This window comes from Procambarus clarkii, chromosome 15, assembly GCF_040958095.1.
Source record: "Procambarus clarkii isolate CNS0578487 chromosome 15, FALCON_Pclarkii_2.0, whole genome shotgun sequence".
In the NCBI taxonomy this organism is placed as follows: domain Eukaryota; kingdom Metazoa; phylum Arthropoda; class Malacostraca; order Decapoda; family Cambaridae; genus Procambarus; species Procambarus clarkii.
In genome coordinates, this window is record NC_091164.1 from 7,658,873 (window position 1) to 7,730,961 (window position 72,089).

The 72,089-nt window shown below is 45.0% G+C and overlaps 5 protein-coding genes and 1 long non-coding RNA gene across 6 annotated transcripts; 3 read left to right on the forward strand and 3 right to left on the reverse strand.

Annotated features, from left to right (window-relative positions):
• Nucleotides 1–4,354: 4,354 nt before the first annotated feature.
• On the reverse strand, nucleotides 4,355–8,950 carry LOC123759221 (uncharacterized). The gene is made up of 2 exons (XR_006773011.2): nucleotides 7,338–8,950; nucleotides 4,355–4,690 (listed from the first exon to the last, which is right to left on the reverse strand). It is a non-coding gene; the product is annotated as an uncharacterized lncRNA (long non-coding RNA).
• A 20,090-nt stretch (nucleotides 8,951–29,040) lies between these two features.
• On the reverse strand, nucleotides 29,041–30,384 carry LOC138364865 (salivary glue protein Sgs-3-like). Its single transcript, XM_069324850.1, has 2 exons — nucleotides 30,380–30,384; nucleotides 29,041–29,914 (listed from the first exon to the last, which is right to left on the reverse strand). Exons 1-2 carry the CDS (start codon nucleotides 30,382–30,384, stop codon nucleotides 29,041–29,043), a joined length of 879 nt encoding a protein of 292 aa, XP_069180951.1.
• A 2,419-nt stretch (nucleotides 30,385–32,803) lies between these two features.
• On the forward strand, nucleotides 32,804–36,390 carry LOC123759155 (probable serine/threonine-protein kinase clkA). The gene is made up of 3 exons (XM_069324851.1): nucleotides 32,804–32,829; nucleotides 34,519–35,282; nucleotides 35,336–36,390. Exons 1-3 carry the CDS (start codon nucleotides 32,804–32,806, stop codon nucleotides 36,388–36,390), a joined length of 1,845 nt encoding a protein of 614 aa, XP_069180952.1.
• Nucleotides 36,391–44,326: 7,936 nt separating this feature from the next.
• On the forward strand, nucleotides 44,327–48,654 carry LOC123759222 (uncharacterized protein DDB_G0290301). The gene is made up of 2 exons (XM_045744102.2): nucleotides 44,327–44,396; nucleotides 47,550–48,654. Exons 1-2 carry the CDS (start codon nucleotides 44,394–44,396, stop codon nucleotides 48,261–48,263), a joined length of 717 nt encoding a protein of 238 aa, XP_045600058.2. The 5' UTR covers nucleotides 44,327–44,393; the 3' UTR covers nucleotides 48,264–48,654.
• A 17,543-nt stretch (nucleotides 48,655–66,197) lies between these two features.
• LOC138364866 (uncharacterized) lies at nucleotides 66,198–66,611 on the forward strand. Its single transcript, XM_069324852.1, has one exon. It carries the CDS (start codon nucleotides 66,198–66,200, stop codon nucleotides 66,609–66,611), a length of 414 nt encoding a protein of 137 aa, XP_069180953.1.
• Nucleotides 66,612–68,459: 1,848 nt separating this feature from the next.
• LOC123759156 (DNA-directed RNA polymerase subunit beta''-like) lies at nucleotides 68,460–70,874 on the reverse strand. The gene has a single exon (XM_045744029.2). It carries the CDS (start codon nucleotides 70,872–70,874, stop codon nucleotides 68,460–68,462), a length of 2,415 nt encoding a protein of 804 aa, XP_045599985.2.
• Nucleotides 70,875–72,089: the final 1,215 nt, after the last annotated feature.

Below are 72,089 nucleotides of genomic sequence, written 5' to 3' on the forward strand. Positions count from 1 at the left end.
TAATGTACCTAATAGTTTTCTTCAAATTTTCTTACAGTATATCTGTTAACATTTACCAGTTTTGCTAGAAATTAGCTACTTAAAATTATGTTAGATTAAGAACGTGCCCGAAACGCTATGCGTGTTAGTGGCTTTACAAGAATGTAAAAACATCAATGCTATGTACTCTCATAAAGCCAATGTACCTTCTTGTATATATTAGTATATTTCGGTAGCAGTCTTTTTTGTAAACATTAGTTGTTGAATATGACCAAAAGGGTAAGATTAATGATTCTAACACGAATCTTCTCAATATTTCTTACGTTTCTTCACTGTTGAGGGAAGTTGAAAAATTTACTCTCCAAAGTTCATTTTCACACTTTTAATTATGGTCTGACGCCTAGGGATGTGTTTTGCAAGTTCAATCATTAATCTCAAAGACTAATTTACCATGCTTTTGCAAAAGCTTATATTCTCTTTGGGTGAGGTTGTACAGAACAAGAGGATAAAATAGGTGGATGAATGGCATAACATGAGGGATATTAATAGGGGTATTACAAGCATCAACATCAGCGGTCCATGTTGTTGGGGATCCTGTCTCCGTGTTGGCTCGGGGTCTTGAAGTGGGTAGCATGTAATTATGTGTTAAATGGTTGATGATTGCTGGTCTTGATTTTTTATGTGTAGGGCCTCGCTGATGTCCAATCTTCTGTTGTCGTTATACCAGTCTATATAAATATATATAAAACTTGTAAATCAAGGAAAAGGTTTCCTTGATGGAGCCCTGTTGTTACATCAGCGAGGCCTTACACATCAAAAAGTTAACACCAGCAATCAACAGCTAATTAACACATAATTATATTCTACCCATTTCAAGACCCCGAACCAACACAGAAGCAGCAAGAGAAAATATGGGCTAATAGGCCTTCTGTAGTTACTGTCATTCTTATGTTTTCATATCCAATTTATACCCATTGATTCGTGTTTTGTCTCCTCACCCAAAACATTTGTGTCATATCACCTCACCCAAAGCGAATATAAGCATGATTATTATTATATATATATATATATATATATATATATATATATATATATATATATATATATATATATATATATATATATATATATATATATATATATATATATATATATATATATATATATATATGTCGTACCTAGTAGCCAGAACGCACTTTTCAGCCTACTATGCAAGGCCCGTTTTGCCTAATAAGCCAAGTTTTCACGAATTAATTGTTTTTCGACTACCTAACCTACCTAACCTAACTTTTTCGGCTACCTAACCCAACCTAACCTATAAAGATAGGTTAGGTTAGGTTAGGTAGGGTTGGTTAGGTTCGGTCATATATCTACGTTAATTTTAACTCCAATAAAAAAAATGACCTCATACATAATGAAATGGGTAGATTTATCATTTCATAAGAAAAAAATTAGAGAAAATATATTAATTCAGTAAAACTTGGCTTATTAGGCAAATCGGGCCTCGCATAGTAGGCTGAGAAGTGAGTTCTGGCTACTAGGTACGACATATATATATATATATATATATATATATATATATATATATATATATATATATATATATATATATATATATATATATATATATATATGCAACAATGATCACAAAAACACTGATCCAAGTATGCAGAATAACCACATATGAAAAATAGAAAATGCTAAACGCGTTTTCGGCTAATTCGCCTTCATCAGAGCAAAGTAGAAATCATTTCTACTTTGCTCTGATGAAGGCGAATTAGCCGAAAACGCGTTTAGCATTTTCTATTTTTCATATGTGGTTATTCTGCATATATATATATATATATATATATATATATATATATATATATATATATATATATATATATATATATATATATATATATATATATGTATACTGGCAGCAGGTTTTCATTTATACATGTTTCATTAAATATGACTGCATATTCTGCAGTCATATACTAAAGAAATATAGTTCTTGTTCAGAGCTTCTTTCCCTCTGACTAGTGCTCTTGCAGCTTGGTTTAATTAGAAGAAGGGGTTCTCCAAAGGTCATCTTTGGTCGAGGTGAAGAAAAAGAAAGAAATAATTAACTGTAGAATGTATTACACTTATAATAAATTTACACAACGTTTCGAACCTACATGGTTCATTCTCAAGTAAAGGGACAGTGTTAGGCGTATTGCATTTAAACCATTAGGGAGGTCAGGTGCATAAACAAGCAGGTGAGGAGTACATCGTAAAGGAAGAATAGGGCACAAATGGGGAAAGATAAGGGACGTAAATAGGGACGAAGCAAAAACAAAGATTGGGCAGGTGTAGTGGGCGTGGCTTTACCCACCCACCATGAGAGTAAGAACAAGACCAGAACGTGAAGATCCCAACATAGAAGACACTGCTCAACAGTGTTGAGGGAAGATTCTCACAATCGACTTGAGAATGGTCCAGGACGGACCGAAACGTCGTCGTCCCTTCAATTTCTAGTGTGTGGTCTGGTCAACATACTTCAGCCACGTTATTGTGACTCATCGCCAGCACTGCTCAACATGCCACCTGATTAATCTTTGTATGTGTTGTGTCCCTTTTACGTCCACTATCCTTCCCCCATTTATGCCCTATTCTTCCTTTTCTATGTACTCCTCACCGTCTTGTTTTATGCACCTGACCTCCCTGAAGGGTAGAGAAGGTGTTGAAGGGTAAGGAAGGTGGTGGAGGGTAGGGAAGGGGGTGGAGGGTAGGGAAGGTGGTGGAGGGTAGGGAAGGTGGTGGAGGGTAGGGAAGGTGGTGAAGGGTAGGGAAGGTGGTGGATGTAAGGAAGGTGGTGAAGGGTAGGGAAGGTGTTGGAGGGTAGGGAAGGTGGTGGAGGGTAGGGAAGGTGGTGAAGGGTAGGGAAGGTGGTAAGGGTAGGGAAGGGGGTGAAGGATAGGGAAGGGGGTGAAGGGTAGGGAAGGTGGTGAAGGATAGGGAAGATGGTGGAGGGTAGGGAAGGTGGTGAAGGGTAGGGAAGGGGGTGAAGGATAGGGAAGATGGTGGAGGGTAGGGAAGGTGGTGAAGGGTAGGGAAGGGGGTGAAGGATAGGGAAGATGGTGGAGGGTAGGGAAGGTGGTGAAGGGTAGGGAAGGGGGTGAAGGATAGGGAAGATGGTGGAGGGTAGGGAAGGTGGTGAAGGGTAGGGAAGGGGGTGAAGGATAGGGAAGATGGTGGAGGGTAGGGAAGGTGGTGAAGGGTAGGGAAGGGGGTGAAGGATAGGGAAGATGGTGGAGGGTAGGGAAGGTGGTGAAGGGTAGGGAAGGGGGTGAAGATTAGGGAAGATGGTGGAGGGTAGGGAAGGTGGTGAAGGGTAGGGAAGGGGGTGAAGGATAGGGAAGATGGATGAGGGTAGGGAAGGTGGTGAAGGGTAGGGAAGGGGGTGAAGGATAGGGAAGATGGTGGAGGGTAGGGAAGGTGGTGAAGGGTAGGGAAGGGGGTGAAGGATAGGGAAGATGGTGGAGGGTAGGGAAGGTGGTGAAGGGTAGGGAAGGGGGTGAAGGATAGGGAAGATGGTGGAGGGTAGGGAAGGTGGTGAAGGGTAGGGAAGGGGGTGAAGGATAGGGAAGATGGTGGAGGGTAGGGAAGGTGGTGAAGGGTAGGGAAAGGGATGAAGGGTAGGGAAGGGGGTGAAGGATAGGGAAGATGGTGGAGGGTAGGGAAGGGGGTGAAGGATAGGGAAGATGGTGGAGGGTAGGGAAGGTGGTGAAGGGTAGGGAAGGGGGTGAAGGATAGGGAAGATGGTGGAGGGTAGGGAAGGTGGTGAAGGGTAGGGAAAGGGATGAAGGGTAGGGAAGGGGGTGAAGGATAGGGAAGATGGTGGAGGGTAGGGAAGGTGGTGAAGGGTAGGGAAAGGGATGAAGGGTAGGGAAGGGGGTGAAGGATAGGGAAGATGGTGGAGGGTAGGGAAGGGGGTGAAGGGTAGGGAAAGGGATGAAGGGTAGGGAAGGGGGTGAAGGATAGGGAAGATGGTGAAGGATAGGGAAGATGGTGAAGGGTATGCCAAATAACAAGTCACTTTGAGAACTCTACGACCCGCGACCACACGACCATCAAGTACTGAGTGATGAGGCTGGTCGTGGGTAGTGAAGATGGCTACAGTAACGATGGTTGTGTGTGATAACGATGGTTACAGTGATGAAGATAGTGTGTGTGTGGTGAAGCAAGGGCCAACAGGCCTTCTGTAGTTTCCTGAAATTTTCCCGTTTTTATGATGAAATCTATGATAGTTGTGTGTATGTCTCTCTCACTACAGTAACTTGCAACCAATACAAAATTTTACCCGTAATAATTTATAGTCGTTGGTTTGGATAATGAAACATTCACATTACAATGCTTATTCTGTATTAATAGTTGACTGCTGAGAAAAATAATGCAGCAAGAGTTCAGAGGTGACGAGGTGAGGTGGTCAGGTCGCTGCTGGTCTGATGCCTTGAGGACTTTCTTGATCGTCTTGAAGACAGGTGGATCACCACCCGCGACCCTTGTAGCCCTTGTGGCCACCGTCATCCCTGTCGTCGTAGCGGTCGTCGTGGTCGTCGAAGTGGTCATCATGGTCGTCCCTGTGGTAGCCGTCGCGCCTGAAGCCCGTGGCGACGTGAGCCATCACCATAGCCAGCACCATCATCACCACCATCAGGTACCCGCGGAAACTCATCATGGTCTGTGGGAGCCAAGCACAGCTGGTCAACAACACACACACACAGGCGGGACCAAAGAGCCGAAGCTCAACCCCCCTGCAAGCACAACTAGGAAAGTATACAAGACACTGGGTCATGGAATACTATTCATAAGACCATTAGAAACACAAATGGAAATTGAAGAAGACCTATTGGCCCATACAAGGCAGTTCCTATTACATCCTCACAAACCCATTTATGCCTAAGAATCCACAAAGGGAGAAATGAAACGAAATTTCCAAGCGTTTTCGTGTTCTAACACAATTTCAATTATTATTCATGTCTATCCTACGCTCGAAACAATCCAGCGATCCCACAGCTATTATATATATATATACCCTGGTAATTTGTTTCACGAATTAAAAAAATTCTTTCCAAATAAGTGTTCACTCTGGTTTTTCCTGACTCTAAACTTCCTAATCTATTTAAACATGAGTTTTGAGTTCTGTATTGTTTCATTTATATTAAATTTATATTATATATATATATATATATATATACATATCCCCCATTCACCCATTTATATACTTAACCAATTTACGTACTCAACACAATGTGTACCGTAGAACAGAGTCCGATAGAACACTGCATAACACAAAGGGTCCCGAATCCATCAACACAGCGGATCCCGTAGAGCCTCACGCAATGTATCAGGTTGTAAACGAGGCTGTAATTGAGTTGCAAGTGAAGCAACAAGTAACTTGAATAAGGCCCCAAGTGGGCTGCTAGTACGACGGCTAGTGGGCTTGAAGTGTGCTGAAGATGAAGCTTCAAGCTGACTAGACAGACAGATGGAGCTAATTTTAATAGACGGGCATGAGCAACGTAGGAGGCAAACAGCGAGAAGAAGCCAAACATGAATGAACTTTAGAAGGGATTAACTTATAACTTCACATTGTCTTCGAAGCTTATAAACTCAAACTTTGAGATAATGAACTTAGTATAATCTCTCACTTTTAATTTTAATAAGTAATATACTTTTGAGCAGACTAAAGTGGAACGTATAGCCAAACGGCAAAAATAAACAAATAAGTAAATAAGTAAATAGCTTATCTTCGATCTACTTATATTGGTATGGGTACCACAAAGCTCTCGATGAGACTGACCTGCCATCTACAAGCTGGTGCCTATAGAAACCATAAGCAAAGTGTACATAACACAACACTCACTAGGAACATGCTAGCAGATAATACAAAAATCCTGTCATACACCACTGACCACTGAAGACTACAAATACTGGACGCTATTCTCATAACAGTAAAATAGACCCACCATAAATATACAGAGTAATAACTTGGGTACCTTGCCTACGCTCAGACCCAGACCTCACCATACAGCACCTTGCCTACGCTCAGACCCAGACCTCACCATACAGCACCTTGCCTACGCTCAGACCCAGACCTCACCATACAGCACCTTGCCTACGCTCAGACCCAGACCTCACCATACAGCACCTTGCCAACGCTCAGACCCAGACCTCACCATGCAGCACCTTGCCTACGCTCAGACCCAGACCTCACCATACAGCACCTTGCCTACGCTCAGACCCAGACCTCACCATACAGCACCTTGCCTACGCTCAGACCCAGACCTCACCATACAGCACCTTGCCTACGCTCAGACCCAGACCTCACCATACAGCACCTTGCCTACGCTCAGACCCAGACCTCACCATACAGCACCTTGCCTACGCTCAGACCCAGACCTCACCATACAGCATCAGACATATCTACCGAGTTCTTCCCACCCACCACCTTACCTATTGTTTGATTGGCTTCCATCCCCATTATTCTCCTATTTCTTCATCTATGTGTGATTACTTCACTTTATCCCCCACACAACTTCACCTCTTCAATATGTATATTTAAGATAACTTTGCACCTTGTGTATTTTCACGACCAAAGATCACATTCACTCCAAAACATCTACCACCTACGGGTTATTCATGCCCGTGCCACCTCTTGGGTGGCTTAATTTACATCAATCAATCAATCTTGTGCATTCATTCCTTGCATCTGAAGATGTTCCAGAGTGGAAGGAACCAGTAGAAACCTTCACTAATTACTAGAGTTCCTTTACAATGAATTTTGGTAACTAGATTGCTGGTCTTACTCCCGTGAGTAAGAGAAATAGAAACAAAGAAAGCTTATACTATAAGATCAACAACGCCAGCAATGCGTTCATATTTAACCAAATAAATAAATACAATTATATATATATATATATATATATATATATATATATATATATATATATATATATATATATATTTATATATATATATATGCCATTTATAGTTATATTATGATATATTACAGTTGTTGTCATTACAACTTACTACACTGTGTTTGACCAATATAGTCCGTTTGATTAACACTTCTGTACAAAAGTCCCGTCTAGGCAGAAGAAACTAACACGTTTATAATAATAATAATAATAATAATAATAATAATAATAATAATAATAATAATAATAATGTTCATAGAAATCACATTATCGTGATGTATCAACGAGACAATGAATAAGGTGTCATAAGGAGAGTTCGAACCCTCTCACCTGCTTGGGAGTACCAAGTGAATGGGTTCGAATCCTCCTGACGACTCCTACTGATTGTCTTAATAATAATCTTACCTGAAGACTGTGATAGGTGTGTGTGTGTGTGTGTCTGGGGTCCTGCAGGAGTGTTGATGGTGCAGGTCCTTGAAGGCTGGTCTTATATATACCCTCCCTCGCCCTACTCTTCTGGATTTCACTGGTTTTTGTCTCATCTCACCTCCTGTCCTGGGATTTTCCCGCTTCCTTTGTTTCTTGTCGCTACCTTCCTTTTTTTTTTTGGATCTTTTCTTTCTCGCCTTCCCCTTTTCCTCTATGTCTTGCTCCTTCTTCCTTATTCCTGGCACTTGTTAGCCTTACCTCCTGATATATTGGTTGTCTTCTCCCATGGTCTTCAGCTCTTTATATCTCATTCCTTACCATCCTCCGAAGACGACGACGACGACTCGCCCTGCAGCGTACTCACGTCCCAGCCCTCACCACCATCCTCCACTGCTTCTCCTCTACTCCATCCCAGACTGTACGCAACCTGTCCTCTTAAAAAGAACGTTGCTTTTGGCCGTTTGCCCGTATGGCCGAATTTGGACGTAATTTGAAAATGAAAAAAAAATGAAAATAAATTTGGGATTTTTTTTTTCAACAACAGTAAGTTAAGGGTCCTCTGATGGGTTAGGTGGGCAGGAAATTCTCATAAAGTTTCAAAACGTTATGAAAAACGTTAATTTAAAGTGTCCTCTCATAACCTCTGCGCGTAGGCCGGACGACTCAAATAGAAAACGGAATAGAACGTCACTTTTGTGAGTCGATTTCATTTCAAATTACGTCCAAATTTGGCCATAGCGGCGCATACGAGCGAAAAGTGACGTTATTTTTAAGAAGACGGGTTGCTCACAGGATCCTCCCCCACACTTCTCCACTCACTTATCCCAAACCTCCTCTATCGCTCTTCCTCACTTCTCTATCCCTTAATACATACATAAAGTGTTAGATGTGTCTTTTACATAGTGTCATTAATGTACATTCACAAAGGTGAAATGTAATTCTGATCAGCTTCCATATATACTTTATACCCATACATATACATACACACACACACATATACATACATATATACACACACACACATATACATACATATATACACACACACACATGCATTCACATACATTTGTCTCATTTACTCTGACAGGGTGAGGTGGCTGATAAAGAAACTAGTGTGCAGTTAAGCACTTAATCACTGAAGGTGATGAAGGTGCTTTTACAAGCTCAGGTTATATAGTTACATCATATATATACATTGTATGATTGATATATTACATGGTCAATCTTGAATACAAGTCCAATATATCATCAAGTGTTCCAGTACTCATATTGTAACTACAGAGTTCAGCATACCTTAGCCCAGGAGGGCGAAAGTCAGTCAGTATGGGACATTCTACAATATAATGTTCAAGAGAGTGCATGTTTTCTCTTTCACTAAGTTGACACATTGTGTACTCGACCATGTAAACAGATTGAAGACAAGGTGGAATTCTCATGCAAAACGACAAGGCAGTGTGTGAGGAACTCAACAAAGATTTTAGGAAATTTTTGAAAAAGAAGCAGAGTTGAGAGATGAAAGGCCAGAGGAAACACTGGATGTTGACAACAGTTACTGTAGCGGTTAGAAAACATCAGAATTAGATACAACAAAATCAACAGGACTAGACTTATTATCACCTTGACTACTGTAGGAGGCCGCAGAGATGCTTTATAATCCGATAAATGAAACTTTTCAGTAAAACATTTGAGACTGGAAACTTCTCATAATTTAAACAAAAGCGAGGCAAACGGAGTCGCAATATTGACAATAGGGAGAGAGACAGGAGGCACTAAGATACACACCATTGTCACGTGACAAGTATTCTGTGTTAAGCGCTGAGAAAAGCAATCAGGCTGAAGATACTTGGTCACTTGGAGAGGACAAACTGTGTAAGAAATGGGCAGCATGGATTTAGAAGGAGACAGTCGAGCGTTATCAACATGACAAACATCCATGACAAGGTCACTATAACACGACAGGAACAAGAACTAGGACTCTAGTTACTCAGTCCTCTAGAACTGGGTAGACCGTATTTTACCAGACTGTCAGAAAGTGTTTGATACAGTTCCTCATGAGAGGCTGGTAGTCAAGAGGGAGAACATGTTGGGATAACTGGGAAACCACTTAACTCGGCAAGGGAGTACCTCATGGATAGAACACAGTCATAGTAAAGATGAAGCTTCGAGTTGGCGGAAGGTAACAAGTGGAGTTCCTCAAGGGTCGGTCCTGGCACTCCTACTCTTCCTGATTCATGTGACTAACCTTCCCGCGGGTCATGTTAATGTTTACAGACGACGCATAGCTAATGAGGAATATAAGAAACGGTTAGGACAGAAGAAGAGTACAGGAGGACCTTGACAAACTGCAGGAGTGGGTAAACAAATGGTTGCTGGAATTCAATCCCAACAAGTGCAAGGTAATGAAAATAACAAAATGGGAAATTAGGCCAGAAGGTATTTATGCCACAAAGGAAGGAAGATACAGGAATCAGAGAGAGAAAATTATTTGGGAGTTGATATAATTCCAAAACTATTTCCAGACCCACAAATAAGCAAGAAAATAGATACATATAGTAGTAGTAGGCATCCACCAGTCTCAGGAGACTATGGAGTTGCGCTCAGGTTGTCGGTCTGGAGTGGCCTCACCAGGGCGCAAACCCAAGGTAGGTTGATACGGGGGAGAAGCTGTTACCCATGCAGCAGGTCCCCCCCCCCCCCCCTCTCCACGGCGCCGAAAGTCTCCATTGGAAAGGCAAACGCCAATACGATTGGTTCCAGCCCTGTCGCAGGAACTGTCAAAGCGAGGTTGAAGGCATAGGGATGCTGATAAACATTAGAACGTCGTTTAGGAACTTAAACCATGGATCTTTCAGACCAATTAATACAACCTTTGTCAGACCAATACTGAAATATGCAGCACCGGCCTGGAACCCACACCTCGTGAAGCATAAAACGAGAACAGAAAAACGTACAGAGGTGTCCAACGAGTTTAGTGTCAGAGCTCAGAGTGCTAAGCTGTGAGTATCAGGTAAAGGAACTGGACCTCACAACCCTAGGAGAAGAAACATTGGGGACATGATCGGAATGTACAAGATATTGAGTGGAAATTGACAAGGTGGACAAGTTGAGCCTCTTTAAAGTGAGAGAAAATAAAACTAAGGGTCATAAGTGGAAGTTGGAAACGAAAAATAAGTCGAAGAAATGTAAGAAAATAGGAAAATCCGAAGGAGGAGTGATGAGGGTTCGAATCTGTGCGAACAGATTCACGCACACGCTTTTAGCGACTAGACCACGTCATGGTAACAAGGATTGCAACCTGGAGTTCTACTGAACCCACGAGGGTTTTGTGAGGCTTCCACTGAACCCGGACCAAGATTGTCATACCATCCAACCCCCCAACCCCAAGCACTCTGGCTCTGTTATCTCATGTGTTCAGTAGAACTCCAGGTTGCAATTCTTATTACCATGTCGTGGTGTAGTGGCTAGAGCGTGTGCCTGGGAACACCCACCACACAGGTTCGATCCTTCATCACTGCTCCTACGGATTTTCTCATTGATGCTCTGCAGACGTGGAGTCACAATAACGTGGCTGAAATATGTTGACCAGACCACACACTAGAAAGTGAATAGATGACGACGTTTCGGTCCGTCCTGGACCATTCTCGTCGTCGTCCCTTCACTTCCTGGTGTGTGGTTTGGTCAACAAGTGATGCTCTGCGTAAGGAAATACTCGTCCCCTGTACAGGGAGGTCAACAAGCGGAATACACTGAACGGAGAAGTTGTAGGAGCCACCTCCACCTATAACTTTAAGACCAGACGCAACAAAGAATTCGAGCGGCAGAACAGCTACATTATAACGTAACGGGCACAACCACGCCAGCGGGCCGGGCAGAGAGAGCTGGACCCACTCCCTCGTAGTCTTGGGTAGTCACCGAATGGTAAGTACTATTCCATCCCCACCCCCCCACCCCCTTCTACACTCCCACATCTACCCCCTCCCCCCTTACCCCACCATCTTCCCCCACAAACTTCCCCAACTTCTCTACTTCCCTTTGCCTCACGCCATTCCTTCCCCACTTCCCATCCCAAATCCTTATCCTGATCCCTTCCAATGTGCTATATAGTCGTAAAGGCTTGGCGCTTTCCCCCCTTGATAATTCCCTCCCCTCCCTCCCATTTCCCTTCATCCTCACCCCACACGCCCCCTCCCCCCCCCTCACCCTCCCCCATCCCGGCACGTCCCCAAGCACCCTGCCCCAGGCACGAGGCCTGGGAAAAGCCAAGATTCACCCCATCTTGGGGGAATTTCATTGCCACACTTGTTTTTTCAGGCTTATGTGTGTCGATCATTGTGCTGTGGCCTTGGGGGAGGCTGGGAGAGATCTCCCTGGCCTTGGGGGAGGCTGGGAGAGATCTCCCTGGCCTTGGGGGAGGCTGAGAGAGATCTCCCTGGCCTTGGGGGAGGCTGAGAGAGATCTCCCTGGCCTTGGGGGAGGCTGAGAGAGATCTCCCTGGCCTTGGGGGAGGCTGGGAGAGATCTCCCTGGCCTTGGGGGAGGCTGGGAGAGATCTCCCTGGCCTTGGGGGAGACTGGGAGAGATCTCCCTGGCCTTGGGGGAGGCTGAGAGAGATCTCCCTGGCCTTGGGGGAGGCTGGGAGAGATCTCCCTGGCCTTGGGGGAGGCTGAGAGAGATTTCCCTGGCCTTGGGGGAGGCTGAGAGAGATCTCCCTGGCCTTGGGGGAGGCTGGGAGAGATCTCCCTGGCCTTGGGGAGACTGGGAGAGATCTCCCTGGCCTTGGGGGAGGCTGGGAGAGATCTCCCTGGCCTTGGGGGAGGCTGGGAGAGATCTCCCTGGCCTTGGGGGAGGCTGGGAGAGATCTCCCTGGCCTTGGGGGAGGCTGGGAGAGATCTCCCTGGCCTTGGGGGAGGCTGAGAGAGATCTCCCTGGCCTTGGGGGAGGCTGGGAGAGATCTCCCTGGCCTTGGGGGAGGCTGGGAGAGATCTCCCTGGCCTTGGGGGAGGCTGAGAGAGATCTCCCTGGCCTTGGGGGAGACTGGGAGAGATCTCCCTGGCCTTGGGGGAGGCTGAGAGAGATCTCCCTGGCCTTGGGGGAGGCTGAGAGAGATCTCCCTGGCCATGGGGGAGGCTGGGAGAGATCTCCCTGGCCTTGGGGGAGGCTGAGAGAGATCTCCCTGGCCTTGGGGGAGGCTGGGAGAGATCTCCCTGGCCTTGGGGGAGGCTGGGAGAGATCTCCCTGGCCTTGGGGGAGGCTGGGAGAGATCTCCCTGGCCTTGGGGGAGGCTGGTAGAGATCTCCCTGGCCATGGGGGAGGCTGGGAGAGATCTCCCTGGTCTTGGGGGAGGCTGAGAGAGATCTCCCTGGCCTTGGGGGAGGCTGGGAGAGATCTCCCTGGCCTTGGGGGAGGCTGGGAGATATCTCCCTGGCCTTGGGGGAGGCTGAGAGAGATCTCCCTGGCCTTGGGGGAGGCTGAGAGAGATCTCCCTGGCCATGGGGGAGGCTGGGAGAGATCTCCCTGGCCTTGGGGGAGGCTGGGAGAGATCTCCCTGGCCTTGGGGGAGGCTGAGAGAGATCTCCCTGGCCTTGGGGGAGGCTGAGAGAGATCTCCCTGGCCTTGGGGGAGGCTGAGAGAGATCTCCCTGGCCTTGGGGGAGGCTGAGAGAGATCTCCCTGGCCTTGGGGGAGGCTGGGAGAGATCTCCATGGTCTTGGGGGAGGCTGAGAGAGATCTCCCTGGCCTTGTGTGTTTCAAGTAGGTCTTATTACAGTGAGGTGGTGCTGGTGTTCACTGTCACATAGGACAGTGAGGTGGTGATGGTGTTCACTGTCACATAGGACAGTGAGGTGGTGATGGTGTTCACTGTCACACAGGATAGTGAGGTGGTGCTGGTGTTCACTGTCACACAGGATAGTGAGGTGGTGCTGGTGTTCACTGTCACACAGGATAGTGAGGTGGTGATGGTGTTCACTGTCACACAGGATAGTGAGGTGGTGCTGGTGTTCACTGTCACACAGGATAGTGAGGTGGTGATGGTGCTCACTGTCACACAGGATAGTGAGGTGGTGCTTGTGTTCACTGTCACACACACAAGACACTTGGTCTAAAGTGTCTTGTTCTTCAGTCTAAAGACTGAAGAACATATGTATTTCATGAGGTCACATTCTACTACATAATATACATGTTTTCAATGTACAAATTTGTAATTAAAACTTTCTATTGTTCACTGCCTCACATTTTAAAAGCATTTTAAAAGCACCGAATCACCTTCTGTGGTTGAGTGTTCAATAAACCCTTGAACTGTATGTTTAACACTTCTCTAACCCTGTCCATGGAGGACAGAAGAAAATGTATATATGCTGGTTAGCATTGTAAATGTGTGGCCACGTCTGTGGTAGAAAAAAAAAAAAAAAAAAAAAAAAAAAAAAAAAACCTGCCTCACAAGGCAGGGATGGATTCATGAGAGATGCAGCTTGATAACAAATAAATAAGTAACATTCTCGTTCTTCATTCTTTAAAATGGACAAGCAAATTTAGGATAAATTGGTTAGGATATCTTCCAATCTAACTGAGTTAATTAAATTATTACATAATTGAATAGATAATTGGCCAGGAGATGTAAAATCACATTCAACAATATAGTATTCTAGTGAATGCATTAAAGGTTTGTCACAGAGTTTACAATCTGAGTATTCTGGTAGTGGCTCAGCCTCACTAACCTGCCAGATGTGTCTATAGCCAAGGCGAATTCCTACAACGACTACATCACATTGCCTGGTCCGGTTACTGTGCTGACCATATAAATACCTATTATTACAAAAGTTGTCATAGCTTTTAATACTGCAGCTTTCAGGTCTCTGGCCATTTATTAATTTTTCTAAATCTGAAGTAGTCTCTTTAAATTGTATGTTTTTAATAACTGCGTTATGTGATAAAAAGTCATAATCCGTGTTCTCTTTCCTGCAAGCCTCATTGGGCAATCGATTTACTAAGTCGTGTTTTCCAACTCCATCATGGGATGGGATCCTCACAAAATGTTATACAAAAGTTATTATCATTGACAAAAATTCCATTCCATTTAATATTACAAGCTACTTCAGACATTAATTGAGACGGGTTATTTAACGACTGCAGAGTACTTTTAAGACTTAAAATACCATCCCACCCCTGTTGAGTTTAAGGTGCCCTACCTTATTATTATTATTATTATTATTATTATTATTATTATTATTATTATTATTATTATTATTATTATTATTATTATTATTATTATTAATAATAATAATAATAATAATAATAATAATAATTCATTGTGTCGGGAGACACAATGAATTCATTGAACCTTTTGACTCAGCTCGTGGAGTTCACAGTCTCTGGACGACTTGCCCAGTCGCTCAATCTCTGCATACTAGAAATATATGAAACATGATCATTTCACTTGTTTTTATATAAATGTAAATGCACAACGTGCTCTACCTGGGCCTAGTTGTACAACACCATCAGTAGATGCATCGAGTTCAGTCAGTTTGAAGTGGTGCATCATTGGACCATCGGAGATCGAACGCAGACCCGTGTAGGTAGCGAAGACGTCGCTGTATCGACCAGTCCAAGCTGACAGTCAAAGGAACGTTAAGATGCGGCAGACGCTAACCAGCTATTGCCATTATGTGATGACGTTCAATATATGACGTTCACACCATCGGAACGTGTTATATTTAAAATGCTCTTCGGTTCAGAGACGGTAGAGCAACGGTCTCACGTCACGCAGGTCGGCGTTCAATCCCCGATCGCCTAAGTGGTTGGGCACCATTTCTCCTCCCCCCCCCCCCCTTCCCCCGTCCCAGTCCAATCCCAAATTCTTATCCTGATCCCTTCTTTTCTCCTGATAGTTCCTTCAGTAGGCGAAGACTCCCATTTTTCATGCTTGTATTGTATCTACTGTATTACATCTACTGTATTGCTTGTAGTGCACTGATTATACCTACACGGAGACTTATACACTGTAGCTTATTGGTGTCGCCTCTCCTTGTCCCTCAGATAACTCGTAAATGATTGATTTACAAACCTTCAAAATTTTTAAGGATCTGAGTGTCCTTAATACCGACAGTATCTAAATGACTGTATAGAATGTCTTCAATTACTTCAATAACTATATATCCAGATATCGAGGTAGTTTGCGCGACGTTGCAATACAATAAATTCGTGTTTTAGCGTCTTCCTTCCTAAGGTTAATGTCTTAATGATCGTCTTAGTCGCCCTTCTGTCTCCAGTTGAGCTTGATATTTCCGAGTCTTCGACTGTGCAGCGTGACCAAGATTTTGTCTGACCAGCGTTGGACTAAGTCTATGTACTGACTTAGTCAAACTTATTGAATGATTGATGAAGATTAAGACCAGCGTTGGACTAAGTCTATGTACTGACTTAGTCAAACTTATTGAATGATTGATGAAGATTAAGACCAGCGTTGGACTAAGTCTATGTACTGACTTAGTCAAACTTATTGAATGATTGATGAAGATTAAGACCAGCGTTGGACTAAGTCTATGTACTGACTTAGTCAAACTTATTGAATGATTGATGAAGATTAAGCCACCCAAAAGGTGGCACGGGCATGAATAGCCCGTGAGTGATGGCCCTTTTGAGCCATTACCAGTATCAAGAGCTGATACTGGAGATCTGTGGAGGTGCGACTGCACCCTGCGTGACGGGAGATGTCTCCCGTGAGTCAAACTTAGTATAGTCAGACTTAGTATACTGAGCGTTTGACTAAGTCTGTGTATATTCGGGTGGTCAGTGCTCGACGTTGTTAAATAAGCCTTTTTTTTGTTAGCGTTGTTAATGCTGGTTAGACGTTCTTTTGTACCCCTTGCGTTCCTCCTCCTGTACCTGGGGGGGGGGGGGGGTAGCAGGCATGAGGGGGTTATGATCGACGCTACTCTAACAAGAGGGGGGTTTATTTGGTGGTTATAAACGAACTAACTTGTCCCTCACACACCACTGCTACAGTCCTACTGTACTAACTTGTTTAAGTCCCTCACGCCACTGTCTCTCTGACTACTGCTACAGTCCGCCTCAGATATCCTGTATTTTAACTATCAAGAGTTGTTTTATGTATGGCTTAATTCTGCCCAGTTTATGCAAAATTGACATACCCGTGAGATGGCTGCGACGCCCGCGAGATGGCTGCGACGCCCGCGAGATGGCTGCGACGCCTGTGAGATGGCTGCGACGCCCGTAAGATGGCTGCGACGTCCGCGAGATGGCTGCGACGCCCGCGAGATGGCTGCGACGCCCGTGAGATGGCTGCGACGCCTGTGAGATGGCTGCGACGCCCGTAAGATGGCTGCGACGCCCGCGAGATGGCTGCGACGCCCGTGAGATGGCTGCGACGCCCGTGAGATGGCTGCGACGCCCGTGAGATGGCTGCGACGCCCGTGAGATGGCTGCGACGCCCGTGAGATGGCTGCGACGCCCGTGAGATGGCTGCGACGCCCGCGAGATGGCTGCGACGCCCGTGAGATGGCTGCGACGCCCGCGAGATGGCTGCGACGCCCGTGAGATGGCTGCGACGCTCGTGAGATGGCTGCGACGCCCGCGAGATGGCTGCGACGCCCGTGAGATGGCTGCGACGCCCGCGAGATGGCTGCGACGCCCGTGAGATGGCTGCGACGCCCGCGAGATGGCTGCGACGCCCGTGAGATGGCTGCGACGCCCACGAGATGGCTGCGACGCCCGCGAGATGGCTGCGACGCCCGTGAGATGGCTGCGACGCCCGTGAGATGGCTGCGACGCCCGTGAGATGGCTGCGACGCCCATGAGATGGCTGCGACGCCCGTGAGATGGCTGCGACGCCCGTGAGATGGCTGCGACGCCCGCGAGATGGCTGCTTTCCCCACTGGAAGACTAGGTCGCCCGCTCCCGTTTTTGCATAGTCAGGTTTCGTAATGAGTGTTCAGTCAGCGCGTCCGGTTCCCCGCCCGTCGTCTAGACCGCTCCGAGGACCCGAGCAAGGGCGGGGTGCCGCTAACGGTGGGGGGGGGGGGTCCTGACGAAGGTGACGGCGCCGATTTAAGATGATGACGCTGTTGGAAGTCATGACGCAGGTGTAGCTGATGCAGACGCAGGTGATGACGCGGACGGAAGTGATGACGCATACGGAAGTGATGACGCAGACGTAGCTGACGCAGACGTAGCTGACGCAGACGTAGCTGACGCAGACGTAGCTGACGCAGACGGAGGTGATGATGCAGAAGAAAAAAGGACCTATAAAATTTGAAGAGAAAGCAGCGTGGAGGAGAGCAGGGAAGAATTAAAAAGAAAATAGAAAAAGAAAACAGCGAAAAGAGTTGTAGAAAAATACAATAGGAAATATTAGGAGTACAGGATAACAGTCATCAAGGAAATTATATTAAAACAAAAAAGATAAGGAAATTAATAATGAAGGATATATATATATATATATATATATATATATATATATATATATATATATATATATATATATATATTATATAATATGTGCGTTGCTGAGCCACAGCAACCCTTCCCTGTCCCCGCATCCTCCCCATCATTACCCCCTCCCCTGTCCCTTTGTCCTCCCCACCATCCTCCACTCCCCCATCCCCTCGTCCTCCCCACCATCCTCCACTCCCGTCTCCTCGTCCTACCCACCATCTCCCACTCCCTCATCTGATGCATTGTCAAATGATCTGATGTTCCCATCAGAAAATGGGAACATCAAATGATCTGATGTTCCCATCAGAAAATGGGAACGTCAAATGATCTGATGTTCCCATCACAGAAAAATAAGAACAACAATTAAAGAAACGAAATGAAAAACAATGAAAAAATAAAAAATAAACTATACTCACGAAATGAACGGTACAGTAAACAACACAGCTCAATTCCAACGCAATGTCACACAAAATAATGAAATCAAAATGAAAATAAACCTAAATCTATGAAAATTCCATTTATCAGTACAATCGGAAACATTGAAATGGAATCATAGCATATTTAGTATAGTGTGTGTTGCTCCTATGTGCAACAGATGGTGATGTTTAAAAAAAAAAAAACATGTTTTTACCTGTCACAGGTGTGGCATCTATATTTAGATTAGATTTTTTATTGAGTTATAGGTACATACATTGAAGATGAGTTACAAACATAATGTTGGATTTATAGATAGAGCTAGTACATACTATATCTAAAACCACTAATACGCGTAGCGTTTCAGGCAAACATTATGTATATAGTATGTATATACAAACACATACACATTCAAATGGAACGTTGTGTCAAAATTTCAAAGCAATCGGTAAAGAGGTTTCGATGATTTCCCTCACATGAAAATCACATGAAAAACTCAGTTAAAAAAAAAAACATGTTTTTTTTCCATCACAAACGTGACATCTGCGTACTATGTATATGTAAACCTGCTCGGATGCGATTGGAACGTTGTGTCAAAATTTCAAAGCAATCGGTGAAGAACTTTCGGAGATTAGCGATTTTGAACAAACGAACGTTTACATTTTTATTTATATAGATATATCCGGAGCATCCCTCTGTGCTCTTAAGAGGAAGGATGGTGGAGTCAGACCCATTGCCGTGGGTAACACACTTCGGCTCCTTGTTGCCAGGCCAGCTGTCAGAAACATTCGCACGGAAGCTGCAATGATGCCTCAACCCCATCAACTAGGTTTTGGTGTCCCCCATGGCTGTGAAGCAGCAGCTCATGCTACACGAGCCTATATTAAGCACCTCCAGGAAAATAAGGCATTAATTAAACTAGACTTTAAAAATGCTTTTATCCAGAAAAAAGGGGTGTGGTATTGGAAGCAGTTGGAACAAGCTTTCCTTCTCTACTTCCCTTCGTTTCAGCAGGGTACAGTAGGGAATCGACACTTGTTTGGGGAACATGAAGTTGTTTCCGCAGAAGGTGTCCAGCAGGGAGACCCACTTGCCCCTTTCCTTTTCTGCATGGCAGCTAAAGAGGTCACACGCAAGTTGACCAGCGAACTCAACATCTGGTTCCTGAACAATAGCACCCTGGCAGGGCAACCCGTTCTCGCACTTTCTTACAGTCAATATTGACTTATTAAATACGTGCATATGTGACATACTAAACATACTAGTTTACCTTGAAAAGCTTCATAGAAAACACCGACCTTACCTAACCTTCTTAGTATGTTAAGATAAGCATCTTATTGCTTCGTAATTACAATTATTACTTAACCTATACCTATAATAGGTTAAGTAATAATTGTAATTACGAAGCAATAAGATGCTTATCTTAACATACTAAGAAGGTTAGGTAAGGTCGGTGTTTTCTATGAAGCTTTTCATGGTAAACTAGTATGTTTAGTATGTCACATATGCACGTATTTAATAAGTCAATATTGACTATACGAAAGTGCGAGAATGGGTTGAGCAGGGACACAGGAGTCCCTGCTAGAAGATCTACAGCTGGTGAAATCTAAGGGAGAGGAATTAGGACTCACCCTAAACCCTTCAAGGTGTGAAATCATCTCATCTAACTAACCAATCATAGATGCAGTACGAACCGAGCTGCCAGGAGCACCAATGATCACTCTCACCAACAGTGTGCTGCTAGGGGCACCTCTGGGCTCAAGCGCCATTGAGGTAGTCCTTGAAGAAAAGCTGAACGACCTGAGGAAGACGGAGGAAAGAATAGGGGCTTTAGATGCCCACGATGCTGTGTACCTCCTCACAAGGTGCCTGGCTTTGCCCAGACTTACCTATTTCCTAAGGTGTGCCCTCTCCTTCGACAGCCCAAAATTAACAGAATATGACGCGCTCCTAAAATAAAAGCCATAAAAGTGCTAAACCTCTCTCTGCAAGATGACCAGTGGGACCAAGCAACGCTCCCAGTTAGACTCGGGGGTATAGGTATTCGCAAGGCGACACAGTTAGCATTGCCGGCTTTCTTATCCTCGATCAGTGCTACAGGTGAATTAGTGAATGAAATACTACCAGGATACCTAAGAGACTCCATTGAGATTAATGATCTCAAATTCGCGGACGGAGCTGGTCAGTGGGACACTCTTGCCAACTCTCACCCTCGACCAATTTTTTCCAAACGACGGCAAACAGGGCAAATGGGACAGCCCCATAGTGGAGAATATTGCCACAGCATTGCTGAAGGTAGCATCTGGAAAGGACAGATTGCGTCTCCTAGTTGTGCAAGCCCCCCATGCTGGGGATTTCCTGTTGGTTGTCCCTAATTCCGCCTTAGACACCTGCCTGGACCATCGGGTCTTAAGTATTGGTGTTGCCTTGTGCCTTGCCGCCCGTATCTCCACCGAGCACCGGTGTATTTGCGGTTATGCGCACACGGACCAATACGGCAGCCATGGTCTTATCTGTCGTAAGTCACCGGGAAAGATTGCCAGACATGAAGCAGTCAATGACATCAAGAGAAGTTTGGCTACAGCTGGGTGTCCAGCACAAAGGGAACCCCAGTTGTGCAGACCTGACAACAGTAACAAACGCCCAGATGGAGTCACCCTGCAGCCATGGAGGTATGGTAAACAGGTCGTATGGGGCTACACATGTGCATTTACCTTGGTTGATACATATCTACCTTGCAGTATAGCCGAGGGAGGTGGGACAGCCACCTTCAGGGAGACCCAGAAAACTAACAAGTACAGGGACCTAGAATGTTGCTACGGGATCGTGCCAATAGGCTCTGAGACTCTGGGCGCCTGGGCTAAATGTGCACTGAAGTTCCTAAAGGAGGTGGGTGAGGATCTCATTGGGAAAACGAAAGACTCAAGAGCAGCCAGTTTCCTGTTCCAGCGCCTCAGTGTCGCAGTTCAGAGGGGAAATGCGTGCTGTATCCTGGGTACGCACCCGACCCCCGAGGAGCTGGACGAGGTCTTCGAACACTGAGTGTTATATTGTTATATAAGTGTGTGTGTGTGTTCTCTATAATCTGTAGCAGCAATAAAATAAAATAAAACAAAAAATAATAACAAAAAGAATAGGGTTGGTAGGAGAGGAAAAGATTAAAGTGTTCAGTGAGAATCCCCAAGGTCTTCCCGGAATACTGTTTATTTTCTTCTTCGAGGATGTGGGTCCCTACAATTGCACCAGAGAGGTGATACCCTTTTATACCTTATATATATAAAAGGACTCTTATACCCTTATATTATAAGGGTATAAGACTCTTATACCCTTATATATATATATATATATATATATATATATATATATATATATATATATATATATATATATATATATATATATATATATATATATATATATATATATATATATATAAATCGCTGTTGATGGGGCCAAAATAGTATATTAATACCTGAAAGACTGGATAGTGAGGCATAACTTAGGCATATTTTACATTAGTATTACAAAGTCACTTGTATATAACCTCATCGCTAGATTCGACTATGCTAATTTTCAATATTACGTCTAAGGTCTGATGTTACTCCGGTCTCAAATGTATTTACAATAGTTTACCTTGGAAAATTTTCGTGTGAATATTTATATTATATTTTCTTTATTAACCTTATAGAAGAAAACCATTTTGTAACATGGTAGACTGTATTATATATAACTTTAATTTTAAATTGAAATTGTATTTAATATATTTAAGTACAATTTCGATTCCCAGCCGGGAATCGAACCCGGGACCTAGGAATACGACCCCCGAGTGCTGTCCACTCTGCCGAGAGGCTCCTCTGTGTGTGTGTTTGTCTGTGTCTGCGTATTCACCTGGTTATGCTTGCGGGGGTTGAGCTCTGCACTTTTGGCCCGCCTCTCAACTGTCAATCAATCAATTGTTTCTAACTACTTTTTTCACACACACACACACACACACACACACACACACACACACACACACACACACACACACACACACACACACACACACACACACACACACACACACACACACACACACACACACACACACACACACACACACACACACACACACACACACACACACACACACACACACACACACACACACACACACACACACACACACACACACACACACACACACACACACACACACACACACACACACACACACACACACACACACACACACACACACACACACACACACACACACACACACACACACACACACACACACACACACACACACACACACACACACACACACACACACACACACACACACACACACACACACACACACACACACACACACACACACACACACACACACACACACACACACACACACACACACACACACACACACACACACACACACACACACACACACACACACACACACACACACACACACACACACACACACACACACACACACACACACACACACACACACACACACACACACACACACACACACACACACACACACACACACACACACACACACACACACACACACACACACACACACACACACACACACACACACACACACACACACACACACACACACACACACACACACACACACACACACACACACACACACACACACACACACACACACACACACACACACACACACACACACACACACACACACACACACACACACACACACACACACACACACACACACACACACACACACACACACACACACACACACACACACACACACACACACACACACACACACACACACACACACACACACACACACACACACACACACACACACACCAGTGTGTGACCTCACCAGTGATGAGGTCAAAAGGTGTCTGCTGGAGCTAGATGTGACAAAGGCTGTTGGGCCTGATAGAATCTCACCATGGATACTAAAGGAAGGTGCAGAAGCACTAAGTGTGCCACTCTCTATGGTGTATAACAGGTCACTGGAAACAGGAGACTTACCAGAAAGTTGGAAGACAGCTAACGTGGTCCCAATATACAAAAAGGGTGACAGGCAAGAGGCACTGAATTACAGGCCAGTTTCCTTAACTTGTATACCATGCAAGGTGCTGGAGAAGATCGTGAGGAAAAGGCTCGTAGAGCATCTGGAGGGAAATAACTTTGTAACGCACCACCAACATGGGTTCAGAGATGGTAAATCGTGCCTCACAGGGTTAATAGAATTTTATGACCAGGCAACGAAAATTAGGCAGGAAAGAGAAGGGTGGGCCGACTGCATTTTCCTGGATTGCCAAAAAGCCTTCGACACAGTACCCCATAAAAGGCTGTTTAAAAAGTTGGAGCAACAGGCAGGAGTAAAAGGGAAGGTGCTCCAGTGGATAAGGGAGTACTTAAGCAACAGGAAACAGCGAGTAACGGTGAGGGGGAATAATAATAATAATAATAATAATAATTTTTATTTAGGCAAAGGTACATACATAAAGAGATTTTACAAAGTTTGTTGGCTTTATAGATAGAGCTAGTACATACAATGCCTAAAGCCACTATTACGCAAAGCGTTTCGGGCAGGAAAAAACACTACTGACTAAAGCTTAAAACTAATGGGTAAAAAGAAAAAAATGCGTTGAGTACAAATAAAAATAGAGGTAAAAGAGGGGGGGAACATTGTTGAAAAAACAGCACAAATACAATTATAAATTATTACAGAAAATTACATTAAAACAGCGTTGATTTGTAAAAAAAAAAAAAAAAAAAAAAACATACATGGGTTGACAATAGAAGGGTAAGGTAGGTTACATGGAATTTATTAGGTATAGCTTCGTTTTTAACTTAAACTGGTTGAGAGAGGTACTGTCTTTAACATGGTTGGGAAGGTCATTCCACATCCTGGGCCCCTTGATTTGTAGAGCATTTCTGGTTTGATTAAGTCGTACTCTAGGAATATCAAAACTGTATTTATTTCTGGTGTGGTGCTCATGGGTTCTGTTACAACCTTCTATGAAGCTTTTGAGATCAGGATTGGCATTACAATTTAGCGTTTTGTATATGTATAATACACATGAGTGAATGTGCAGTGACTTAATGTCTAACATATTCAGAGATTTGAGTAGGGGTACCGAGTGATGTCTGGGGCCAGAGTTGGATATTGTCCTAATAGCAGCTTTGTGTTGAGTAATTAGAGGACGTAAGTGATTTTGGGTAGTAGAGCCCCAAGCACAAATACCATAGTTGAGATATGGATAGATAAGGGAGTAATAGAGAGTCACCAGGGCAGGGCGTGGTACATAATATCTGATCTTAGAAAGAATGCCCACAGTTTTTGAAACTTTTTTTGATATGTTTAGAATGTGTCCCTGGAAATTCAGCTTGTGGTCAATGAGAATGCCAAGGAAGACATCAGAGTGGCGAGATGTCACCAGCGGAGTCCCACAGGGCTCAGTACTTGGACCCATCCTGTTTCTAATATATGTGAACGATCTTCCAGAGGGTATAGACTCATTCCTCTCGATGTTTGCTGATGATGCAAAAATTATGAGAAGAATCAAGACGGATGAAGATAGACAGAGACTACAGGATGACCTGGATAAACTGGAGGAATGGTCTAGAAAATGGCTGCTGAAGTTCAACTCTGGAAAGTGTAAGGTGATGAAATTAGGCGAAGGGAGCAGGAGGCTGAACACAAGGTATCATCTGGGAGGGGAAATCCTGCAAGAATCAAATAGAGAGAAGGATCTGGGGGTTGATATCACACCGAACCTGTCCCCAGAGGCCCACATCAAAAGAATATCATCAGCGGCATATGCTAGACTGGCCAACATAAGAACTGCCTTCAGAAACTTGTGTAAGGAATCTTTCAGAACCCTGTATACCACTTATGTAAGACCAATCCTGGAGTATGCAGCTCCAGCCTGGAGTCCATACCTAGTTAAACACAAGACAAAGTTAGAGAAGATTCAGCGGTATGCCACCAGGCTCGTCCCGGAACTGAGAGGATTGAGCTACGAGGAAAGGCTAAAGGAGCTGAACCTCACATCCCTGGAAAACAGAAGAGTAAGGGGAGACATGATAACCACCTACAAAATTCTCAGGGGAATTGACAGGGTGGACAAAGACAAACTCTTCAGCACGGGTGGGACACGAACAAGGGGACACAGGTGGAAACTTAGTACCCAGATGAGCCACAGAGACGTTAGAAAGAATTTTTTCAGTGTCAGAGTAGTTAATAAATGGAATGTACTAGGAAGTGATGTGGTGGAGGCTGACTCCATACACAGTTTCAAATGTAGGTATGATAGAGCCCAGTAGGCTCAGGAATCTGTACACCAGTTGATTGACAGTTGAGAGGCGGGACCAAAGAGCCAAAGCTCAACCCCCGCAAGCACAATTAGGTGAGTACAATTAGGTGAGTACACACACACACACACACACACACACACACACACACACACACACACACACACACACACACACACACACACACACACACACACACACACACACACACACACACACACACACACACACACAGGAAGCAGCCCGTAACAGCTACCTAACTCCAAGGTACCTATCTACTGCTAGGTAAAAGGGGCATCAAGGTGAAAGAAACTCTGCCCATTTTTGTTTCTCGCCGGCGCCGGTAATCGAACCCGGGCCTCAGGATTACGTGTCCGGCGTGCTATCCACACAGCCACCGGCCCCATATGTGGCCCCGTATGTGGCCGTAATTGAAATCGAAATTGAAATTGAAAAAAGTTTATTGAGGTAAAATACACACAAAGGGATGAGGTAGCTCAAGCTATTCTCACCCCGTTCAGTACATCGTGTTAATACATACATAGATACACATCACAAGCAATAAACATATTACCGAACATTCTGAGAGATAAACATATACTTTTCCGCTCACTTATTTGCACTTGTGGAGGTTGAGCTTTGGCTCTTTGGTCTCGCCTCTCAACTGTCAATCAACTGGTGTACAGATTCCTGAGCCTACTGGGCTCTATCATATCTACATTTAAAACTGTGTATGGAGTCAGCCTCCACCACATCACTGCCTAGTGCATTCTACCTGTTAACTACTCTGACACTGAAAAAGTTCTCTCTAATTTTCTAGTGATCATGTCTCCCCTTACTCTTCTGTCTTCCAGTGTCGTGAGGTGCATTTCCCGCAGCCTTTCCTCGTAACTCATGCCTCTTAGTTCTGGGACTAGTCTATTGGCATACCTTTGGACTTTTTCCAGCTTCGTCTTGTGCTTGACAAGGTACGGGCTCCATGCTGGGGCCGCATACTCCAGGATTGGTCTTACGTATGTGGTATACAAGATTCTGCATGATTCCTTACACAGGTTCCTGAAGACTGATCTGATGTTAGCCAGCCTCGCATGTGCCGTAGACGTAATTCTTTTTATGGGTGCTTCAGGAGACAGGTTTGGTGTGATATCAACTCCTAGATCTTTCTCTTTATCCGTTTCATGAAGTACTTGAGTTTTAAATAACTCAAGATAACTTCATCTCCTATTCTGTATCATGTGTCTGGCCTCCTGTTTCCTCCGCCTAGTTTCATTACTTTGCATTTACTCGGGTTGAACTTTAGCAGCCATTTGTTGGACCATTCATTCAGTCTGTCTAGGTCATCTTGTACCCTCCTACTATCATCCTCTGTTTCAATCCTCATAATTTTTGCATCATCTGCAAACAGTGAGAGAAACGAGTCTATACCCTCTGGAAAATCATTTACATATATCAGAAACAGTATAGGTCCAAGGACTGACCCCTGCGGGATTCCACTTGTCGTCTCGCCAATCTGAGACCTCACCCCTCACAGTGGCTCGCTGACTTCTGTTGTTTAGGTACTCCCTTATCCAATGGAGTGCCTTCCCGTTCACTCCAGCCTCTATCTCCGGCTTTTTCACTAGTCTCTTGGGTGGTACTGGGTCAAAGGCTTTCTTGCAATCGAAAAATATGCTGTCTGCCCACCCCTCTCTTTCTTGCCTGACTTTTCCTGCCTGGTCATAGAATTCAATTAACCCTGTGAGGCAGGACTTGCCATCCCTGAACCCATGTTGATGCTGTGTTACAAAGTTCTTTCGCTCCAGATGTTCCACTTTCTTTTTTCACGCAATCTTCTCCATCAGCTTGCATGGTGTGAAAATTAGGGACACTGGCCTGTAGTTCAATGCCTCTTGTCTATCCCCCTTCTTGTATATCGGGACTACATTAGCCGCTTTCCAAATTCCTGGCAGTTCCGCTGTTGCCAGTGATTTGTTATACACTATGGAGAGTGGCAGGCACAGTGCTTCAGCTCCTTCCTTTAGTATCCAAGAGGAGATTCCATCTGGGCCTGTAGCCTTTGTCACATTCAACTCTAGTAAAAGCTTCCTTACTTTCCCACTGGTAATCTCAAACTCTTCTAGTGGTTCCTGGTTAACTATTCCCTCTCTTATCTCTGGTAATTTCTCCTTGCTCTAAAGTGAAGACCTCCTGGAATTTCTTATTCAGTTACTCGCACACTTCCTTGTCGTTTGTAGTGAAAACGTCTGCACCTTATCCTTAATTTCATTACCTGTTCCTTTACGGTTGTTTTTCTCCTGATGTGGCTGTGCAGCAATTTAGGCTGAGTCTTTGCCTTGCTTGCGATGTCTTTTTCGTATTGTCTTTCTGCTTCTCTTCTCAACCTGACACATTCAATCCTGGCATTCTGGTATCTTTCTCTGCTCTTAAGTGTCCTGTTATTTCTATTGTTTCTCCATGCCCTTTTACTTTGCTGCTTAGCTAGCCTACATCTCTGATTAAACCATGGGTTTCTCATCTTCATTTCATTGTTTTCATTTTGGACTGGGACAAACTTGTTTGCTGCTTCCTTGCACTTCTGCGTGATGTAGTCCATCATGTCTTGGGCCATCTTTCCCCCTGAGCTCTGTTTCCCATGTTATATCTGTTAGGAATTTTCTTATCTCCTCATAGTTTCCCTTTCGGAATGCCAGCCTTTTGTTTTCAGTACCCCTCCTCGAGTTCAATAACCCTTCTTCAACCAGATAGTGAAACACCAGTACACTGTGGTCGCTCATTTCTATTGGGGCATCAAAACCTATTTCCCTTATGTTGGAGTCGTTTAGAGTGAAGACTGAGTCGAGTCTCATTGGTTCATCGGTTCCTCTCGTCCTTGTGGGTTCCCTGACATGCTGGCTTAAGAAGTTTCTTGTCGTCACCTCCATTAGTTTGGCTCTCCACGTATCCTCGCCTCCATGGGGTTCCTTGTTCTTCCAGTCTATCCTTCCGTGATTGATGTCGCCCATGATGAGCAGATGGGATCTATTTCTACAGGCAGCAGAGTCTGCCCTCTCAATTATAGTGTTAACTGCCATGTTGTTTCTGTCATACTCTTGTCTGGGTCTTCTGTCATTTGGAGGAGGGTTGTATATCACTGCTACTGAATCCCTCGCAGCCCAGGATAACCATCTCCTTGAAACTCCATTCTTTTCTCATTAGTAGGGCCAATCCACCTCCTCCGCTTCCTTCCCTCTCTTTCCTTATTACATCTGGGTTCACTTCTTGTTATCTTTCCCTTAGTTCAATTGCCTTGCTTATGATCCCAACTGTGTTCGAGTACATCACCCTGAAACTGACTCTCTTCTGTCCTTTCTCAGATCCTATTGCTTTCCCTGAAGCAGGGAAACAGGGAGAGACTGGGATATGGGGGGGGGGGGCTATTAAGGGGGACCTGGGGAGAACTGGGGTGTGCGGGGGCTGGGAGGATCTTTTGCAGGGAGGGTTGGGGAGGTAGTTGGGGTGTTAGTTGGGGTGGTAGTTGGGGAGGTAGTTGGGGAGGTAGTTGGGGGTGGTAGTTGGGGTGGTAGTTGGGATGGACGTTGGGGTGGTAGTTGGGGTGGTAGTTGGGGAGGTAGTTGGGGTGGTAGTTGGGTTGGTAGTTGGGATGGACGTTGGGGTGGTAGTTGGGGAGATATTTGGGGAGGTAGTTGGGGAGATATTTGGGGAGGTAGTTGGGGTGGTAGTTGGGGAGGTAGTTGGGGTGGTAGTTGGGGTGGTAGTTGGGGAGGTAGTTGAGGTGGTAGTTGGGGAGGTAGTTGGGGTGGTAGTTGGGGTGGTAGTTGGGATGGTAGTTGGGGTGGTAGTTGGGGTGGTAGTTGGGGTGGTAGTTGGGGAGGTAGTTGGGGTGGTAGTTGGGGTGGTAGTTGGGGTGGTAGTTGGGGTGGTAGTTGGGGAGGTAGTTGGGGTGGTAGTTGGGGAGGTAGTTGGGGTGGTAGTTGGGGTGGTAGTTGGGATGGTAGTTGGGGTGGTAGTTGGGGTGGTAGTTGGGGTGGTAGTTGGGGAGGTAGTTGGGGTGGTAGTTGGGGTGGTAGTTGGGGTGGTAGTTGGGTTGGTAGTTGGGGTGGGAGTTGGGGAGGTAGTTGAGGTGATAGTGGGGGTGGTAGTTGGGGAGGTAGTTGAGGTGATAGTCGGGGTGGTAGTTGAGGTGGTAGTTGGGGTGTTAGTCGGGGTGATAGTTGGGGTGGTAGTCGGGGTGGTAGTCGGGGGTGGTAGTTGAGATCGGGTTATTGTAGGAGGATGCAGATGGTACAGAAAAGGGTGGAGAATTATTATTATTATATTAATTAAGGAGCCTCTACCCACCTTGTGAGTGCCTACAGTGCCGTACTTGTGCCACCTTCAGTGGGACAAGGAAACCATGGCAGACTGGTTGCTATGGAAGGAGGAGGAGGCAGCTGTGTGCAGGGTGGGGCGGGGAAGTTGTGGGGGGGAAGGTGGGATGTTGTGTAGCGGGGGGTGGGGGGGAAGATTGAAGGGAATGGGGGACGTTCTGGGGAGGGGTTGTGGTTGTGGGGGGGGGGTGGAGGTGGTCGTCTGGGCCACATGATTCGCAGATTTCTCGTGTGTACACAAACGCCCTCCCGCGCCAGCACTGGCAGACCCACACGACCAGAATCGTGCAAAAACAGGTTGGTCAAGAGACGACCTATTAGGAGAGACTAAGAACGACCCATCAGGACGACCTATAAGTGGATAGGACTGGTCTATTGGCGTAGACACTAGATGACACGACATGAGTATAGTCTAGAAACTCATATGGGGGCTATGACGGACGCAAGAAAGAAATTTTTTCAGTACTTACGGCATGTATAGTTTCAAGAAAAGGTGGCGGGGAGAAGATGAGGGGGGTGTTATTACAGTAGGCGACCTGTGACTGAAAGGTGGTGCCCAGGAGCTGAATTTTCTGCACACACACACACACACACACACACACACACACACACACACACACACACACACACACAGACACACACACACACACACACACACACACACACACACACACACACACACACACACACACACACACACACACACACACACACACACACACACACACACACACACACACACACACACACAGACACACACACACACACACACACACACACACACACACACACACACACACACACACACACACACACACACACACACACACACACACACACACACGCGCGCACACACACACACACACACACGCCTCCACCACATCACTTAAGGAAGTGATGTGGTGGAGGCTGACTCCATACACAGTTTCAAGTGTAGATACGATTGAGCCCAATAGGCTCAGGAATCTGTACACCTGTTGATTGACGGTTGAGAGGCGGGACCAAAGAGCCAGAGCTCAACCCCCGCAAACACAACTAGGTGAGTACAACTAGTTGAGTACACACACACACACACACACACACACACACACACACACACACACACACACACACACACACACACACACAATAGTAACAGGAATTGATAAAATCGACAGGGAAGATTTCCTGAGAACTTCAAGAACAAGAGGTCATAGATTAGCTAAACACAGATGCCGAAAAAATATAAGAAAATTCACTTTCGCAAACAGAGTGGTAGACGGTTGGAACAAGTTAGGTGAGAAGGTGGTGGAGGCCAAGACCGTCAGTAATTTCAAAGCGTTATATGACAAAGAGTGCTTGGAAGACGGGACACCACGAGCGTAGCTCTCATCCTGTAACTACACTTAGGTAATTACACTTAGGTAATCACACACACACGGGTTGGGAAGAATTACTACTGGACCTTATCCCAGACAAGTGCAAAGTTATGATGAAAGGAACAGGAAAAGGCAGGAAAACTAGTACATAAAGAGTGATCTGCTGTCACCAGCCACCTACCCTACCCTAACCTAACACATCTAACCTAACCTAACCTAACCTACCCTAACCTAACCTAACCTAACCTAACCTAACCTAACCTACCCTACCCTACCCTAACCTAACCCATCTAACCTAACCTAACCTTCCCTACCCTACCCTAACCTAACCTAACCTAACCTAACCCATCTAACCTAACCTAACCTAACCTATCCTAACCTAACCCATCTAACCTAACCTAACCTACCCTACCCTACCCTATCCTAACCCATCTAACCTAACCTACCCTACCCTATCCTAACCCATCTAACCTAACCTACCCTACCCTATCCTAACCCATCTAACCTAACCTAACCTACCCTGCCCTATCCTAACCCATCTAACCTAACCTAACCTACCCTACCCTATCCTAACCCATCTAACCTAACCTAACCTACCCTACCCTATCCTAACCCATCTAACCTAACCTAACTTAACCTAACCACGAGGATATTAGAGATAATCTCGCCAGGAATTAAAACAACGCCAACAGGCTGCTTAATCACTGAACTCCAAAATTAAAAAGTTGAAATTTTTGCGGTGACAGTTCAAGGGAGGGGGGGGGAGAGCCTTGACCCTGTACAGTAGGAGACTGACTGAACCTTAACACACACACACAACCCACACTCTCAAAGTCAACCCCACCCCCCTCCCTCCCCCCCTACCCTCCTCTCCCCTCCCCCCCTAACATCCTCTCCCCTCCCCCCCCCTACCCTCCTCTCCCCTCCCCCCCCCTACCCTCCTCTCCCCTCCCCCCCCCTCCCCCACTCCACCTATTTCCCCCCCCCCCTTCTTCAGGACCAGCTTGGTGATCGGTGTGGTCACTCGGCCTGGTGGCTGAGTGGACAGCGCTCGGGATTCGTAATCCTAGTGTTCGGGGGATTAATCCCCGGCGAAGGCGGAAACAAATAGGTAGAGTTTGTTTCACCCTGATGCTCCTGTTCACCTAGCAGTAAATAGGTACCTGGGAGTTAGTCAGCTCTTACGGGCTGCTTCCTGCGGGGAAGGGGTGGAAAAAAATTGATTGTAAATGGAATGCACTAGGAAGTTTCATGTGGTGGAGGCTGACTCCATACACAGTTTCAAATGTAGATATGATAGAGCTCGAGAAGCTCCGGAATCTGCACACCAGTAGATTGACAGTTGAGAGGCGGGACCAAAGAGCCAAAGCTCAACTCCCGCAAGCACAACTAGGTGAGTACAACTAGGGGAGTACACACACACTGTTCCTCACGAGCGACTTCAATACAAACTCGAAAAACAGGCTGGAGGTGTATCTTGTAATGTAATAAAGTGGGTGAAGGAGCACCTTTCAGGAAGAAAGCGGAGTCATAGTTATGGAGAGCTATCATAAAAAGGAAAGGTAACGAGTGGAGTACCTCAGGAATAGGTACTCGGGGCCCCATCCTCTTTCTAGTATAGACAAGCGATCTAACAGAGGAAGTAAGCTCATTCTTACCCATGTTTGTTGATGACGCTAAACTAATCAGGCAAAACAGAACTGACGAGGACTTCAGTACATTATATAATGAACTACACAATCCCCAGACATGGTCTGAGAAATGGCTACTAGTCTTTACCCCTGAAAAATGCAAGGTTATGAGGGTAGACGTTGGAGCAAGAAGACCTCACATACAGTACAAGATGAAGGGAAGACGTCTTCCAGCTTCTGAAAAGGAGAAAAACTTAGGAGTGGATATAACTAGGGATCTAACAGCAGATTAACACATTCATCTGACTATCAAAAACAGCAGACGCCATACTGTACTGGCAACCGTCCCGTCATCCTTCAGCAACTTGGACTAAGAGGTTATCTTGAGGTTATCTTGAGATGATTTCGGGGCTTTTAGTGTCCCCGCGGCCCGGTCCTCGACCAGCCCTCCACCCCCAGAAAGCAGCCCGTGACAGCTGGCTAACACCCAGGTACCTATTTTACTGCTAGGTAACAGGGGCATAGGGTGAAAGAAACTCTGCCCATTGTTTCTCGCCGGCGCCTGGGATCGAACCCTGGACCACAGGATCACAAGCCCAGCGTGCTGTCCGCTCGGCCGACCGGCTCCCGAGCGGCCTTCCGAGGCCTTCCGAGCGCTGTCTACATCCCTTGTGTGACCTGTTAATGAGTACGCTGCCCCGGCATGGAACCCCCTACCTTAATAACCACAAAACAAGACAAGAAAAGGTAAACAAATATATGTAACAAGGTCCTTTCCTGAGCTAAGGCCACTGAGCTATAAAGTAAGTCTGAGGGAACTTAAGGAACAGTTATTAAATTAAGGAACAGTAGAACGAGAGGACGTAATTGGAAACACGACACAGATGAGTCACAGGGCTGTCAGGAAAAAAATTTCCTGGTTTAAGAGTCGTAAATTGGCTTCGACAGCTGTCGAAGCCAATTCTATACACAGCTTTATATGTAAATCTGATAAGGAAAAATCAGCGAAAAGAGTCAGTGCATTGAACTAATGTTGACCAAACCACAAACTAGAAAGTGAAGGGACGACGACGTTTCGGTCCGTCCTTTCACTTTCGGTCCATTCTCAAGTCGATTCAGTCGATTGAGAGTCGAATCAAATCGATTCTGCCCGAAACGCTTTGCGTAATAGTGGCTTTAGGCATTGTATGTACTAGCTCTATCTATAAATTCATTAATATCTGTATCACCTCTTGTATGTATGTACTTTACCTAAATAAACATTTGAATTTTGAATTTGAATTTTTTGAAATTTTGAATTGTCACAATCGACTTGAGGAGGGTCCAGGACGGACCGAAACATCGTCGTCCCTTCACTTTCTAGTGCGTCGTTTGGTCAACATATTTCAGCCACGTTATTGTGACTCCTCGTCTGCATTGAACTAATGATAGTCGAAAGGCGGCGAGGCTTAAGAGCAGGTGCTCAACCTTGCAAACTCAACTAAGTGAGTATATACAACTAGGTGAGTACACGAAGCATCCTGGATGAGTAACTCTTCAGAGTGATTCATCTATTTTTTTGTCCACAAATGATGACGTTAAGAAACAAAAAGCATATATAACATTATTTTTCTTACTGAGGAAAGGTAGCCGGAGTCTCCAGCTCAGCTCCAAGACTAATAACGGACAGAACATTCTACTGGCAACGGGGGAGAACATTCTACTGACAACGAGGGAGAACATTCTACTGACAACGGGGGAGAACATTCATACTGACAACGGGGGAGAACATTCTACTGACAACGGGGGAGAACATTCTACTGACAACGGGGGAGAACATTCTACTGACAACGGGGGAGAACATTGTACTGACAACGGGGGAGAACATTCTACTGACAACGGGGGAGAACATTATACTGACAACGGGGGAGAACATTATACTGACAACGGGGGAGAACATTATACTGACAACGGGGGAGAACATTATACTGACAACGGGGGAGAACATTATACTGACAACGGGCGAGAACATTATACTGACAACGGGGGAGAACATTTTACTGACAACGGGGGAGAACATTCTACTGACAACGGGGGAGAACATTCTACTGACAACGGGGGAGAACATTCTACTGACAACGGGGGAGAACATTCTACTGACAACGGGGGAGAACATTCTACTGACAACGGGGGAGAACATTCTACTGCCAACGGGGGAGAACATTCTACTGACAACGGGGGAGAACATTCTACTGACAACGGGGGAGAACATTCTACTGACAACGGGGGAGAACATTATACTGACAACGGGGGAGAACATTCTACTGACAACGGGGGAGAACATTCTACTGACAACGGGGGAGAACATTCTACTGACAACGGGGGGAACATTCTACTGACAACGGGCGAGAACATTATACTGACAACGGGGGAGAACATTCTACTGACAACGGGGGAGAACATTCTACTGACAACGGGGGAGAACATTCTACTGACAACGGGGGAGAACATTATACTGACAACGGGGGAGAACATTATACTGACAACGGGCGAGAACATTATACTGACAACGGGGGAGAACATTGTACTGACAACGGGGGAGAACATTGTACTGACAACGGGGGAGAAAATTCTACTGACAACGGGGGAGAACATTATATTGACAACGGGGGAGAACATTCTACTGACAACGGGGGAGAACATTCTACTGACAACGGGGGAGAACATTCTACTGCCAACGGGGGACAACATTATACTGACAACGGGCGAGAACATTATACTGACAACGGGGGAGAACATTCTACTGACAACGGGCGAGAACATTATACTGACAACGGGCGAGAACATTATACTGACAACGGGGGAGAACATTATACTGACAACGGGGGAGAACATTCTACTGACAACGGGGGAGAACATTCTACTGACAACGGGGGAGAACATTATACTGACAACGGGGGAGAACATTGTACTGACAACGGGGGAGAACATTCTACTGACAACGGGCGAGAACATTATACTGACAACGGGGGAAAACATTCTACTGACAACGGGGGAGAACATTCTACTGACAACGGGCGAGAACATTATACTGACAACGGGAGAGAACATTATACTGACAACGGGCGAGAACATTATACTGACAACGGGGGAGAACATTCTACTGACAACGGGGGAGAACATTCTACTGACAACGGGGGAGAACATTCTACTGACAACGGGGGAGAACATTCTACTGACAACGGGGGAGAACATTATACTGACAACGGGCGAGAACATTATACTGACAACGGGGGAGAACATTCTACTGACAACGGGGGAGAACATTCTACTGCCAACGGGGGAGAACATTCTACTGCCAACGGGGGAGAACATTCTACTGACAACGGGCGAGAACATTATACTGACAACGGGCGAGAACATTATACTGACAACGGGGGAGAACATTCTACTGACAACGGGGCAGAACATTCTACTGACAACGGGGAAGAACATTCTACTGACAACGGGTGAGAACATTATACTGACAACGGGCGAGAACATTATACTGACAACGGGGGAGAACATTCTACTGACAACGGGGAAGAACATTCTACTGACAACGGGTGAGAACATTATACTGACAACGGGCGAGAACATTATACTGACAACGGGGGAGAACATTCTACTGACAACGGGGGAGAACATTATACTGACAACGGGCGAGAACATTATACTGACAACGGGGGAGAACATTATACTGACAACGGGGGAGAACATTCTACTGACAACGGGGGAGAACATTAAACTGACAACGGGGGAGAACATTCTACTGACAACGGGCGAGAACATTCTACTGACAACGGGGAGAACATTCTACTGACAACGGGGCAGAACAAGGACTGTGATCCTCAAGGTGGGCTTCAAGAGCCTCGGGGACAAGCACTCGTCCTAAGGACTCGTCACCGGAAGCGCCCCCAGAACGTCCTCGCCTCCGTCCGCTAACTCACCCTTGACCGTGTGAAGGAATCTTCCTTTTTTTTGCAGACATGGTGGGGTGGGGGGGGGGGTGATGGGGCAGAGATGGGGAGTGTGGGGGGGGAGGGGGGTTAACGACCTCTGGGGCTCCCTGGTCAGCCACTACAATGCATGTAGTGCGTGCACGCAGGCGCGCACTGGCATATAGACATATACCAACGTACGAACTAACAGGATATTCTATTGTCTTCGGTCTAAGCATTATTTAATCGTCAACTTTGCCTTTTGTGTGGTTGGTTACGTGTACAGGGATAGCAGCTAGTCACATTGGCAAGATTGTAATTCTTGTGAGGTTCAGTCCCTGAGCCCATTATGTGCCTCTGTAACTCTTTCCACTACCGCCCACGGGATGGGTATGGGGTGCATAATAAATGAACTAAACTAACTAACTAACCTTAACTGAACGTGAGAGGGAAAAGCGGGGCTAGGGAGCTAAGGCTCGGTCCTGTAAATACCTCTTCCCGACATACACACAGGGACGGGGCCTCGTGGCTGAGTGGATAGCCCATGGGGGTCGTAGTCCTAATGGCCCGAGTTCGATTTCCGACGGTGTCGGAAAGAAATGGGTAGAGTTTCTTTCACTCTGACGGCCCTGTTCATCTAGAATTAAACAGGTACCTGGGGGGTTAGCTGCTTCCTAGGGTTGTGTGTGTGTTAAAAGTATGCTTCCTAGGGTTGTGTGGTTGTGTTAAAAGTATGAATAGTATTTGCTTCCACAACCTGTTCCCCAAGTGCATTCCATTTTTCCACTACTCTCACGCTAAAAGAAAACTTCCTAACATCTCTGTGACTCATCTGAGTTTCCAGTTTCCACCCATGTCCCCTCGTTCTGTTATTATTACGTGTGAACATTTCATCTATTTCCACTTTGTCAATTCCCCTGAGTATTTTATATGTCCCTATCATATCTCCTCTCTCCCTTCTTTTCTCTAGTGTCGTAAGGTTCAGTTCCTTCAGACGCTCTTCATATCCCATCCCTCGTAACTCTGGGACAAGCCTCGTCGCAAACCTCTGAAGCTTCTCCAGTTTCTTTATGTGTTTCTTCAGGTGGGGGCTCCATGATGGCGCAGCTGGACCATGATGGTCTCACGTAGGCAGTGTAAAGCGCCCTAAAAGCCTTCTCATTTAGGTTTCTGAATGAAGTTCTAATTTTCGCCAGTGTAGAGTACGCTGCTGTCGTTATCCTATTTATATGTGCCTCAGGAGTTAGATTAGGTGTCACATCCACTCCCAGGTCTCTTTCTCGAATCGTTACAGGTAGGCTGTTCCCCTTCATTGTGTACTGTCCCTTTGGTCTCCTGTCACCTGATCCCATTTCCATAACTTTACCTTTACTGGTGTTAAACTCCAGTAGCCATTTCCCTGACCATCTCTGCAGCCTGTTTAAGTCCAAATGGAGGATCCTACAATCCTCATCTGTCGCAACTCTTCTCATTAATTTTGCGTCATCCACAAACATTGACATGTATGATTCCACTTCTGTAAACATATCATTTACGTAAATTAGAAAGAGGATTGGTCCCAGCACCGATCCTTGAGGTACTCCACTTGTTACTGTTCGCCAGTCCGACTTCTCGCCCGTTACCATTACCCTCTGGCTCCTTCCTGTTAGGTAGTTCCTTACCCACGCTAGGGCCTTTCCGCTTACTCCTGCCTGCCTCTCAAGTTTGTATAGCAGTCTCATGTGCGGTACTGTATCGGTAGTCTCATGTGCGGTATGTGTGTGTGTGTGTGTGTGTGTGTGTGTGTGTGTGTGTGTGTGTGTGTGTGTGTGTGTGTGTGTGTGTGTGTGTGTGTGTGTGTGTGTGTGTCTGTGTTATAGCGATATATATGTAGTAGATATAATAGAGGAAAAATAGATTGGTTAGAAAGGCGGAGTCCAAGAGCTAATAGCCCGATTCTGCCGACACAAACAGTAAATACATAGAGACGCTCCTGTATATATATTAAACAACAAAGACGGAGCTTTGCAATCTTCCTTTATTTCTTATCCACTTTTATTTATCTCCCTTTTTTATTTATCTTTTATTTTTATTTTATTTACATTTTATCTTTATTTACATTACATTTTATATATTTATTTATCTCCCTTAAAGTCATGCAAAATAAATAATTGGGCGGGACACGTCCTAGCAAATACGAAACAGAATAACAGTAAAAATTTGAAGAATCAGGAATGAGAAGTACTCACTGGTGGAGTCCCACGAGGCTCCATACTAACACCCGCACCATTACACAAGGAAATCATAATAGCTTGAGAGACCAGTGTGAAAATCACTGGAGCAGAGCGGGTATTGAACCTGCGTCTTGGTAAATGTTGGCCCGAGGGACGAGTTTATTGGGCAGCGCCACTCATCCTGTGAGTGGACACACCGCCATAGCAGCATGTACAACACTCCCCCAATAGGAAGAAAACCCGCTGGGTTGTTCATCCTGTCACTTGTACCCAGACACAGTTGAGACTTGCTTAACTGTCTCAAGTGAACAGCTTCTCAAACAAGAAGATTAACATTTGTCAACCCTTAAAATCTTACGTTATCTTGCGGGTGCAAAATGGGAGAATCTCTTAAAAACATTATCTATATTTGACAAATGGTATTTTCCTAACTCAAACAATGTGGGGTTTATTATTCTACAGATATTTTAAATGACTCTTAGATGTTCAGATTCTCTCAGGTAGTGGTCAAGGCGGTGTCCGTCACTCTCATTTTTTTTTTTTTTTTTTTTTTTTTTTTTTTTTGAGATATATACAAGAGTTGTTACATTCTTGTACAGCCACTAGTACGCGTAGCGTTTCGGGCACAGATTCTGCAACTCCGCTGCTCAACTGTTGTTTCCATTCTGAATCGCCATGGATATTTGTATCCAAGACGGATTCTAGCTACTACTGATTCTCCCGCGGCCACCTCCTCTTCGTCCATAATGATTGGAGTTGTCAGCTGCAACCATGTTGTACCATCGTAGAGATTCACTGATTTGTAATTCTATCCTCCTCTCCTCAGTTACCTTGTCACGGTGATGTTGCCTCATAATACCTCTAATTTGTAGCAGTTTTGGGTATGAAGTGTTCAATATGGTCTCCTTCAGCGCCTTCAGCAGCCAGCACATCTGCTCGTTCATTTCCACATTTTCCAACATGGGAGGGGATCCACAGACGGACGATGCGGACGATGCTAAAATTATGAGAAGGATTAAAACAGAAGAGGACTGTTTGAGGCTTCAAGAAGACCTAGACAAGCTGAAGGAATGGTCGAACAAATGGTTGTTAGAGTTTAACCCAACTAAATGTAATGTAATGAAGATAGGTGTAGGGAGCAGGAGGCCAGATACAAGGTATCATCTGGGAGAGGAAATTCTTCAGGAGTCAGAGAAGGAAAAAGACTTGGGGGTTGATATCACGCCAGACCTGTCTCCTGCAGCACATATCAAGCGGATAACATCAGCGGCATATGCCAGGCTGGCCAACATACGAACGGCATTCAGAAACTTGTGTAAAGAATCATTCAGAACTTTGTATACCACATATGTCAGGCCAATCCCGGAGTATGCAGCCCCAGCATGGAGTCCATATCTAGTCAAGGATAAGACTAAACTGGAAAAGGTTCAAAGGTTTGCCACCAGACTAGTACCCGAGCTGAGAGGTATGAGCTACGAGGAGAGACTACGGGAATTAAACCTCACTTCGCTGGAAGACAGAAGAGTTAGGGGGGACATGATCACCACATTCAAGATTCTGAAGGGAATTGATAGAGTAGATAAAGACAGTCTATTTAACACAAGGGGAACACGCACAAGGGGACACAGGTGGAAACTGAGTGCCCAAATGAGCCACAGAGTTATTAGAAAGAACTTTTTTAGTGTCAGAGTGGTGGACAAATGGAATGCATTAGGAAGTGATGTGGTGGAGGCTGACTCCATACACAGTTTCAAGTGTAGATATGATAGAGCCCGATAGGCTCAGGAATCTGTACACCTGTTGATTGACGGTTGAGAGGCGGGACCAAAGAGCCAGAGCTCAACCCCCGCAAACACAACTAGGTGAGTACAACTAGGTGACTAGGTGAGTACAGAAACTTGACGACTCTATATATATATATATATATATATATATATATATATATATATATATATATATATATATATATATATATATATATATGTGTGTGTGTGTGTGTGTGTGTGTGTGTGTGTGTGTGTGTGTGTGTGTGTGTGTGTGTGTGTGTGTGTGTGTGTGTGTGTGTGTGTGTGTGTGTGTGTGTGTGTGTGTGTGTGTGTGTGTGTGTGTGTGTGTGTGTGTGTGTGTGTGTGTGTGTGTGTGTGTGTGCGTGTGTTCTCACCTAGTTGTGTCTGCAGGATCGAGCATTGATTGACTCTTGGATCCCGCCTTTCGAGCATTGGTTGTTTACAGCAATGACTCCTGTCCCATTACCCTATCATACCTGGTTTTAAAATTATGAATAGTATTTGCTTCCACAACCTGTTCCTGAAGTGCATTCCATTTTCCCACTACTCTCACGCTAAAAGAAAACTTCCTAACATCTCTGTGACTCATCTGAGTTTCAAGCTTCCATCCATGTCCCCTCGTTCTGTTACTATTCCGTGTGAACATTTCGTCTATGTCCACTCTGTCAATCCCTCTGAGTATCTTATACATTCCTATCATGTCCCCCCTCTCCTTTCTTCTTTCTAGTGTCGTAAGGAACAGTTCCCTCAGGCGCTCCTCATACCCCATCCCTCGTAGCTCTGGGACGAGTCTCGTTGCAAACCTCTGAACCTTTTCCAGTTTCATTATATGCTTCTTCAGATGGGGACTCCATGATGAGGCGGCATACAAGCTAGTACAAGCCTTTAGTACAAGCTTGGAAACTACTCCAAGCTTGTACTAAAGAGGCACCCTTCTTGAGCCCGGATGGGCAAATGTATAAGCAAGTAGATGGGATCGCCATGGGTTCTCCCCTAGGTGTCCTGTTTGCAAACTTCTACATGGGTACCATCGAGCAAAAAGTCTTAGTCGACATGAACATGAAACCGGCCATATACTGCAGGTATGTTGACGACATTTTTACACAGGTACCTGATGTCAGACATCTGCAGGAGTTGAAGGAGGCATTTGAGCGGAGTTCCGTGCTGCGTTTCACTTACGAGATGGAGAAGGATGGGAAGCTGCCCTTTCTAGATGTAACAGTCATGGAAAAGAGCGGAGGTTTCCACACTGCAGTCTACACTAAGGAAACGAACATAGGAATGTGCCTAAATGCCAAAAGCGACTGCCCAGATAGGTACAAGAGGAGTGTTGTTAACGCATATGTCGACCGTGCTCTCAGCCACAGCTCAGAATGGAAGCAAGTCGACGAAGAACTCTGTAGGGTAAGGCAGGTCCTAGTCAACAACGGCTTCTCCAATGGTTTCGTCGAAGACATCATAAGAAGGAAAGTGAAACGCCATGCAACCTCTGAAGAATCAACCAACACAACACCTATACCCCCTATTAGACTATTTTACAGGAACTTCTTTTCCACAGCTCATAAAACGGAGGAAAGGGTCCTGAAAGATATTGCTAATAGAAACGTTATCCCTACAGACAAAAATCAGAGGATACAACTGACGATTTACTATAAAACCAGAAAAACGGCCAGCCTACTCATGAGAAACTCTCCAGACACAAAACAGAACGCTTTAAAAGAGACTAACGTCGTCTATGCCTTCAAATGCCCTCTTGGGGACTGTAAGCTCCAAAAAACCCAGTATATAGGCAAGACAACAACATCTCTTTCTAGGCGTTTAACGATGCATAAGCAACAGGGCTCCATTAAGGAACATATAACCTCTTCCCACAACCAAACCATCGCCAGAGAAATCCTAGTAAACAACACAGAAATCATCGATAGATACAGCGATAGCAGGCGGCTTGACGTTTGCGAGGCATTACACATCAAGAAGTCAACACCAGCAATCAACAGCCAATTAATGCACAACTATATTCTACCCACCTCAAGAATCCGCTCCAATATAGAAGCATCAAGAAATATGGACCAATAGGCTTTCTACAATCACTTCTATTCAATACCCATTGTTTCATGTTGTGGCTTGTGTTGATGAAATTAATACCTTATTAAGTACCACCTCACCCCATCCACCTCACTCAAATGTAGATATAAACAAAATCGGAGATGTGTAAGTTCTATTCAGTTGTGTATGTGTTAACTAAAGTCTTTGAAAATGTAATAATTTTTACGAAACGCGCTCAAGTGTCGCGTCAGACTAGAAATAAAAATGAATTTTGGAGAATTGATTTTTGAATTACCTCCAACAGTGAAAAGAAATGTACGAAAGATTGAGAAAATTCGTGTTAGAATTATTAATCTTACTTTTTCGGTCATATTTAATAATATATATATATATATATATATATATATATATATATATATATATATATATATATATATATATATATATATATATATATATATATATATATATATATATATATACTCCGCCCAAGTAAAACAGAAACAAGCAGCACTTAGTGGGCCAGCCAGAGGCTTAGGGCCCGCGCAGGAATATCTCCGAAAAAATAACTCTGGCTGGAAGAAGGGGGACCCTAAGCCTCGGAGGAAAGCACACACAACGCATTAGAGGAAATATTAAGTACCTCTCCAATACAGTTTCTGTATGCTTTTTCTAATACCACCCCCCCCCCCTTCCTTTTGTGTTTGTTTTTTGTTCTTTATTATATATTTAAAGGCTACCATATGTACATTAGTAGATACAAAGAGTGCTTAAAGGTTATGGATCTCTTGGAGCTCCTCCGCTTCAGGACAGGAACCGAGGATGCAGCAGGCATTTCCCCTCTGGATGATCCCCGATCGGCCGAGTGGTTGGGCATCATTCCTTCCCCCAAACCCAAAATCCGTGTCCTGATCCCTTCGCAGTGCTATTTAGTCGTAATGGTTTGGTGCTTTCTCTTGATATCTTGCCTTATCATTTATTGTTGGACACAAACCGGAGCTCGATCCCGGAGGCACTAATAGATGAGTAACAATAGGTGAGTACACTACAATAACTGCCAAAATTCGTCACCATCCCCCTCCTCCTCCTCCTCCTCCTCCTCCCCCCTTCCCTACTTGACCCATCCCCGCCACACACACCCCCAATCTACCATTCCCCCCACCCCTTGCACCATTTCTGCCACATCACCTGAGTACACCCAATGACACACAACACCTCCCCCCCCCCCTCTTCCCCGTTTGAACATCCCAGCCACTACCGGGAACAGCATCCATCTCTTCTCCCGCTCTCAATCTCCCCCTCCCTCCCCCCCCTCCCTAAACAAACCCTCCCTGGTTCGTACCGTCTCCTCCAAGACGGTGGGGGAGGGGAGGGGAGATGGAAGGGGGTGGGGAATGTCTATATAACCTCAGGAGCTTCGGACCAGGCACACACATTCGCCAGCTCCTTTGCCGTCCTCCGCACAGCATCCTTCTCTTATCTCCGGCAACATGGTGAGTGATGCTCCCACATTTGTGAGCAGATTTAGCGACAGGAGGAGAGGTCAGGTTATAGGTATAGTCATCTAGGGCTGTGGGGGGAGCCGACAAGCCGCCGGCTTCCTGTCCTCGTCGAGGCCACTAGGGTTAGTGGCCAAAAGGTAAATCAGGTATTATTCCCATCATGTTAGAGTTTGTTATTTCGTTATACTTAGTAGACGTCTTCTGATTGCTCTAACATAGTGGGGTAGACGTCTTCTGATTGCTCTTACATAGTGGGGTAGACGTCTTCTGATTGCTCTTACATAGTGGGGTAGACATCTTCTAATTGCTCTTACATAGGGGGTAGACATCTTCTGATTGCTCTTACATAGTGGGGTAGACATCTCCTGATTGCTCTTACATAGTGGGGTAGACATCTTCTGATTGCTCTTACATAGTGGGGTAGACATCTTCTGATTGCTCTTACATAGTGGGGTAGACGTCTTCTGATTGCTCTTACATAGTGGGGTAGACATCTCCTGATTGCTCTTACATAGTGGGCATAGTGGGTAGACGTCTTCTGATTGTTCTTACATAGTGGGGTAGACATCTTCTGATTGCTCTTACATAGTGGGTAGACGTCTTCTGATTGTTCTTACATTGTGGGGTAGACATCTTCTGATTGCTCTTACATAGGGGGTAGACGTCTTCTGATGGCACTTAGCAAATCTCAGAGCTTCCCATTGATTATGTTACTCCCTATACTCTCTTACGATGTCGTAGAACTCAGAATACAGCGCCCTGGCAATCGTTAGAGACGTAATCGTAGCCTAACAGAACATCACTAATGTTAGGTAAAAGTTACTTCAAGTACGTTTATAAGTGACACATAAGATGCGAGTACGAAGGATAGCTATCAAGAGGATAGAGTAGCTTAGGCTCGGGTACACGTGGGCCATCCATAACCGCTTCTCATGTCCACGTACTCAGTCCTCCTTTTGGTTATGCTGGATAGGCTAGGTTAGGCTAGGTTAGGGTTGGTTTGTTCGTTGGGTTTGTCATAGTTTGCCACTCTTAAGGTTAGGTTAGGGTGAGTCGTTCCTATGCAGGTTTCAGTTCAGAGTTAGGCTACCTCTCCTAAGGTCCTATGCTAAGGCTCAGAATAGGTCCTGCAGGAGTCTGAAGGCGGTCACCGCTGTAGGCTATCGTGAGGCAGTTAGCGTCATTGGGTATCGGGTTGCTGCTTAGCGTCTATAAGGCTATGCTGCTACAGCTAGAGTCTTGAGCACACGGGCTACAGTAAAGTGTCTTCTGCTAACGGGTTTTACTTAGGCTACAGGATTACGCTTAGCACCTTAGGCTATCGTGAGCCAGTTTTTCATCTTAATTAGGCTATGGTGATTCCTTTATTATCTTAAGACAACCGTGATCCAGTTTAGAGTATTTGACAGTGTTTATATAGACAATTTCGCCTGGATAAAGCGAGTTCGCTTACGGTTCAGAATTCTCACATTTGAACCGAGATTAATCCTCACTGTTTCTTTTAATCTGACAAAATGTGTTGTTGTTTTAGATTTAGCTACTCAGAACGAAGTGTCCATGTAGCACGGGCTATGGTGAGCCCGTAAGTCCGACAAAAACAAACGCCGCTTAAAATAGCGTCTGAAAGTGAGATGCATTAAGTGTGAGGACAGGTTGTCAGGTGTAAACGTTGCTTTTGGGAAATTAAGCGAGTGCTTTTATATAATTTGTGGGATCTTTTTTTGTTTAATTGTTTAGGTGGTTGAGGAGAAGTATATTGTTATTGGATACTTTTTTTGTGTGATGAGGTTGGTGGAATTAATTTTGTCCCGGGAATCGCTGGAAGGTGTTTGAAATTTGAAAGATGCTTGGGTTATATATATATATATATATATATATATATATATATATATATATATATATATATATATATATATATATATATATATATATATATATATATATATATGTCGTACCTAGTAGCCAGAACGCACTTCTCAGCCTACTATGCAAGGCCCGATTTGCCTAATAAGCCAAGTTTTCATGAATTAATTGTTTTTCGACTACCAAACCTACCTAACCAAACCTAACTTTTTCGGCTACCTAACCTAATCTAACCTATAAAGATAGGTTAGGTTAGGTAGGGTTGGTTAGGTTCGGTCATATATCTACGTTAATTTTAACTCCAATAAAAAATAATTGACCTCATACATAATGAAATGGGTACCTTTATCATTTCATAAGAAAAAAATTAGAGAAAATATATCAATTCAGGAAAACTTGGCTTATTAGGCAAATCGGGCCTTGCATAGTAGGCCGAGAAGTGCATTCTGGCTACTAGGTACGACATATATATATATATATATATATATATATATATATATATATATATATATATATATATATATATATATATATATATATATATATATATATATATATATTTGGCATTGTATATATGTCTGCCTCTTTATATGCTCTCTCTCTCTCTCTCTCTCTCTCTCTCTCTCTCTCTCTCTCTCTCTCTCTCTCTCTCTCTCTCTCTCTCTCTCTCTCTCTCTCTCTCTCTCTCTCTCTCTCTCTCTCTCTCTCTCTCTCTCTCTCTCTCTCTCTCTCTCTCTCTCTTTCTCTCTCTCTCTCTCTCTTTCTCTTTCTATCTATCTCTTCTTTATAACCTTCCTTCCCTTCGTTTCCACATTTTACCAGCATCATTGTAACTATCACCACTGTAACTACCACCACTGTAACTATCACCACTGTAACAATCACCACTGAAACTATAAGCACTGTAACTATGACCACTGTAACTATTATCACTGTAACAATCATCACTGTAACTATCATCACTGTAACTATCACCACTGTACCTATCACCACTGCAACTATCACCACTATAACTATCACCACTGTAACTACGTAACTATAATAGTTACAGTCATATGGGTCAACTTCGCCCTCCCCCTTTACGGCTATCCCCTACCACCGACCAGTCACCCTGCATCGTTTGGTCAGGCTGGTATTTGCCTTTCCCCAGTTGTCTGGTCCTTCGAACCCAAACAGATATTCATTTGAGATGATCCAAAGGCAATTCTCACATTAAATGACTCGTCCGAGAAGAATAAACATTGTATTTTTTTTCTTGTCTCTCTCTCCTCTGCTTGGCAGACGTGCAGGTTTGGAGGCTTTCTTGGGGTGAGTCTGCTGGTGATTACTCTAGCTGCGTCTGCTCCCGTTGGGCCGGGCGGCCAACGCCCCAACCCCTTCCTGCAGGGCTTCGATGACGCCATCACCCCGTACCAGCAGACGAGTGGAGAGCAGGGCCAGAAGCTTGTGGGTCAACAGGGGCAACAGGACCAACTGGGACAACAGAGCCAGGAAATTGAAGGTCAACAGGGACAACAGAGCCAGAACAACAAGGAGCTTGTGGGTGAACAGGGGCATAAGAGCCAGAACAGCCAGGAGCTTTTGGGTCAACAGGGACAACAGAGTCAACAGGGTCAACATAGCCAGAACAGCCAGGAGGTTGGAAGTCAACAGGAACAACAGAGTCAACAGGGACAACTGAACCAGAATAACCAGGAGGTTGGAAGTCAACAGGAGCAACAGGGTCAACAGGGTCAACAGAGCCAGAGCAGCCAGGAGGTTAGAAGTCAACAGGAACAACAGGGACAACAGAGCCAGAATAGCCAGGAGGATGGAAGTCAACAGGAACAACAGGGACAACAGGAACAAGAGAGTCAGAACAGCCAGGAGGGTACTGGTCAACAGGAACAACAGGGACAACAAGAACAACAGAGTCAGGACAGCCAGGAGGGTACTGGTCAACAGGGACAACAGACCCAGAATATCCAGGAGGTTATTGGTCAACAGAGCTGGTAAAGCCAGCGCAGTTTGGATGTGAATAGAGGTTGAGAACAGTTAAAGAGGAGCTGTCTTATTTCTGGGCACTCTCCATGCTGTTCTTCCTGTTGGAGACCCAATTTGCAGCTCTGCTCCTTTGTTCTTCCTCTTGGAGACCCAACTATAGGTTTAGGGCGCCTAAGGTGTTCACCTTCGCCTGTTGCGTCCATCTTCTGAACACACGTTCCAGGGTTCGACTCCTGTTCCATCTGAACACTGATAGCAATTTGGCTAATGGGTATTATTTATTTCACTTCATTATTTATGCTTTTCTAAGTAGGTGAAAATATCCAATGTTACATTAGTAAACAGGAAGCTGTTTTATGCTAATTTGTACAATGTTTTGGTTGTAATAAAGAAGGATGATTAAGTAAGCGTGTAATATCCTGTACAGATCCTCAAGATCCTGGCTACAGAGTGCTTGGTTTACTTGTAAATGTCAAAATATCTGTTTCTTTTTTACAGCTCTGTCTCTCTATTTCTCTGTCCCTCTCATTTTGTGTTTCTCCGTATCTTCTCTTTCTCTGCTCTCCTAAAGTATGAACACACACACACACACACATAGGGTAGGGTAGACAGGCTATTTATAGGGTAGATAAAGACAGGCTATTTAACACAAGGGGCACACGCACTAGGGGACACAGGTGGAAACTGAGTGCCCAAATGAGCCACAGAGATATTAGAAAGAACTTTTTCAGTGTCAGAGTGGTTGACAAATGGAATGCATTAGGAAGTGATGTGATGGAGGCTGACTCCATACACAGTTTCAAGTGTAGATATGATAGAGCCCAATGGGCTCAGGAACCTGTACACCTGTTGATTGACAGTTGAGAGGCGGGACCAAAGAGCCATAGCTCAACCCCCGCAAGCACAATTATGTGAGTACAATTAGGTGAGTACACAGAAGAGAGTCAGAAGAATGGACAGAAGAGAGCCAGCTTCAAGGTCATGTACTCGAACATAGATGGAATTATAAGCAAGCCTTGTGAACTTAGGGAAAGAGAACAAAAAGTAAACCCAGATGTAATTGAACTCACAGAAACAACACTCTCAGGAATTCTAATGATAGCAGTGTTCTCCCAGGACTACACTGTAATAAGGAAAGAGAGGGAAGGAAGGGGAGGAGGCGGAGTAGCTTTACTGATGAGAAAGGCATGAAGTATCGAGGAGATGGTTATTCTGGGCTGCGAAGGGTTCAGAGACTACATAACAGGCACCATGACGATGGGAAGACCAAGAGTAGTAGTAGCAGTGATATATAACCCTCCACCAAATGAACCACCACCCCCAGACCCAGGCAAGAGCATGACAGAAACAACATAGCAGTTAACACTATAATTGAGAGAGCAACCACTGCTGCCTGTAGGAATCGATCCCATCTGCTCATAATGGTGGACTATAATCACGGAAGGATAGACTGGGAAAACAAGGAACAACATGGAGGTGAGGAAACATGGAAAGCGAAACTGTTGGAGGTGGCGACTAGAAACTTTCTAAGTTAGCATATCAGGGGTCCCACGAGAATGAGAGGCAATGATGACCCAACAGGACTCGACCTAGTATTCACTCCGAACGATTCAGACATAAGGGAAATCGGTTTCGAAGCCCCCGTGGGTATGAGTGATCACAGTGTACTGTTGTTTGAGTATCTGGTCGAAGAAGGATTAATGTACTCAAGGAAGGGACCAGAAAGCAAAAGGCCAGCATTCCGGAATGGAAACTATGAGGAAATAAGGAAATTCCTAACTGGTATAGCTCGGGAAATAGAGCTCAGAGGAAAGACGGTTCAAGGCATGATGGACTACATCACACAGAAATGTAAGGATGCAGCAGACAAGTTCGTCCCAGTCCAAAAGGAAATACAGATGAGAAACCCATAGTTTAATCAGAGATGTAGGACAGCACGCTGGACTTGTGATCCTGTGGTCCTGGGTTCGATCCCAGGCGCCGGCGAGAAACAATGGGCAGAGTTTCTTTCACCCTATGCCCCTGTTACCTAGCAGTAAAATAGGTACCTGGGTGTTAGTCAGCTGTCACGGGCTGCTTCCTGGGGGTGGAGACCTGGTCGAGGACCGGGCCATGGGGACACTAAAAAGCCCCGAAATCATCTCAAGATAACCTCAAGATAGCAAAGCAACTAAGTAAAAGGACGTGGAGAAACTATAGAAACAACAGAACACTAGAGAGCAGAGAAAGATACCAGAGCGCCAGGGATGAATACGTCAGGGTGAGAAGAGAGGTAGAGAGGCAATATGAAAATGACATAGCGAGCAAGGCAAAGACTTAACCCAAACTGCTACATAGCCACATCAGGAGGAAAACAAGAGTGAAGGAACAGGTAATGGAACTGAAGATAGGGACAGAAAGATTCACTATAAATGACAGGGAAGTGTGCGAGGAACTCAATAAGAAATTCCAGGAGGTCTTCACCTCAGAGCAAAGAGAAGTCCCAGAGATAAGAGAGGGAATATCAAACCAGACACCACTAGAGGAGATTGTGATTACCAGTAGGGAGGTGAGGAAGCATCTGCTAGATTTGGATGTGACAAAGGCTATAGGCCCGGATAGAATCTCACTATGGATTCTAAAGGAAGGAGCAGAAGCTCTGTGCCTGCCACTCTCCATAGTGTACAACAAATCACTGGTAACAGATGAACTGCCAAAAATTTAGAAGACGGCCAATGTAGTCCCAATATACAAGAAGGGTGATTAGGCAGGAGGCACTGAACTAGAGGCCAGTGTCCTTAACTTGCATTTCATGCAAGATGATGGAGAAGATTGTGCGAAAAAAGCTAGTGGAACATCTGGAGCGAAAGAACTTTGTAACACAACATCAGCATGGGTTCAGGGATGGCAAATCATGCCTACAGGTTTAATTGAGTTCTATGACCAGGCAAAAAAAATTAGGCAAGAGAGAGAGGGCTGGGCAGACTGCATATTTCTGGACTACCAGAAAGCCTTTGACACAGTACCACATAAGAGACTAGTGCACAAACTGGAGATGCAGGCAGGAGTGAATGGGTAGGACAGTCGCTCTACCAGAATTCCTTCTGGTAGAGTGACGGTCTCGCTTCATGCAGGTCGGCGTTCAATTCCCGACCGTCCAAGTGGCTGGGCACCATTCCTTCCCCTCATTCCATCCCAAATCTTTATCCTGACCCCTTCCAAGTGCTATATAGTCGTAATGGCTTGGTGTTTTTTTCCCCTGATAATTCCCTCCCTCCCACTGGGTAAGGGAGTACCTAAGCAGCAGGACCGAGTGAGTCACTGTGAGGGGTGAGGTCTCGGAGTGGCGAAGAGTCACCAGTGGAGTCCCACAGGGATCAGTTCTTGGACCTATACTGTTTCTGATATACGTAAATGATCTCCGAGAAGGAATTGACTCGTTCCTCTCAATGTTTGCTGATGATGCAAAAATTATGAGGAGGATCAAGACAGAGGAAAATAGTATGAGGCTACAAGATGACCTAGACAAACTGAAGGAATGGTCCAACAAATGGCTACTAAATTTCAACCCAAGTAAATGTACGGTAATGAAACTAGAAGGAACTAGGAGGCCAGACACTGGATACCGAATGGGAGATGAAGTCCTTCACGAAACGGACAGAGAGAAAGAGCTAGGAGTTGATATCACGCCAAACCTGTCTCCTGAAGTCCACATCAAGAGAATAACATCAGCGGCCTATGAGAGACTGGCTAACATCAGAACTGCTTTCAGAAACCTCTGTAAGGAATCCTTCAGAACCTTGTATAACACATATGTAAGGCCAATCCTGGAGTATGCAGCACCAGCATAGAGCCCGTACTTCTAGTCAAGCACAAGACGATACTGGAAAAAGTTCAGAGGTATGCCACTAGGCTAGTCTCAGAACTAAGAGGCATGAGTTATGAGGACTGGCTGCGTGAACTGCACCTAACGTCGCTGAAAGACAGAAGAGCTCGGGGAGACATGATCACCACACGCAAAATTCTCAGGGGAATTGACAGGATAGACAAGGATGGATTATTTAACACGGTTGGTACACGCACAAGGGGACACAGGTGGAAGATGAGTACCCAAATGAGCCACAGAGACATTAGAAAGAACGTTTTCATTGTCAGAGTAGTTAGTAAATGAAATGCACTAGAAAGTGATGTGGTGGAGGCTGACTCCATACACAGTTTCAAATGTAGGTATGATAGAGCCCAGTAGGCTCAGGAATCTGTACACCAGTTGATTGACAGTTGAGAGGCGGGACCAAAGAGCCAAAGCTCAACCCCCGCAAGCACAATTAGGTGAGTACAATTAGGTGAGTACACTCCAAAAGTGGTCTGAAAAATGACTTCTAGAATTTAACCCACTCAAATGCAAAGTTATGAGGGAAGGGAACAGGAATGCCAAGACCAGTACAGCAGTGTAAGATGAAGGAAAGACAGATTCTTCAGTCAGAAAAGGAGAAAGACTTCGGAGAGGACATAACCCCAAATCTGATACCAGAATGTCACATTAGCAGAACAACGGCTGCATATGGCATACTGGCCAACATCCGGGTATCACACACAGAGATCACTGTGTAAAAGCCAGGGGCCAGATTCACGAAAGCACTTACGCAAGCACTTAAGAACGTGTACATCTTTTCTCATTCTTTGGCGGCTTTGTTTCCAATTATTAAACAGTTAATGAGCTCCGAAGCACCAGGAGGCTGTTTATAACAATAACAACAGTTGAATGGGAAGTTTTCATGCTTGTAAACTGTTTAATAAATGTAACCAAAGCCGTCAAAGTTTGAGGAAAGATGTACACGTTCGTAAGTGCTTTCGTGAATCTGGCCCCTAGTTTGTGCCTCGGAGAGGCTACGGGATCCAGTAAGTTCAGTAGAACTTCGGTTTCAACCCTTTTAACCCTGTCGTAGCTCAGTCGATTAAGGCAGTGTCTGGGATGCTCCCGGACGCAGGTTCGAATCCTCGTCACGGCCCTTGTGGAATTGTTCATCCGGGTATCCTTCAGAAAACTTCGACACGGGGTCTTTCTGTATACAGCGAAGGTGAGACTGACTCTTGAATACGCATCTCTGGCATGGAACCACTTACCTGAAAAATGACAAGGAAAAAATACGAAAGGTCCAAAAATCTGCAACGAGACTCGTTCTGGAGCTAAAGAGATTGAGCTATGAGGAAGGGCTGAGAGAACCCACACTGCACTTAACAACCCTTAACTACCCCTAACTAAACATAACAACCCTTAACTACCCTAACTAAACATAACAACCCTTAACTACCTTAACACCCCTTAAAACCCATTAACTACCCTTAACAACCTTTAACTACCCTTAACAACTCTTAACTACCATTAACTACCCTTAATAACCCTTAACTACCACTAACTACATTTAAGAACCCTTAACTACCCCTTTACTACCCTTAACAACCCTTAACTACCCTTAACAACCCTTAACTACCCTTTACTACCTTTAACTACCCTTAACCCTTAACAACCCTTAACTACCATTAACCCTTAACTACCCTTAACCACCCTTAACAACCCTTAACTACCCTTAACTACCCCAAGAACCCTTAACAACCCTTAACCCTCAACAACCCTTAACAACCCTTAACTACCATTAACCCTTAACTACCATTAACCCTTAACTACCCCTTGACAACCCTTAACAACCTTTAACTACCCTTAACAACCCTTAACTACCCTTAACTACCCTTAACTACCCTTGACTACCCTTAACAACCCTTAACTACCCTTAACTACCCTTAACAACCCTTAACTACTCTTAACTACCTTAACAACCCTTAACTACCCTTACCAACCCTTAACTACCCTTAACTACCCTTAACAACCCTTAACTACCCTTAACAACCTTTAACTACCCTTAACTACCCTTAACATCCTTAACTACCCTTAATAACCATTAACAGCCCTTAACTACCCTTAAGAACCCTTAACTACCCTTAACTACCCTTAACTACCCTTAACAACCCTTAACTACCCTTAACCCTTAACTGCCCTTAACAACCCTTATCAACCCTTAACAACCTTTAACTACTGTTAACAAACCTTAACTACCCTTAACAAACCTTAACTACCCTTAACTACCCTTAACTACATGACTTTACGTTTGCTGAATCCTCATAATGTTCCACTCACATCTAGAACACTCGCAAAAATACAACACATCCTCCATGGTTTAGATAGTACCTTTTTTTTTTGGTATCTAGGTGGACTATCGTATATACATAGACCATCGTGTATACATAGACCATCGTATATACATAGACCATCGTGTATACATAGACCATCGTGTATACATAGACCATCGTGTATACATAGACCATCGTGTATACATAGACCATCGTGTATACATAGACCATCTTGTATACATAGACCATCTTGTATACATAGACCATCGTGTATACATAGACCATCGTGTATACATAGACCATCGTGTATACATAGACCATCGTGTATACATAGACCATCGTGTATACATAGACCATCTTGTATACATAGACCATCTTGTGTACATAGACCATCTTGTATACATAGACCATCGTGTATACATAGACCATCTTGTATACATAGACCATCTTGTATACATAGACCATCGTGTATACATAGACCATCGTGTATACATAGACCATCTTGTATACATAGACCATCTTGTATACATAGACCATCGTGTATACATAGACCATCGTGTATACATAGACCATCGTGTATACATAGACCATCGTGTATACATAGACCATCTTGTATACATAGACCATCTTGTGTACATAGACCATCTTGTATACATAGACCATCGTGTATACATAGACCATCTTGTATACATAGACCATCTTGTATACATAGACCATCGTGTATACATAGACCATCGTGTATACATAGACCATCTTGTATACATAGACCATCGTATATACATAGACCATCTTGTATACATAGACCATCTTGTATACATAGACCATCGTGTATACATAGACCATCTTGTATACATAGACCATCGTGTATACATAGGCCATCGTGTATACATAGACCATCGTGTATACATAGACCATCTTCTATACACAGACCATCGTGTATACATAGACCATCGTGTATACATAGACCATTGTGTATACATAGACCATCTTGTATACATAGACCATCGTGTATACATAGACCATCTTGTATACATAGACCATCGTGTATACATAGACCATCTTGTATACATAGACCATCTTGTATACATAGACCATCGTGTATACATAGACCATCGTGTATACATAGACCATCTTGTATACATAGACCATCGTGTATACATAGACCATCTTGTATACATAGACCATCGTGTATACATAGACCATCTTGTATACATAGACCATCTTGTATACATAGACCATCGTGTATACATAGACCATCGTGTATACATAGACCATCGTGTATACATAGACCATCGTGTATACATAGACCATCTTGTATACATAGACCATCGTGTATACATAGACCATCGTGTATACATAGGCGTGATGGACGATTAGTAGATTTTGGAACTATTCACTTTATTATTGACCGTGGAAAGATAAAGCTCAAAACCCAAACTTAAATATTCGCAGGCCTAGTATAGCACATATATGTACTATATTTAGGCCTCAGATAGCATGGCCTAGGATGGTTAGGTTAGGGTTAGGTTTTCTTTTGCAACATTAGTAAAAAAAAAAAATCCAGTTTGTCCAAATTCAGTATTACAGAGTTCTTCTTTCTAATTGTCTTTTACGTCAATATATATGTACGGTGTTTATCACTGTCACTTCATGTACTTCCTAGTCAGGAGGATGGGCTGAAGAAGACAGGAGGATGGGCTGAAGAAGGCAGGAGGATGGGCTGAATAAGACAGGAGGATGGGCTGAAGAAGACAGGAGGATGAGCTGAAGAAGACAGGAGGATGGGCTGAAGAAGACAGGAGGATGGGCTGAAGAAGACAGGAGGATGGGCTGAAGAAGACAGGAGGATGGGCTGAAGAAGACAGGAGGATGGGCTGAAGAAGACAGGAGGATGGGCTGAAGAAGACAGGAGGATGGGCTGAAGAAGACAGGAGGATGGGCTGAAGAAGACAGGAGAATGGGCTGAAGAAGACAGGAGGATGGGCTGAAGAAGACAGGAGGATGGACTGAAGAAGACAGGAGAATGGGCTGAAGAAGACAGGAGGATGGGCTGAAGAAGACAGGAGAATGGGCTGAAGAAGACAGGAGGATGGGCTGAAGAAGACAGGAGGATGGGCTGAAGAAGACAGGAGGATGGACTGAAGAAGACAGGAGAATGGGCTGAAGAAGACAGGAGGATGGGCTGAAGAAGACAGGAGAATGGGCTGAAGAAGACAGGAGGATGGGCTGAAGAAGACAGGAGGATGGGCTGAAGAAGACAGGAGGATGGGCTGAAGAAGACAGGAGGATGGGCTGAAGAAGACAGGAGGATGGGCTGAAGAAGACAGGAGGATGGGCTGAAGAAGACAGGAGGATGGGCTGAAGAAGACAGGAGGATGGGCTGAAGAAGACAGGAGGATGGGCTGAAGAAGACAGGAGGATGGGCTGAAGAAGACAGGAGGATGGGCTGAAGATGTGCATGTTAAGGACATCCAACATCTCCAGCTGGAGTGATTATAGAAATTTCAAATTGTGGGAACTTAGTTAGCGTTCTAGGAAAAAGTTAAGAATCGCAATTTTTTGTCCTTTGAACACCGATGGATGGAGTATGTCTGATTGTATCTTGGGGCCCCTGGTCTGAGGGTGTCCGTGGAGGGCCTTTACTACACCTCTGGTCTGAGTGTGTCCGTGGAGGGCCTTTACTACACCTCTGGTCTGAAGGTGTCCGTGGAGGACCTTCGCTACACCTCTGGTCTGAGGGTGTCCGTGGAGGACCTTCGCTACACCTCTGGTCTCTGAGAGTGTCCGTGGAGGACCTTTGCTACACCTCTGGTCTGAGGGTGTCCGTGGAGGACCTTCGCTACATCCCTGGTCTGAGGGTGTCCGTGGAGGGCCTTTGCTACACCTCTGGTCTGAGGGTGTCCGTAGAGGACCTTCGCTACACCTCTGGTCTGAGGGTGTCCGTGGAGGGCCTTTGCTACACCTCTGGTCTGAGGGTGTCCGTGGAGGACCTTCGCTACACCTCTGGTCTGAGGGTGTCCGTGGAGGGCCTTTGCTACACCTCTGGTCTGAGGGTGTCCGTGGAGGGCCTTTGCTACACCTCTGGTCTGAGGGTGTCCGTGGAGGACCTTCGCTACACCTCTGGTCTGAGGGTGTCCGTGGAGGGCCTTTACTACACCTCTGGTCTGAGGGTGTCCGTGGAGGGCCTTTGCTACACCTCTGGTCTGAGGGTGTCCGTGGAGGGCCTTTGCTACACCTCTGGTCTGAGGGTGTCCGTAGAGGACCTTTGCTACACCTCTGGTCTGAGGGTGTCCGTGGAGGACCTTCGCTACATCCCTGGTCTGAGGGTGTCCGTGAAGGACCTTCGCTACATCCCTGGTCTGAGGGTGTCCGTGAAGGACCTTCGCTACATCCCTGGTCTGAGGGTGTCCGTGGAGGACCTTCGCTACACCTCTGGTCTGAGGGTGTCCGTGAAGGTCTTCGCTACATCCCTGGTCTGAGGGTGTCCGTGAAGGACCTTCGCTACATCCCTGGTCTGAGGGTGTCCGTGGAGGACCTTCGCTACACCTCTGGTCTGAGGGTGTCCGTGAAGGTCTTCGCTACATCCCTGGTCTGAGGGTGTCCGTGAAGGACCTTCGCTACATCCCTGGTCTGAGGGTGTCCGTGGAGGACCTTCGCTACACCTCTGGTCTGAGGGTGTCCGTGGAGAACCTTTGCTACACCTCTGGTCTGAGGGTGTCCGTGGAGGACCTTCGCTACACCTCTGGTCTGAGGGTGTCCGTGGAGGGCCTTTACTACACCTCTGGTCTGAGGGTGTCCGTGGAGGACCTTCGCTACACCTCTGGTCTGAGGGTGTCCGTGGAGGGCCTTTGCTACACCTCTGGTCTGAGGGTGTCCGTGGAGGGCCTTTACTACACCTCTGGTCTGAGGGTGTCCGTGGAGGGCCCTTTGCTACACCTCTGGTCTGAGGGTGTCCGTTGAGGACCTTTGCTACACCTCTGGTCTGAGGGTGTCCGTGGAGGACCTTTGCTACACCTCTGGTCTGAGGGTGTCCGTTGAGGACCTTTGCTACACCTCTGGTCTGAGGGTGTCCGTGGAGGACCTTTGCTACACCTCTGGTCTGAGGGTGTCCGTGGAGGGCCTTTGCTACACCTCTGGTCTGAGGGTGTCCGTTGAGGACCTTTGCTACATCCCTGGTCTGAGGGTGTCCGTGGAGGACCTTCGCTACATCCCTGGTCTGAGGGTGTCCGTGGAGGACCTTCGCTACACCCCTGGTCTGAGGGTGTCCGTGGAGGACCTTTGCTACACCTCTGGTCTGAGGGTGTCCGTGGAGGACCTTGCTACACCTCTGGTCTGAGGGTTGGTCAAATTTAGGGATTGGTAAATTGGGGGAACCTTCAAAGAACAGTATCAATGTTTGACAGATTGGGTTTTCATAACTCAAACAATGTGGGGTTTATTATTCTACACATATCTCTAATGTCTCACAGATGGACACAATCTCTCAGGTAGTGGTCAAGGCGGTGTCCGTCACTCTCATCATAGATTGTGTCTAGTCGGGGTTCTAGGAGCTCTTCTACTCCTCGAGACTCAGCAACTCCGCTGCTCAGCTGTTGCTTCTAACCCGAATCTCTATGGGTATTTGTGGCCAAGGGGAATTCTTGCTATTACTGATTGTCTCCTGCAGTCGTTTTCCAGTAAAGTATGGAAATGGGGGATATTTTATTGTTTTTTTATCCTCTAATCTTCTCAGGATAATCATTTATCCTCTCTGGCTTTTTTTTTAACCTCTTTTTAGCTTGCCTGCATTGCCTGTTAAACCAGTCGGTTTACCCATCCCCTGGTTTAACAGGCAATGCAGGCAAGTATAAAAAGTATATTGTGAAAGTATACTGAAAGTATACTGTGCTTTCCTCATCCCCCCCCCCCCCCCTTCTTCTTGAGAGATGTGAACGAATGTGCACGATTCGGTCGAATGTGCACGATTCGGTCGAATGTGCACGATTCGGTCGAATGTGCACGATTCGGTCGAATGTGCACGATTCCTAGCAGTGAAAGTCCCTCGCCACTCCTGTAGTCTCTCATCTTCCCCAACAGGTCTTTTTTATATAACTGGTTTGACTGCACTAAGTATTTATTCACGATAAAAAAAAAAGAACATCTGCGTCATTCTGGGAAAAGTCCCAAGTCTAGTGATGATGGTGAGTCCTCTCCTCCCACTCATGTTGGATCTATAATGTGCTATTCTTCTTTTAAGAACTTTTTGTCCTAAGTCTCTACCAGTCTTGTGCTCCATGTCTCGTCATCCACGTGAGGGTCCTTATTTATTCAACATATTACTGTGTGATTGTAATCCTCTAGCATTAGAAGTTTAGCTCTCGCTTCTCTATTATCATTACCTTTAGGCAATTCTCACGGCATTTGTCGCATTCTTCGCTAGGAAGCTTCTGTTGTCTACACAGGAATTATAAATCACTGCTACCACTATCTTCCAGTCACCCACTCTTCATATTGTTTTAGTTTGATGTTCTCGTGCTGGTTGGTTTCTTCTGATGTGTTTAGTTCCTCAACGCTACAGTGTAGCTGGAGAGTGGTATAGCACCGGGGCTAGGCCACTCTCCCACCACCTGCACCCTTTATTACATGATATCCTCGAAGGGATGATTGAATTTCCTATGACACCTGACAGTTTCGTTTCCATTATTTTATTCATCCTTTTTTCTTCATAACTTTTTCATATCCTCATACTAGACATAGACAAGGATACAAGCTATAGTACTGTGTCATCCTTTGTAGATGACACGAGGATTTTTATGAGAGTAGACAATATAGAGGACACGGCAAACCTCTGATCCGATGGTCTTTCATTGGAGCACAGAAAATAACATCATGTTTAATGCAGATCATTTCCATTTACTGCACTGTGGAAAATAACAAATATAAAAATGGAAACCACAAATAAAATGCAGTCACACCACACTTTTGAAAGAAAAAAAAAAATATAAAAATTTAGGAGTAACCATGTCGTAAGACCTTACATTTAAAGAACACAATAAAGTAGCCATAATATCTGCAAGAAAAGTAACAGTTTGGGTAACAAGAACCTTTCACACTAGAGATGCTATATCAATGATGATACTCTTCAAGACGCTAGTGCTCTCTAGAGTGGAGTACTGCTGCACAATGACAGACCCTTTTAAAGTTGGAGAAATTGCTGACCTGGAGAGCGTGCAGAGAACCTTTACTGCTAGAATCCACTCAGTAAAACATCTTAACTATTGGGACCGTCTTAAGAGCCTAAGTCTGTATTCTCTTGAGCGCAGGCGGGAGAGATACATAATAATTTACACGCGGAAAACCTGCCCACAGAAATACCCCCCACATGAGACCAGAAAGCATGGCAGGATGTGCAGAATACCTTGAGAATACCCCCGTTGAAGAGCAGAGGTGCAATATCACGCTCTGACAGTGTATGTATACCTTGTGACGCCCTGACAGTTTGCTCACCTAGTAATATGCACAATTAGGTGAGTACGACTAGTTGAGTACATTGTCAGTGCATTACGAGGCATACATACACTGTGAGGGCGTCACGAGGTATACATACACTGTGAGGGCGTCATGAGTTACACATATGTTGTCAGGGCGTCACGAGGTATATACATGGAACCCGTAAAGGCAAGTGACAGCGAAGCACAGCGGGACATTGGAGCTGGCGGGAGCCTGGTTAAGTCTCCCACTAATGCGTTTAGCCTTGTATACCGTCCGTTGCCCCGAGCGTCAGTCTACACAGAGGCGACTGCTGATCCAGCGAGGATGCCGTCGGCGGGGCATGGCCTGTAACCTTTGGAAGACTGGCACGGGATAGGCCTCGCTGCTCCCCTGGTAACATCAGACGCACCTGATTACCTTTGCCACCGTTGGAATGTTTGTGATGACCGGTTTTTTTTGGGCTGTGATCAATGTCCGGCTTTGAGTAACTGGCGCTTTCCCCCCGGATACAAGAGTAAGGTGGAGGCGTGTTGGATAAAGCCAACTAGCGGGTGCTACAACGTGCTGCCTGATATCGTAAGCATATTATCTGCGGATATCACAAACATCATCCAGTTCGTAGCCTCGCCTCAGTCTCCTAGGGTATGCGGTTCTATTTCTATATGTATGTGGTTCTATATTACGCCAACAGTCCAGTTTGTACCCAGCAGCTGTGGACGTGTTGGGGGGGAAAAATGGGTCTCAGGAGCCGGACAACACCATATCCTGCTCCTGCTGGTGATTTACGAGCATCTGTAACACGTGTGTCGCCTCCACCGCCTCCTTGAGGATACAAGTGTCATGTTAGCATCTTCTATAGTCAAGTGGAGCTGTGCTTCTTCGTCAGTACTTTATCTCAGTCCTTTCAAGAGAACTGCATATTTTGACAACAGTTGAAGTCATCTTGTGGAGTCTTGTGGCTTATGTTTACTACTTCGAAATGTTTGCCAAGGACTTTGACGATTATAAAGATGATCTTAGTGAGGCCTTATCTTTATATATCGAACTAGTCATTATGAATCTGAGTACGGGAATCATGGCGAGCTATGCATGTGGTGCTGAGCTTAAAGAAGGGGGGGATTGATCACTAGTGTCGAACTATCCAACATACAGTTTGACGCAAAAGCTATTTATTTATAAAAAAAAACTAGAAAAATACATTTAATAAAGAACACATAGTATGGTAATTTAGCTAAAAATAAAATAAGATTCTTTTCACGAACATTTGATGCAGTGTGTAGTAATAAAGACGGCAGTAATACGTACCTTAACTAACTTGTAGAGCCCGATGTTGTTTAGACTAAAAATGTATTCAAACGTTTGTTTCTTAAATTCCAGGGATGTGACTCAACTTGGATACTACTGCCGATACCCTCCAAACTGAAGCACATATCCTAAATATATGGCCTATACGTTGCTCCTAGTATTAGGCTATCATTATCTTAATTTCAGTTCAAGTTTTTTCTTTAAGTTGATGCCTTTTGTCAGTACGTTTTAAATTTTCACCAACATATCTTGTTACTCACCTTCTTCGTCTAATTTGAAAATCAGTATGAAACAATTTGTATATCATCAATTTGGTATTTGCTAATATTTCCCAGTTTTATGCATTCACCCATGTTTCTCTTATTGCAATAATATATATTCTTTTCATTTTAATTTTTTTTATTTTTATGGTGTTAACTTTGAAGTAATTACAACAGAGATATTAATCTAGAGCGAAGTATTTAAGCACTCTACTGGTAACGCGATTTTTGGTCAAGATTTACTTGGATACTTTTAATACGAATCTTATGATATTTCCAGAACTCCTCTCTGCCTCGAAGGCTCCATGCAGGCATCTCTCTTTCTCTAAGCCTCCTGTACCTCAACTCTACTTCACCACTCCTCTCACATAATTTAACATCTCTACTAAAATATTATAGAGCTCTGTCAAGTTCAACGAAACTAAATTTTTGTCCACCTAACCTAACCCAATTTAACACCTTTAACAGACCTGAAAGATCTAATATTCAGATCTTAACCTTGCTCAACGAAATTAAAAACTTGAGAACGAGAATGAGGACTTGAAGAGAAAGGAGGTAAAGGTCCGAGATCAGAATTGACAGTCTCACAGTCTTAAGTAAATGACTGGGGCTTCTCCCACACTTCTCCCACACCACTTCTCCCACACTACTTCTCCCACACCACTTCTCCTGACTACAATGATCTCTAATTTACGTAATTATCAGGAGAAATTGCTGTCAGTATGACTATATAACATATGGGGGATAGGGAAGACAGGATAGGAGCTGGGATATGAAGCCGGGCTGAAGATACTAAGCCCAGCCCCTTGCAAATTCGGGGATCGAACGCCGACCTGTATTAAAGCCGGGTCATCGTTGTACCGACCAGTCCAAGTGGTTGGACTCTAGTCTAAAGTCCCACAATCAACGACGATACAAGAATATATCATTACAAATTAATCTAAATGAAATTTGCGTTACAAATTAATTACAATACATCCACGCTCCATAACAATACAATACAGGAAAATGATTGAAAATAAAACAAAATACGATTACATACAAGACAACTACAATGCCTCAGAGTACATGACAGTGGTCGTTTGTGTGCAAGTCATGCGCTCCTTGAGACGTTGGTACTGTTTGTTTACGAACTCGCATCTCGCAAACAATGACAAATTTTATTTGTCACTGTTTGTCACAGTCAAGTCTTACCAAGAGGTTGCCATATGTCCCCAGCACCTTCAAATGGGAGAAGAATGGCCTAAAAGGCTTCACTTCACACGGGTGAAATAGGGCGAAATAGGTGCTCACAAAATAGGGTAAAGGAATTTATGGAATAAACTAAACACAGAAAAGCATAGTGTCTTTGAAACCAAACATTAAATTCAGCACATGGATAGTGAGTCATACTTGACGTTACAGGATCTCTGTACCCGAGAATTACAGGTGTGTGAAGGATAATTAGACTAATTTGTAAGGTACTCTGCCTCGTGGCTCTCTTGAGCTGTTATTGGAGTTCAAGTGTGTTTGTGGAGTCCAAGTGTTTTTGTGGAATCCCAGTGTGTTTGTGTAAGTCAAGAATGACTTCCCTGGAGCAGCTGGGAGCTAGCAAGCACCAGTACCCTTGCTGGGGAAGCGAATATGTCTCACTTGCCTGGGTAGTGAATATGACCCACTCCCATGGGTAGTGAATTTGACTCACTCACCAGGGTAGTGAATTTGACTCACTCACCAGGGTAGTGAATTTGACTCACTCACCGGGGTAGTGAATATGACCCACTCCCATGGGTAGTGAATATGACCCACTCCCATGGGTAGTGAATATGACCCACTCCCATGGGTAGTGAATTTGACTCACTCACCGGGGTAGTGAATATGACCCACTCCCATGGGTAGTGAATATGACCACCTCCCATGGGTAGTGAATATGACCCACTCCCATGGGTAGTGAATATGACCCACTCCCATGGGTAGTGAATATGACCCACTCCCATGGGTAGTGAATATGACCCACTCCCATGGGTAGTGAATATGACCCACTCCCATGGGTAGTGAATATGACCCACTCCCATGGGTATAGTGAATATGACCCACTTCCATGGGTAGTGAATATGACTCACTCCCATGGGTAGTGAATATGACCCACTCCCATGGGTAGTGAATATGACCCACTCCCATGGGTAGTGAATATGACCCACTCCCATGGGTAGTGAATTTGACTCACTCACCGGGGTAGTAAATATCTCTCACTCACCAGGGTAGTGAACATGACTCACTCACCAGGGTAGTGAACATGACCCACTCACCAGGGTAGTGAACATGACTCACTCACCAGGGTAGTGAACATGACTCACTCACCTGGGTAGTGAACATGACCCACTCACCTGGGTAGTGAACATGACTCACTCACCAGGGTAGTGAACATGACTCACTCACCAGGGTAGTGAACATGACCCACTCACCAGGGTAGTGAACATGACTCACTCACCAGGGTAGTGAACATGACCCACTCACCAGGGTAGTGAACATGACCCACTCACCAGGGTAGTGAACATGACCCACTCACCAGGGTAGTGACCATGACCCACTCACCTGGGTAGTGACCATGACTCACTCACTTGGGTAGTGACCATGACTCACTCACCAGGGTAGTGACCATGACTCACTCACCAGGGTAGTGACCATGACTCACTCACCAGGGTAGTGACCATGACCCACTCACCTGGGTAGTGACCATGACCCACTCACCTGGGTAGTGAACATGACCCCTCCGCACGTCTGGAGGAGTACCCATCACGACATGAACCATACTAAACACACTATTGAAGATAACACACAAAATTTCATTCGCGTTCCCATCACTTAGACATTATAATCGACCTTATTGCTCTCTGACTCCCACCTTACTGAAAAATACGAGTTTAACGTATATTTCGAGGCAACGTAAGCAGACCAATGCATGAAGCTGTAGCACCTCCAAGACCAACATAAGTGCCTCTAGTGCCTCCAAGAGCAAGATAGGTGCCTCTAGTGCCTCTAAGACCAAGATAGGTTCCTCTAGTTCCTCCAAGTCCAAGATATGTGCCTCTAGTGCCTCCAAGACCAAGTTAGGTGCCTCTAGTGCCTCCAAGTCCAAGATATGTGCCTCTAGTGCCTCCAAGACCAGGAAAGGTGCCTCTAGTGCCTCCAAGACCAAGATAGGTGCTTCTAGTCCCTCCAAGACCAAGATAGGTGCCTCTAGTGCCTCCAAGACCAGGATAGGTGCCTCTAGTGCCTCTAAGACCAAGATAGGTGCCTCTAGGGCCTCCAAGACCAAGATAGGTGCCTCTAGTGTCTCCAAGACCAAGATAGGTGCCTCTAGGGCCTCCAAGACCAAGATAGGTGCTTCTAGTCCCTCCAAGACCAAGATAGGTGCCTCTAGTGCCTCCAAGGCCACGATACGTGCCTCTAGTGCCTCCAAGACCAAGATAGGTGCCTCTAGGGCCTCCAAGACCAAGAGGGTGCCTCTAGTGCCTCTAAGACCATGATATGTGCTTCTAGTCCCTCCAAGACAAAGATAGGTTCCTCTAGTTCCTCTAAGACCAAGATATGTGCCTCTAGAGCCTCCAAGACAAAGATAGGTGCCTCTAGTGCCTCCAAGACCAAGATAGGTGCCTCTAGTGCCTCCAAGACCAGGATAGGTGCCTCTAGTGCTTCCAAGACCAAGATAGGTGCCTTTAGTGCCTCCTAGACCAAGATAGGTGCCTCTAGTGCCTCCAAGACCATGATTGATGTCTCTAGTGCGTCCAAGACCATGGCAGGTGCCTCTAGGGCTTCCAAGACCAAGATTGGTGCCTCAAGTTCCTCCAAGACTAAGATAGGTACCTCTAGAACCTCCAAGACCAAGATAGGTGCCTCCAAGACGAAGATAGGTGCCTCTAGTGCCTCTAAGACCAAGATAGGTGCCTCTAGGGCCTCCAAGACCAAGATAGGTGCCTCTAGTGTCTCCAAGACCAAGATAGGTGCCTCTAGGGCCTCCAAGACCAAGATAGGTGCTTCTAGTCCCTCCAAGACCAAGATAGGTGCCTCTAGTGCCTCCAAGGCCACGATACGTGCCTCTAGTGCCTCCAAGACCAAGATAGGTGCCTCTAGGGCCTCCAAGACCAAGAGGGTGCCTCTAGTGCCTCTAAGACCATGATATGTGCTTCTAGTCCCTCCAAGACAAAGATAGGTTCCTCTAGTTCCTCTAAGACCAAGATATGTGCCTCTAGAGCCTCCAAGACAAAGATAGGTGCCTCTAGTGCCTCCAAGACCAAGATAGGTGCCTCTAGTGCCTCCAAGACCAGGATAGGTGCCTCTAGTGCTTCCAAGACCAAGATAGGTGCCTTTAGTGCCTCCTAGACCAAGATAGGTGCCTCTAGTGCCTCCAAGACCATGATTGATGTCTCTAGTGCGTCCAGGACCATGGCAGGTGCCTCTAGGGCTTCCAAGACCAAGATTGGTGCCTCAAGTTCCTCCAAGACTAAGATAGGTACCTCTAGAACCTCCAAGACCAAGATAGGTGCCTCCAAGACGAAGATAGGTGCCTCTAGTGCCTCCAAGACCAAGATAGGTGCTTCTAGTGCCTCCAAGACCAAGTTAGGTGCCTCCAAGACCAAGTTAGGTGCCTCCAAGACCAAGTTAGGTGCCTCCAAGACCAAGTTAGGTGCCTCCAAGATCAAGATACGTACCTCTATGTCTCCAAGACCAAAATAGGTGCCTCTAGTGCCTTCACAACCAAGATAGATGCCTCCAAGACCAAGATAGGTGCCTCCAAGACCAAGATAGGTGCCTCCAAGACCAAGTTAGGTGCCTCCAAGACTTAGAGAGGTACCTCTAGTGCCTTCAAGACTAAGATAGGTGCCTCTAGTGCCTCATGACAAAGGACCTCTAGTGCTTCCAAGATCAAGATAGGTGCATGTAGTGCCTCCAAGACCATGATAAGTGCTTCTAGAGCCTCCAAGACAAAGATAAGGACTTCTAGTGCTTCCATGACTAAGATAGGTGCATCTAGTGCCTCCAAAACCAAGATAGGTGCCTCTAGGGGCCTCCACGACCAAGACAGGTGCCTCTATTTCCTCCAAAACCAAGATAGGTACCTCTCGTGTCCCCAAGACCAAGATAGGTACCTGAAGCGCCTTCTAGTAAACCATTCAAACGCCCGGGAAATGGGGAGAGCAAGCCTAAAATCTACGGAAAACACAACACTTGATTTCATTTCAGAGCGTGAAAATTGATATTGATGCTGCTATTGTGTAAACAGTGTTACCTGGGCCGACCCCCGACTGACCTGTGACGCTCACTTACCCGACATGTGTCATCTTGCAAATTTGAGGGAGGCTAGCCAATAGCCTCTGGCCTTTTTTCTTTGGACAGACAGACAAGCAGACCAGCACACAGACATTCCATATTGAGATATAAATTAGGAGTCTGGGTGGTTACCTAACAGCAAGCAACTGGCCTTCTGCCATTTTCCTTTTTTTGTGCGTGAGACGGCTTCAGACCCAGCCATCAGGAGGTGGCTTCAGACCCAGCCATCAGGAGGTGGCTTCAGACCCAGCCATCAGGAGGTGGCTTCAGACCCAGCCATCAGGAGGTGGCTTCAGACCCAGCCATCAGGAGGTGGCTTCAGACCCAGCCATCAGGAGGTGGCTTCAGACCCAGCCATCAGGAGGTGGCTTCAGACCCAGCCATCAGGAGGTGGCTTCAGACCCAGCCATCAGGAGGTGGCTTCAGACCCAGCCATCAGGAGGTGGCTTCAGACCCAGCCATCAGGAGGTGGTCAATCATCCTGCCGTAACAAAAACACAGACACGACCTGACCAAATATGCAACACAGCAACAGAGGGTCAACATCATTCAACTGACCTTCAAGCAAATTATTGTGTTTTTTTGTTTCGTTTTTGTCTGAGTCTGTTTTTATTGGACGTGTACTGGTTTACGCCGCTAATACTTCAAGTCCACACTTTATATAACTCATTTTAAAACTCTTGACAGTCAACTCATTTTACAAGTTGCCCATGATATACACCTCATTGTACAAGTTTTCCCTTATATACACCTCATTGTACAAGTTTTCCCTTATATACACCACATTGTACAAGTTTTCCCTTATATACACCTCATTGTACAAGTTTTCCATAATATACACCTCATTGTACAAGTTTTCCCTTATATACACCTCATTGTACAAGTTTTCCCTTATATACACCTCATTGTGCAAGTTTTCCCTTATATACACCTCATTGTACAAGTTTTCCCTTATATACACCTCATTGTACAAGTTTTCCCTTATATACACCACATTGTACAAGTTTTCCCTTATATACACCTCATTGTACAAGTTTTCCATAATATACACCTCATTGTACAAGTTTTCCCTTATATACACCTCATTGTACAAGTTTTCCCTTATATACACCTCATTGTACAAGTTTTCCCTTATATACACCTCATTGTACGAGTTTTCCCTTATATACACCTCATTGTACAAGTTTTCCCTTATATACACCTCATTGTACAAGTTTTCCATAATATACACCTCATTGTACAAGTTTTCCCTTATATACACCTCATTGTACAAGTTTTCCCTTATATACACATCATTGTACAAGTTTTCCATAATATACACCTCATTGTACAAGTTTTCCCTTACATACACCTCATTGTACAAGTTTTCCATGATATACACCTCATTGTACAAGTTTTCCCTTATATACACCTCATTGTACAAGTTTTCCCTTATATACACCTCATTGTACAAGTTTTCCCTTATATACACATCATTGTACAAGTTTTCCATAATATACACCTCATTGTACAAGTTTTCCCTTACATACACCTCATTGTACAAGTTTTCCATAATATACACCTCATTGTATAAGTTTTCCATAATATACACCTCATTGTACAAGTTTTCCATAATATACACCTCATTGTATAAGTTTTCCATAATATACACCTCATTGTACAAGTTTTCCATAATATACACCTCATTGTACAAGTTTTCCATAATATACACCTCATTGTACAAGTTTTCCATAATATACACCTCATTGTACAAGTTTTCCCTTACATACACCTCATTGTACAAGTTTTCCCTTATATACACCTCATTGTACAAGTTTTCCATAATATACACCTCATTGTACAAGTTTGCCCTTATATACACCTCATTGTACAAGTTTTCCCTTATATACACCTCATTGTACAAGTTTTCCCTTATATACACCTCATTGTACAAGTTTTCCATAATATACACCTCATTGTACAAGTTTTCCATAATATACACCTCATTGTACAAGTTTTCCCTTACATACACCTCATTGTACAAGTTTTCCCTTATATACACCTCATTGTACAAGTTTTCCATAATATACACCTCATTGTACAAGTTTTCCCTTATATACACCTCATTGTACAAGTTTTCCCTTATATACACCTCATTGTACAAGTTTTCCCTTATATACACCTCATTGTACAAGTTTTCCCTTATATACACCTCATTGTACAAGTTTTCCATAATATACACCTCATTGTACAAGTTTTCCCTTATATACACCTCATTGTACAAGTTTTCCATGATATACACCTCATTGTACAAGTTTTCCATGATATACACCTCATTGTACAAGTTTTCCATAATATACACCTCATTGTACAAGTTTTCCCTTATATACACCTCATTGTACAAGTTTTCCATAATATACACCTCATTGTACAAGTTTTCCCTTATATACACCTCATTGTACAAGTTTTCCATGATATACACCTCATTGTACAAGTTTTCCCTTACATACACCTCATTGTACAAGTTTTCCATAATATACACCTCATTGTACAAGTTTTCCCTTATATACACCTCATTGTACAAGTTTTCCCTTATATACACCTCATTGTACAAGTTTTCCATAATATACACCTCATTGTACAAGTTTTCCCTTATATACACCTCATTGTACAAGTTTTCCATAATATACACCTCATTGTACAAGTTTTCCATAATATACACCTCATTGTACAAGTTTTCCCTTATATACACCTCATTGTACAAGTTTTCCATAATATACACCTCATTGTACAAGTTTTCCCTTATATACACCTCATTGTACAAGTTTTCCCTTATATACACCTCATTGTACAAGTTTTCCATAATATACACCTCATTGTACAAGTTTTCCATAATATACACCTCATTGTACAAGTTTTCCATGATATACACCTCATTGTACAAGTTTTCCATGATATACACCTCATTGTACAAGTTTTCCATAATATACACCTCATTGTACAAGTTTTCCCTTATATACACCTCATTGTACAAGTTTTCCCTTATATACACCTCATTGTACAAGTTTTCCATGATATACACCTCATTGTACAAGTTTTCCCTTATATACAACTCATTGTACAAGTTTTCCATAATATACAACTCATTTTAAAAAGTCCCTCTTGATATATTACTCATTTTGTATTACTTATGTGTTACCACACCTTCTGCACCCTTTCCCCCCTATTCCTCCTTCCTCACCCATCTCCCATTCCCCTATTCCCCCTTCCTATTCTTTTCCCTCTATTCTTCCTTCCTATCCCATTTTTTATCTACCTCTTTCACCCTTCTCCCCTCCCTCTTCCACTTCTTCCCCTCCCTCTTCCCCATCCTTTTCCACTAAATTTCCCCTTCATTTTTCATCCTTTCCTCTTCCCCCAGTCTGCTCCTGTTCCCTCTCCCCTTCTTTCCCCTTTTTTCTACTTCTCCCAAATTCTCGTATCACTCGTCTCTCAGCTGCTAGCTATTAGCGAGGCCTCGTAGCAGCTGCTCCTTGCTAGAGAGGCCTCGTAGCTCCCGCTCCTTGCTAGCGAGGCCTCGTAGCTCCCGTGCCTTGCTAGCGAGGCCTCGTAGCTCCTGTTCCTTGCTAGCGAGGCCTCGTAGCTCCCGTTCCTTGCTAGCGAGGCCTCGTAGCTCCCGTTTCTTGCTAGCGAGGCCTCGTAGCTCCCGCTCCTTGCTAGCGAGGCCTCGTAGCTCCCGTTCCTTACTAGCGAGGCCTCGTAGCTCCCGTTCCTTACTAGCGAGGCCTCGTAGCTCCCGCTCCTTGCTAGCGAGGCCTCGTAGCTCCCGTTCCTTACTAGCGAGGCCTCGTAGCTCCCGTTCCTTACTAGCGAGGCCTCGTAGCTCCCGCTCCTTGCTAGTGAGGCCTCGTAGCTCTTGCTCCTTGCTAGCGAGGCCTCGTAGCTCCCGTTCCTTACTAGCGAGGCCTCGTAGATCCCGCTCTTTGCTAGCGAGGCCTCGTAGCTCCCGTTCCTTACTAGCGAGGCCTCGTAGCTCTTGCTCCTTGCTAGCGAGGCCTCGTAGCTCTTGCTCCTTGCTAGCGAGGCCTTGTAGTTCCCGCCTCTTGGTAGCGAGGCCTCGTAGCTCCCGTTCGAACCATTCAGGCTTGTTCGCATTTGTGTTCCTCACGTGTGCCCCAAAGAATGAGGTGATTTGATAAAATGCTATGCCCATTTTATCAAATCAACCTCCGCTCTTTTCCATGACTGTTACATCTAGAAAGGGCAGCTTCCCATCCTTTTCCATCTCGTAAGTGAAACGCAGCACGGAACTCTGCTCAAATGCCTCCTTCAGCTTCAGCTCCCAGCA

Excerpts from the sequence above, each read along its gene's own strand:
- LOC123759155 (XM_069324851.1), top strand. The coding sequence starts at position 32,804 with ATGGAGAGCTATCATAAAAAGGAAAG. Across the intron at positions 32,830-34,518 it reads AGCTATCATAAAAAGGAAAG|GAAAGGTAGCCGGAGTCTCC; the intron begins GTAACGAGTGGA and ends TTTCTTACTGAG. Across the intron at positions 35,283-35,335 it reads GAACATTCTACTGACAACGG|AACATTCTACTGACAACGGG; the intron begins GCGAGAACATTA and ends ACAACGGGGGAG.
- LOC138364866 (XM_069324852.1), top strand. The coding sequence starts at position 66,198 with ATGATTGATGTCTCTAGTGCGTCCAAGACCATGGCAGGTGCCTCTAGG.
- LOC123759156 (XM_045744029.2), bottom strand. The coding sequence starts at position 70,874 with ATGGAAAACTTGTACAATGAGTTGTATATAAGGGAAAACTTGTACAAT.